The following is a 72089-nucleotide window of genomic DNA, read 5'->3' as shown; positions in this document are numbered from 1 at the left end:
GACTTCTGGTCCACACTCCCCCTGACACCTACAGGCAGAGTGGCCCTGGCCAAAATGGTGATGCTCCCTCGCCTCCTATATTATTTTGCGAATCTGCCCTTGTTCGTGCCCGCGTCCTTCTTCTCCAAACTCAACCAGATCCTGCAAGACTTTGTTTGGGGCGCATCTCGACATCGTCTGGCTCTCGAGAAACTGTTTCTGCCTGCAGACAAGAGTGGGCTAGCTGCTCCCTGTTTTGAGCACTACTATCTGGCGGCGCTGCTCATATGGATTGCTCGCTGGTTGGCGGACAGGGGGAGAGAAGACACCGCCACAAATGAGCCACCCTACACTCTGGAACGGCTCACCGCGCTCTTTCATCCGTTAGCAGCCTCGGCACGCCCCACTTTGCTGCTGCTACAGGTGGCATACAAATGCTATTGCAGGGCACTGTACCTTACAAGGAAGGTGCTCCCATACGTGCCTGTGGTGCCGCTGGAAGGCTCGCCGGGGGGTGAGGGTGTCCTCACATGCCGTATGCTGGAGTAGTGGCAGGAGGCGGATGTCCAGACATTCGGCGACTTGTATCAAGATGGAGCTTTGATCCCCTTCGAGACAAGACATTGGGCTCCCTCCCAGGGGGTTCCTAATGCACCGTTCACTCATGGACCGCTTGGCGACCGGATGGGGCGACGTTGCAGAGGAACCAGCGCAGCACTTTATGGTGCAATATCTGCATGTCATGGGCAGGGGCAGGCATCTAATCAAGTGGTTTGCCACATCCTTATGGATACACACAGAACTAGACCTGACCCCACTCCGCGGAAAGTGGGAGCGAGATATGGGACGCACATTGGCGGACAAAGAGTGTGAGGCGATACTTAAAAGCCCGGTGCGCATCACCAGAAATATGCGCTTTCGCAAAATCCAAATATACATAGTCCACAGGGCCTATCTAACCCCCGACTTAATAAATAAATATTTTCACAGGGCGGATGCGTCTTGCCCCCGATGTGGTGAGCTGGATGCGGACCTCCTTCATCTCCTGTGGCACTGCCCAGGACTTGGCACCTACTGGAGAGACATCAGTGTCCTGCTTGCGCAATGCACAAGCCGCATAGTCCCTTGCAACTGGCCTGAATTCCTATTACATCATTTCAAGTGGTCACCTAAGGACAAGGCAGCATCTCGCTTCCTGGATTTGGGGATGGTAACAGCGGTGAGACTCCTCACAAGGATATGGAAGGCAAGTGACTCGCCCAGTGTGTGGGCGTGGATTCTGTCCCTCCTGTCGTGGGCCCGAGCGGAATGGACTGCCATTCGGAGAGAGGAAATAGTGGGGCTTCACAGGGAACCCATGGCGGAGCACTGGGAGTGCATGCTTAACGCTCTGCAGGCAGCAGGGGCTAACGCAGCTGAGGGGGTGGAGGGGGACTCAGCAGATACGATGAGTAGCAGGAGGGATGCGCAGCGAGCGGCGCCACTGACACGCAGGCTGGTGCACAACATGCGGTTGTGGTGAGGGTGTGTTAGGAATGGAGGTACACACGCGCTTAGGTGGTGAGGAGAGACAGAAGGACAGAAAAGGGGGAAAAATAACAACATAAAGGGAGGGGGAGGCGGGCCTCAGGGATAGGAATGGGGGGCGATTTGTACTGTATCCTGGTGCAAGTGCTGCATTTTTGATGTTCTTGTTTTCTTGCAGAGAACAGAGCAGGTACATCTGAGGCAGCACATGAGAGGGCACAATGCAGTATCAGAACAGCAACAGGGCAGTGTTCATAACAGAGCAGGTACATCAGAGGCAGCACATGAGAGGGGCTAAGTGCATCAACAGTCCATGGCAAGGCACAGGTACATCAGAGGCAGCACGTGAGAGGGGCTAAGTGCATCAACAGTCCATGGCAAGGCACAGGTACATCAGAGGCAGCACATGAGAGGGGCTAAGTGCATCAACAGTCCATGGTACAGAACAGGTACATCAGAGGCAGCACATGAGAGGGCACAATGCAGTATCAGAACAGTAACAGGGCAGTGTTCATAACAGAGCAGGTACATCAGAGGCAGCACATGAGAGGGGCTAAGTGCATCAACAGTCCATGGCAGAGAACAGAGCAGGTACATCTGAGGCAGCACATGAGAGGGGCTAAGTACATCAACAGTCCATGGCAAGGCACAGGTACATCAGAGGCAACACAAGTATGTGGGTCAAGCGCCCCGTCCCAAGGACATTAACAATGCAAGGGTGGTTACAATGGACAATCTAGACACCAAGTCAAATTACATGTGAGTGATTGGAGCTACACCTCACAGCACAGAATCTGGTGGACTGCTTGAACTAGTCGCCTCAGACACACTGCCAGCACCAGAAACAGGAGTGTGAGACACAGCCACAGCTCTAGTGACTGACACATGAGCCATAGACCCAGACACACTGCCAGCACCAGAAACAGGAGTGTGAGACACAGCCACAGCTCTAGTGACTGACACATGAGCCATAGACCCAGACACACTGCCAGCACCAGAAACAGGAGTGTGAGACACAGCCACAGCTCTAGTGACTGACACATGAGCCATAGACCCAGACACACTGCCAGCACCAGAAACAGGAGTGTGAGACACAGCCACAGATGTAGTGACTGACACATGAGCCATAGACCCCGACACACTGCCAGGACATGTCCCTGTGCAGTGACCAACAAATACCATGCCAGCATCTGACACATGAGAGTGGCTGACACACACAGTGACAGTATCTGAAACAGGAGAGGGCACAACTGACACAGTGCTACTATATGATACATGACAGCGAACAACAAACACAGTGCCACTATCTGACACATGAGAGTGAACTGCAGCTGACCCACTAGGACCACTGAAATGATGAGCCACAGGGCTGTATGGGCCAGGAGGCAGGGTGGCTCTGGGAGCTGGGGACAGCTGTACTGGAGCGACATTGGGGTGTTCAGGTCTCACTGATGTGTGTCTCCGTTTCTTTGTGAAATGTAGGGGCACCCTGGACATGACTGGACTGGTAAGTGGTGTGGCCTCATCAGACATCAAAGGTGGATCATGTGCTTGTGGTGGTCTGCTCTCTGGGGACGTGCTGGACCCTGCTTGACGTTTGCTGTGGCCCTGCCTTCTGCCCTCTGCATCATGTGTAATGGGGGATGCAACAACAGTGTACTCCTTCTTCTGCTTCTGCGGGGTGTGGATGGAAGTTGAGGTATGTGGGCACTCCACCGCTGACACATGTGTTTTACGTTCTTTCAACAACATCAGCCTCAGGGCAGCCAGGGGTGATGTATGCCTGTCCTTGATGGAGCTCGTGTCCATGGGAGAACCCTTGGCCCTGGGATGTGCCTTGGCCGTAGGAGGTGTCCTGTCTCTGGAATGTCCCTGATCCCTGGGCGGTGCCCTGTCCCTGGGAGCAGACTTGTCCATTGTAGTGTACCTTTCCTTTGAAGTGCCCTTGTCCTTGGGCGTGTCCCTGCTCTTGGGAGTTGCCCTTTCCTTTGAAGCGTCCTTGTCCTTGTGAGTGTCCCTACTCTTGGGAGGTGACCTTTCCTTTGAAGCGTCCTTGTCCTTGGGAGTGTCCCTGCTCTTGGGAGGTGCCCTTTCCTTTGAAGCGTCCTTGTCCTTGGTAGTGTCCCTTCTCTTGGTAGGTACCCTTTCCTTTGAAGCGTCCTTATCCTTGGGAGTGTCCCTGCTCTTGGGAGTTACCCTTTCCTTTGTAGTGTCCTTGTCCTTGGGAGTGTCCCTGCTCTTGGGAGGTGCCCTTTCCTTTGTAGTGTCCTTGTCCTTGGGAGTGTCCCTGCTCTTGGGAGTTGCCCTTTCCTTTGAAGCGTCCTTGTCCTTGGGAGTGTCCCTGCTCTTGGGAGGTGCCCTTTCCTGTGTAGTGTCCTTGTCCTTGGGAGTGTCCCTGCTCTTGGGAGGTGCCCTTTCCTGTGTAGTGTCCTTGTCCTTGGGAGTGTCCCTGCTCTTGGGAGTTGCCCTTTCCTTTGTAGTGTCCTTGTCCTTGGGAGTGTCCCTGGACTTGGGAGGTGCCCTTGCCTTGGGAGTACCTTTTGAGGGTGATGCGTGTGTTACATGTGAATCCCTTTCCCCCAACACCCCTTGACGATCCTGTGTGTCAACTCCAGTGTAGCTCATGTCATGATCGGTGAAAGATTTCTCTGTCCTAGGGGATGGTGTCTGTGCCCTCCGTGCCCTGCCTTGCTGCCTGTGGCTGCTTCTAGTGCAATACCCCGAAAATGACGCCTGGTCTGAAATTTTGCTCTCCCCTGAGACATCTAGTGGTGTGGATGGGGGAACAGAAGTAGCACCCTGTCCATGCGACTGAAGAATGGCTGAAGACACAGTGTTTGCTAATGACTGAACTGTTCTGTGGAGACCAGCAACATCGCCATGCATCCCCTCCATGAATGCAACCACCTGCCCCAACTTCCTATCGTGGTCTTGGAATGCATTGATCATGTTGGTCTGCCCTACACACAGCTGTCGCAGCAGATCAACAGCCTCAGCACAAAGTGCACGTTGTGGCACAGGGGCAGGGGCAGCACCGAAGGCAACTCTGCTCCCCCCACTCTGGCGAGCACAAGCAGTACTTGTTGCAGTTGGTGGCAGTGTGGGCCCTGTGTGCTGTGTACCGACTGAAGGTGTTGATTGCCCACTCCCTGTCTGTGACAAAAGTGCTGACTCACCAACACTGTCTGAAGATGAGGACGATGGTGTCTCCACATGTGAGTCCTCAGGGACGGTTCTGTCCCCCTCTCCGGGGCTGCCCTCTTCAGTGTCAGTCTGCGTGTGTGTGATCTCGGATCCGGATGCTTTGCCACCACTCATCTCCGTCGTCTGTGGGTCAGTGCCCTCGGCCAAAGCTGAAAGAGAGGAAGAGATGTTAACCTAAGTGCCACACTCACGTCTTGAAGGTTACAAATTCACAACTTTCCTTACAGTCGAATAACATGTAGCACCCATCCTGCACACGAACCACCCCTACCAGACATCCTCATATCAAAGAACCGGGGGTGCCTGTGAAACATGTACATCATACAAACAGGGCAAGTGCATGCAGACCACCACACATGTCATGCCATGGGACCACAGACCTCAACGGCATGTCCTGGAACCCTCAACTACAAATCAACTGGTATATCCACCTGGCGGACATGGATGCTAACGCTCATTCCGCAATGGCACCAACATGCAATTGCTGCAAAACATACGCACCACAGATGTCACTACTGTGTCTGAGCACCAATACATGCATGCACTCACAAGTTACAGACACATACAGTCTGCTTACCGCTAGTTTGCTGTTGATCCCCTCTCAGCCGGGCAGACAGGACAGGATGCGTCACAGCAATTATACGGTGCATTAGAGGGGTCATGGTGCGTCGGGCAAGCCGGGTTGATCTTGGAATCATCCCCAGTGTCATCTCCGCAACATTCTTGCTGAGCCTGGATATGTCGTCCCAGCGCGTGTGGCAGTGTGTGTGTCGTCTATTGCACACCCCCACTGCCCGTACATCACGTGCTATGGTCCTCCACACGGCCTTGCGAAGGTGCAGCTTGACCTACCATGATGAGAGACAAGAGGGGAACATCAGTGGACAGTTTGTCATTCACAAACATCGTAGAAACACGTATCTTCATGCAGCCATGCTCAGTACAACACATGTGAAGGTCCCACAGCACACCGCCAAACATCCAGAAGCCAGGAGTCAGTGACCACCTCATGCCCACCAACATGTTACCCACTGCACTTACCACCTGTCCGGGGGCACCGTAGAGCCGTTCATAGTGGCTGAGCACACCGTCCACAAGGACATCCAGCTCCGCTACGGTGAAGGGACGAGACCGGATCTCTCGCACTCTCTGCATGGCAAGGACCAGGACTGTGGCACTACAGCAGCAGTTGTTGGATAGCTCAGCAGCAGCAGGTCGAGGTGACGGTCGCAGGCAGCAGTTGTTGGATAGCTCAGCAGCAGCAGGTCGAGGTGACGGTCGCAGGCAGCAGTTGTTGGATAGCTCAGCAGCAGCAGGTCGAGGTGACGGTCGCAGGCAGCAGTTGTTGGATAGCTCAGCAGAAGCAGGTCGAGGTGACGGTCACAGGCAGCAGTGGCTGGAAGCAGTGAATGTGTGCTGAAGAAATTCTCACATATATAGGGCCCTGAGCTCATATCTGTGGCACATGTCTGCAGCAATTGGTTTTCCCTGGATGCATCATTCAAAAAGAGCCTATGACACGCCCTGGTGTGGCGGTACACGGCTTCCGCTATTTTTGAATGCACTTACGTGCCCCGCGTAACCTGTTTCCATTGGCTACGTGTGCACGGACCTTCACGGCCACACACCGGCAACCGCATGTGCGCGCTACCGCGACGGTGCATCATTTGAAAATAATCACTCACTGGCGTCGCTATGGCGGTGCACGCATTCCGTGGGGGGGGTTCAGCCTAACACATACATTTGAATATGCAATTCGAAATGGCAGTTGATACCCCCTTACAGTCACATTGCAGCACCCACCGCAGTCCGCCGGTCCTGACCGGTCACCCACCGCCAGTCCTGGCTGGTCACCCACCGCCGGTCCTGGCCGGTCACCCACCGCCGGTCCTGGCTGGTCACCCACCGCCGGGTGGGTGCTATCGGTGGGTGAGCGGCCTGTGCATTGAGGTCACCATGGCATGGATGGCCCTGGCCGGTTAGCCACCACCAGCCCAGATGGCATATGTACACACACTGCATGTCTCCGCACACATGTAATGTTCATAGTTGTACATGTGTGTCAGGACATGTCCGGAATGCTGCAAGAATAATTAGGTCAAGTCAATGGCCCGTGTACACGTGTGACATTCATGTCCATTTGTTGCATGTGTGCTCATACTGTTGACCTTGCCAGTGGTTAACAAAGGCTAGTGATGTGCACCCAAGTTGCGTCAGATGTGCATGGCGATGTGTTGATGTTTTGGTTTTGTGGACACACGCTTCCATTTGTACACATCTACACAGTACATCAAGGGTGTGTACCCACATTCAGAAGCTGTTGTGAGTGTGTGGTTTGTGTGTGCAAGTAACAATTATGGGGGTGTACATGCATTCTGTGTATGCGTGTCTGTTGTTGTGTGCCCATGCATATCATGTGAGGATGCCCAGCATTGTAGGTGGGGTCATGGGTGCATGAAGACAAGGAGGGTGTGTTTCATGTTCGTGTTGTGTGTGCACATACATGTGTGTCTGTGGGGACGCTTGTCCACATTTGGGCCCTCAGTCATGTGTTGTTGCCAGATCTTTCAACATGTGTGCACGTTACATTGGACATGTTTGCACACAGGATGTTGTTTGTGGGTGAACATTGTGTGTGTATTTAGCTGTATTGCCTTATATGTTGGTCACGTCACACATATAATCACTGTCTGCAACATGTATTATTTGCATTGTGTTGGTCAAGATGTGATAGTGTGGCACAGCTATGCGTTGTTGGTCAATTGACATCTGCTCCCATCTACTCCCACACAGGAGGGCTCCAAATGTGCATCGACCATACACTGTGCTGGAGGACATAGTTAACGAGGAGGTGATCCGCAAATTCCGGCTTGATCGACGTAGATTACAGGAGCTTGTAGCACAATTGTCACCTCATCTGCAGCCACGCAGGACATATCCAGGAGCTATTACACCCACAGCAAAGGTGATGGCGGCACTTCAGTTCTTCGCAACAGGCACTTTCCAGTACACAGTTGGTCATGCCGGGGGGATGTCCCAATCCATGTTCAGCATGGTACTGCGGGATGTTCTGAATGCCATGATGCATTACAAGGATGATTACATCCATTTCCCACGGCCGGCAGAGTTGGCAGCAGTCAAAGGGGACTTCTATGCCCTGGCCCAGATACCACACGTAGTGGGTTCCATTGATGGCACACATATTGGTCTCATTCCACCGCAGGCACGTGAACCTGTATATCGCAATCGGAAGCACTACCATTCGATCAACGTGCAAGTGGTGTGCCTGGCTGACAACATCATCTCCCATGTGTGTGCCAGATTTCCCGGGTCCGCCCATGACTCACACATCCTGCGGAGCAGCATTGTCCCCCAACTGATGGCTAGTCTGCGTCCAGAACGTGCGTGGCTTGTAGGTGAGTGTGCTGTGAGGACAATTGTGTGACTCTGCGTACCCAAACCGGCCGTGGCTGCTGAGCCCCATACGGAATCCTACTACCCCTGGTGAAATGCGTTATATTGATGCCCAAGGGAGGACACGTCGAGTGGTGGAACGTACTTTTGGACTGCTGAAGTCTAGGTTTCGCTGCCTGGATAAAACCGGAGGGGCCCTGCCATACTCACCCGGCAAAGTATGCCAAAACGTGATTGCCTGCTGCATGCTCTACAACCTGGCCTTGCGCAATAACATTGAACTGATCATGGACCCTGAAGACCAACAGGTTGCTCCGCCTCCCATCCCACCCATGTCCACTGATGAGGATAGTGGGGAGGAAGAAGGTGTGGACCAGAGGCGTCAGCTCATTGATCGCTATTTTCCTTGAATGTGAGTAACTACCTCTTGTGCAGCTAGACAATGCGTGATGTATGTTTGCTGGTGATGTGTGGGTGTGGTGTGTCTATGCTGCCTGTTCTGTATGTTCTGTTTGCAAATGTGTAAGGGAGATGGTGTACATGCAAAGCTCCCCCCATGTGTGTCCTGTGATCATCCTAATTGGTGATGAGTGTGGTTTGTGGGATGTTGCAGTACAGTGTGTTGTGATGGGTGTGAATCACTTTCCTGACCTGTGCTTGTTGTTCTCTCATTATCCCTAGGTCACTCCCACAGAGGCATGATTCTCCAGAACATTGATCCCTGCACCTGGTAATGACAATTTATTAGACAAACATGTGATTAAAACATGGAGGTCACACAGCATTGAGTGTTTACGTGGTGTTTATTTACAGGTTGTGGATTGATGTTGGTGCATATTTACAAGTAGGTGCTGCTAGCCTGGGATGTCGATGGCCCATCATCGGGCGATGGGTCAGGCAGGGTGGCACAGGCAGGAGTGGTGGTGGTGGTGGTGGTGGTAGCTGCACAGCTCACAATGGCAGGTGTTGGTGTAGTGACACAGGCCAAGGTGGTGGAGGCCGGAATGGCCTGGGAGCCTGATGGCCCTGGCAGTCTGCTTGGGCCAGCATCGTCCTCTGCACCCGAGCTGTCAATGGGATCATCCCCAGAGAGTCCTGGCTGTGAGGGGGGCGACTGGTGCTGGCGGTTGCTGCTTTCGCCGGTCAAGTTGCGATCACCTGAGGGACAAGATTTTCAAAATTAATGCTGTGGACATGACATGTTTTTGGTAGCAACATTACAAATCACTATGGAATCAGGACATGGTTGTTGTTGTCATCATGTTGTTGTGGTTGACAGTACAGGGCAATATGGTGGCGTGGAGGTGGGAAGGCAATACTTGGATATGTGTGGTCCTGTCCTAGATGAGAAGATGTCTATCTACCTGTCAGTTTGCAGGAGGAGATGCACTGGTCAGCAAATGGTGGGCGGACTCAATCTTGCTCTGGGGTGAGACATGGGTGCTGGTCTCTCACACACCCCACCCATCTCTCACCCCCCCCCCCCACCCCCCACCACCCTCCCTGTCGACATGGGGGCCTGTGGGGAGTTGTAGTGCTGGTCTCTCACACACACCACCCACCTCTCACACCCCCTCACCCCCCACCACCCTCCCTGTTGACATGGGGGCCTATTGGGAGTTGTAGTGCTGGTCTCTCACACATCCCACACCCCACCACCCTCCCTGTAGACATGGGGGCCTGTGGGGAGTTGTAGTGCTGGTCTCTTACACCCCCCACCCCCCACCACCCTCCCTGTCGACATGGGGGCCTGTGGGGAGTTGTAGTGCTGGTCTCCCATACACCTCACCCCCCACCACCCTTCCTGTAACCATGGGGGCCTCTGGGGAGTTGTGGTGCTGGTCTCTCACACACCCCACCAACCTCTCACACCCCCCCACCTCCCTCCCTGTCAATATAGGGGCCTATTGGGAGTTGTAGTGCTGGTCTCTCACACACCCCACCCACCTCTCACACCCCCACCCCCCACCACCCTCCCTGTTGACATGGCGGCCTATTGGGAGTTGTAGTGGTGGTCTCTAACACCCCCCACCCCCCACCACCCTCCCTGTAGACATGGGGGCCTGTGGGGAGTTGTGGTGCTGGTCTCTCACACACCCCACCCCCACCACCCTCCCTGTAGACATGGGGGCCTGTTGGGTGTTGTAGTGGTGGTCTCTAACAGCCCCCACCCTCCCTATAGACATGGGGGCCTGTGGGGAGTTGTAGTGCTGGTCTCTAACACCCCCCACCCCCACCACCCTCCCTGTAGACATGGGGGCCTGTGGGGAGTTGTGGTGCTGGTCTCTCACACACCCCACCCACCTCTCACCCCCCCCATCCCCCACCACCCTCCCTGTAGACATGGGGGCCTGTGGGGAGTTGTAGTGCTGGTCTCTCACACCCCCCACCCCCCACCACCCTCCCTGTAGACATGGGGGCCTGTGGGGAGTTGTAGTGCTGGTCTCGCACACACCCCAGCCCCCACCACCCTCCCTGTAGACATGGGGGCCTCTTGGGAGTTGTAGTGCTGGTCTCTAACACCCCCCACCCCACCACCCTCCCTGTAGACATGGGGGACTGTGGGGAGTTGTAGTGCTGGTCTCTCACACCCCCCACCCCCCACCACCCTCCCTGTAGACATGGGGGCCTGTGGGGAGTTGTGGTGCTGGTCTCTCACACACCCCACCCACCTCTCACACACCCCCACCCCCCACCACCCTCCCTGGAGACATGGGGGCCTATTGGGAGTTGTAGTGCTGGTCTCTCACACACCCCACCCCCACCACCCTCCCTGTAGACATGGGGGCCTGTTGGGTGTTGTAGTGGTGGTCTCTAACACCCCCCACCCCCCACCACCCTCCCTGTAGACATGGGGGCCTGTGGGGAGTTGTAGTGCTGGTCTCTAGCACACCCCACCCCCACCACCCTCCCTGTAGACATGGGGGCCTGTGGGGAGTTGTGGTGCTGGTCTCTCACACACACCACCCCACCTCTCACACCCCCTCCCTGTAGACATGGGGGCCTATTGGGAGTTGTAGTGCTGGTCTCTCCCACCCCCCACCCCCCACCACCCTCCCTGTAGACATGGGGGCCTGTGGGGAGTTGTAGTGCTGGTCTCTAACACCCCCACCCCCCACCACCCTCCCTGTAGACATGGGGGCCTGTGGGGAGTTGTAGTGCTGGTCTCTCACACACCCCACCCCCACCACCCTCCCTGTAGACACGGGGGCCTCTTGGGAGTTGTAGTGCTGGCTGCTTTGACAACATGCAAGGCTGGGAACGTAGGAGGCAACATTTGTGATTGGTCATGGTGGGTGCATTTGAGCCCAGGACTTCACATTTGGGTGACTATGTGGCACACATGCATGGATTGGAGCCAGGGAGATGTGTCTTGGCAGTTGTGCAAGGCAGACCATGGCAGTGTGATAGTGCTCATTGGTTTGTACTTACCAGCCTCTAGTCCCTCTTCGATTCCTTCCAGGCTCTCAGGGTGAAGTATGCCCAGCACCTTCTCCTCCCATTCTGCAAATGGTATGGGTTCCGGGGGAGTGCCGCCGCCAGTGTGGTGTGCCCGCAGGTGGTTCTTGGCCCTGATGCCTTTCACCCTTGCCTTGAGGTCGTGCCACCGCCTCTGGATCTCGTGTTTGGTGCGTGGCACGGTCCCTGACGCATTGACTCTGGTCCCTATCCTGTCCCACATGTTGTTTTTGGTTGCCAAGGTGGTCTGCTGGACTAGGGTGCCGAACAGATGTGGTTCGACACGGATGATTTCATCCACCATAACCTTCAACTCACTGTCTGTGAACTTGGGATTTTTCTTTGGTGCCATGGTGTGTGATGTGCAAGGTGTTGGTGGGGTGGGGTGGGATGTGCAGGTGTGTGGTGTGTAGGGATGGTGTTGTGGGGGTTTGTGTGGTGGGTGTGTTTGTGTGCAGGTTGTATGTGTGTTTGTGTGTGTCTGCTGTTAGTGGTATTCTGGCTCTTGCTTGCAGCTATGCTGTGATGCAAAGGACTGTGGTAGTGGGAGGGATTCTTTTTATACTCTGTGTGGTGGTGGTGTCCCAATGGTTGTTGCCAATCAGGTGTTCTGTGGGTGTGGTGAATTTGGTGCATTTTTCGGTGCTTGGGGGGGTGTTGTTGGGGCGTGTAGTTGCTGGGGTGGGTGTTTCATGTGGTTGGGTGTCCTGTTTAGTGTGTTTTCTATTTACTTCCATCTGCCATTTTGTAATCGGTTTGACGGCAGGGATGGTGTTTGTGTGGTCCATCCGCAGTCATGGTCCGTTTGGCGATGCATTGTTTCCGCGGCGGTCGAGGACGGTGGTGAGTTCCGTTGGAATGGCGGCGTTATCCTAATCGCGCGGCCGGACCCTCCGCAGGTATAGCGGCACTTGGGCCTGTTCCCGCGGTCATGTTCATCCGTGGCGGAGGGTGTTTCTTTAGTACCGTCCGCTTACGGCGGTCTTTGGTGTGCTCCGTCCGCCGCGGACGGTGTTTGATGTGATCCGTCCGCCGCGGTCGGAGTTTCTTGACATAAATATCCTAATCGCAACCGCGGATTCTCCGCGGTGCGGTCGGGAGTGTTTTTGCCGCGACCATGGCGGACGGAACACATTTCCGTCCGCCATCCTAATAGGCCCCTAAGTTTGCAAGTAAAATAAACAAGTTAGCTATCTTGAGCAAGGTTGATTTGTTGCTTTAGTTAAGGCGATGCCCTGAAAAAGCATAGGATATCATAACAGTACCCTGAATTTGACATGTCCTAACCACTGTTACACAGAAAAAGTTAAGAATGGTCATAGCAACTGATTATTTGAAAGGCACTAGTAGCTACCATTATGGGGACACTAGATGGCTATTTTGTCAAATTAGAAGAAAGCAATTATATCCAGACAAAATTAGGCTTGATATTAATCACTCATTTGATGCAAGTTGTTTTTAAAGATCTCCCAAATCCCGTCAAACCATTTTAAAGTACCGGGTATGCCTCTTATCTGAAAGGAGGGAGGATTAGTAACTGCGGTTGAATTCAAAAACACACACAGGAAATACATCTCAATGCATTGTAGAACACAAGTAAAAATCCACAAGCAAGACGCCTATAAATGGGCCTATAGCTAGGACTGTAAACATGGACATACTCGAACAATCAAGTTTATCTGAGAGAGCGCGAGTGAGTCAGCAAAATACTACATTTCATACGTTTTGTGGACTCCAAAATAACAGCACACAAAAAATTACAATTTGATTAAATTAAAAATGTTACAAGAACAGATTAAAAACAAATTACCATCCTACTAGTGTAATCTGCAGTGAAATATTCTTCATATAAATTATATTATCTGCTTATTTTTATGCTGGACAAGCCAATATTTTTAAATTGCAATTAGTGAAAACTTCAGGAAAGCAACGAACTACACAGTAATCACTTTGGTCTTCAATGGAGATGCTACTTAACCTTTTGCACAAAAATAATGAAACAGTCAGATGCGATGGGGTTTACATGAGAACTCATTACATATAGGCTATATAGGTACGGTAATATATTCTCCTGAAACAAGCAAGTATGGGCTTGTCTAGACCAAATCAAAAACAAGCGTAAGCAATTCCATGCTCATTATAGGTTTTAGCTTCTTGCGACTTATATTTCAAAAAATGATTTTCATGTGATGCCTACATGAAAATACATTATTCGATATGGAAACAAACTAAATATAAGTAAAATTATTACAAAATTGAAGGCATGTCAACAATGTAGGCCAAGCTACTGTTAGCTTTAAAAACCACAAATCCCATGACATCTGCCTAACTGTAAAATATGGTAAGTCTCAAATTACATGTATGTTCTCTTTCCAAATAACACAACTGGTTTAGCGCCAAAGTGTGACACCATACAGTAGCAGCCACGGGTGCCACGCACTGAGTTGCAGTGCGTGAGGTTGGAAATGCAGCGTTCATCCAGCTAATGAGACAGGAGTAGTAAACAACGACATTTCATGGCACAAAAGCACATGTTTCAAAGCAAAGGAGGCTGCAGCACAATGAAAGTGGTATCGAGGGTTATAAAAATGTTTGGCTCAACTGCCCAATGTTCATATTTCATTAGCTAATTTGATGACATTGGTACATCTACAAGTCAAGGTTTCTACCACAAAAGCTAAATAAAATATTGGGCAGCATTTTTGAAAATGGTGACATCTTTATTAAACTGATAACCTCCATGACGCATTTTCAAAGGCGACCTGTGAAATCTGCAACTGTGATATTGAATTAACAGAAACGGTGTGCTACTATTTAGAAGTAATGCTATTTAAGGTTTCAGGCAACAGGTAGTCGAACAACAATATGGAACAAGCATTGGCCGCGCGGCCCTGAAAGTGAAAGTGATCCCGGGCTGTAAGGGTGCCCGTGAGCAATGCACTTAATGAGCCATGACAAGAGAGGAAAGCCAGATGGCGCCTCTGCTCGTAACTGTGCGTGTAACCGCACGCTCTAGGCCACACAAACAGCTGTGGTCGGCTTTTTAAAGCCCACTCACTAAATGTCTCGCCAGACAGCGTATGCGCTGGCTCAGGCGAGACCTAAAAAGGCTACTGAACTGATAGGATGGTGAAGTAATCCTTGCCATTTTCTGCTTATGTATTCCTAATGCACTCCATATGTTCATTTATTTGAGTGCACATTTCTTGTTTATAAACAAGTTGCATTTTAGTGTTGTTTGCATACGTATAACATTTGTTTTATAACAGTTTAATAGCACATCAATTAATAATAAATGTATATCAGTATATACATATTCAATGAAAAAACAAAGGTTAGAACTTAATTATATTTAGGAAAACTTTATTTACTCTTTTAATACAAACCAAACTTAAAGGACACAAAGATTAGACATTCAAAAGTTATATTTATATCTTAGATTTCTAATGTGCGCACCAAATTTTAATTACTAGAACTTTATTTCTTAACTTTATTTCTTCTTTCCATACAAACCAAACTTAAAGTACGCAAAACTTAAAAGTGTAAATGTTACAGTTATATCTTAAATTATTAATTTATGCACCACTGGTACATTGTTATAACTAGCGCTCCTCCATACACACTGTTTTTAGCTTGCTAATCACATAACAATAACTATAACTGCAGCATGCTCTTCTTATACCTTTTCATATTAAATCACTTATGCAATCTGAAATGATAGCATTTATAACACCTCTTATGACATCTGAAATCCCATCATTTCTGAGAACACAGAATCTTCCCTGTCCCATGGTACCAAAACAGACGACTGAAAAAAAAGCTCTATCGGCAAACCACATTTCTCTATTTTTAAAAGAATTTGCACTAACATGGGTCCACCAACTGCCACTATATCACTTACTTTTGAATGGTGATATCTCAAACAATACTGACAAATTTGCACCAAATTGCAAGAAGCCTGCTTTCTGACTAAAGATCCACCTTTCTGCCAAATTTGTTTCAATTATGTTCAGGCATTTTTTCTGTATTGCAGTCTAATGTTGCTACGAGAAATTACATAGGTAAAACTTGTTTTGCCCCTCCTCTTTTTCTCAGTCCTCGCTTGGTTGATCACCCCAAAAGTTTCCAAGAAGGAGCCGAGGTGAATGAACTTTCTGTAGTGGAAAGTTTTGAGAAGATTCATCAAATGACCACAACGTTTTTAGTTAAACAAAAAACACTCTTCCTATGAAAAATCTGACCTAATTATAATTTGACAGTGGCAACTACTACTGTGTAATAGAGAGAGAACCTGAGGGAGAAATGGCAAGAGCACCAGAATTGGGGTTTACAAAGCTATCCCTGGCATAGGAGGTCGACTGTCTGTGCTAGGACAGGAGAGACACACTCAGACCGTGGGCCCAGCCTGGCCAAAAAATAAAAGAGTCAAACAAAAGCGCAGCAAAAGACGAATGAGCCGCCAGCGACGCAAGGCAGACAACCAAAAAACCAACAAGAGGCAGATGGAATCACAAACAAAAGTTATACAGACTGCAAATTCTAACACAGTTGTCAACCTTACAGAGATTAATTTGACAATGGCGGAAAAACAAATTCTAGCACTAGGACTCTGATACTGCCAAGAAAGTAGAATTCATTTTTCAGAAACCAGGATGGACGTTTTTAGATTTATTAGAAAATTAAAACTACAGAAATTCCATCTGTTACGGGCAAAAAAAGCAGCCAGACTCTGTGGAGCAAACAACTGGTAGTCCATCCATCCATATTTACAGCAGGGGATGTGAATTTATTTCAGGATCTTGTTGCCCTACAGAATGAACAATCTGCTGCAACAACTAATCTTGGCTTGGAGACGACTGACATCAGCGGAACTGTGAAAACACCTTTCAAACCAAAGTCCATTTTCCAACCGGTCATGTAACATGACAACTTGGATGTCTATCATGAACAGGTTACATTGGAATTGAAACATCTATACAAATCAATCAACAACGCGAGACATGCATGTAGCCGACAAAACCATTGCTACATACAACTCATGAAAAAGTTACAAAACAACAATAACCTTATAGTAAGGCAATCAGATAAAGAAGGGAACGTTGTTTTGTGGACGCGCACGTTGTATATGGAGGAGGCTTACATTCAATTAAGTGATAATGAATGTTATAAAAAAAAGCAATATCCATATTGTAAAATCTGCATGGAATGACTATTATCTTAAACTATTGGCTTGGAAGAGTGGAGGACAGTTGAATGATGATGAATATCGTTTAAAAAAAAAAGAATATCCAGTTATCCCCACTCTTTATTTTACCCCCCAAATCCATAAAAATGAAACTAAACCCCCTGGCAGGCCAATAATCTCGGCCATCAATAGCTTGATGGAAAATACGTCAAGGTATCTAGATTATTTTCTTCAAGAGTGGGTTAAGAGCTTGCCTTCTTACATGCAAGATACCTCTGATTTCCTCAGGAAAATTAGTGGAATTTCATGGAGTTCAGACCTACTTCTAATAACCATGGATGTAACTTTGCTGTATACATCTATTTGTCACCAGGATGGCATTAAAGCCATAGAGCACTATCTGAACCGTAGACCAGCATATCTGTACATGCACAACAAAATGTTGGTCAACATGGTTACTACATGTTTAGAACATAATTTCTTTGTCTTTGACAACCAAATTTACCAGAAGACTAGGGGAGTTGCAATGGGGGCCTGCTTTTCTCCCAGCTATGCTTGTCTGCATATGGGGCTGTGGGAGGAGCAGGTCCTCAAGAGGCAATTTAAAATACAATAGATCAACATGTGCCCTTATGGTTGCGTTATATTGATGATCTGTTCGTAATCTGAAGGGGTTCTGAGACACATGCTCTCCAGTTTATTGAACAGATCAATGACAACCATTTGAACCTCCATTGCACGGCAAGTATTAGCAAATGTTCAGTTTGCTTTCTAGACGTGGAGGTCTACGTTAAGGATGATAACATTGCCACCAGAATATATCGCAAACCCACTACTGGCAACTCACTGCTGCATGCCACAAGCCATCGACCGAGCCATTTAATACAGAGCATCCCGTATGGGGAGATTCTACAGGTGAGGCGTATTTGCAGTAATGAGGAGGATTGCCAAATGGCTCAACAAGCCAGCAAACAGAGATTCCTGGAAAGAGGATACACTCGGGACGTCATTGATAGGGCCATAAACAAAACCAGGCACCTCACCAGAAACCAGGCACTTGTTATTAGAAATAACAAACACGATATAGGCTTAGGTCACTTGGAACCATCTTGTAGAGTTATTTTAACCTACAACAAGCAGCATCTAGCCCCTTAGAAAAATATGAAATAAAAACTGGAGCCTGGTACGTAGTGATCCCATTGTGGGTAAATACCTGCCCAAAAAAACTGACATTCAGAAAAGCTAGGTCTATGAGTAACAGCCTTGTAAAAAATAGCCAAGAAATCAGATCCCCCACCAATTGGCTTAACACACACGAAGGATTCATCAAATGCACGACGTGCAATGCTTGTAAATTTGCAAACAACAAAACGAGCTATCCAACCCCATTCAAGTCAGACCCTGTTCTTATCAGTAAAAGACTGGCTTGCAAGACGGAGTACGCTGTATATGTGCTGGAGTGTCCTTGTGACTTGAGATACATTGGTAGCACCAAGCTCCCAGCACACAATAGGATACTCCAGCACATAAGGGCAATTACAAATAAGGATCAATCCTATCCAGTGGCTAGGCACTTTGAGGAGAGCCATGACAGTAATCCAACACGCTTACTATATTTTGTAATTGACTCGATTCCCCCTCTGAGAAGGGGAGGTAATCGTGAGGCCCAACTCTGTCTGCTTGAAACAAGATATATACTGGAACTCGACACAAAGACACCTGCAGGGCTCAATGCGAGTGAAGATTTTTATACTTGCTTATAGGGAATGTAGAAGGGCAATTTAATACTTGATGTACTGTAGCAGCGCTAGCTTAACATTAGAAAATGAAGTAGTGCACATGCACGGATGAGTAACATTTCCTTTGTCTTGCATTTACATCCTAAACACTTTTAATTATATGGATTTGTTATTTATAATTTTTTGCACTTTATTGCACTTAGCACTTTTTTTGAACTAAATGGTTCAAGTGGGTGACATGCTTTTTTGCACAGTATAGTTGTTGACTGTTTTAAACATGGAGTGATTGTTTGCACACTGGGGTTTGATTGCACTGAGCGCAATATATACAAAGAGAAAAACATCTTGACACCATACAAGTGTAAGTGTTGAATATTAATTTTACATAGCAGTGGCCGTTGTGCAACATAGACTGATTTATATTTATGACCAAAATATATGTTATGAATATTGGCATTTTTAGCTTTCTTACAATTCGCATGTTTGAATGTTTTTATAGATTTTAAATGCAGAAAATCAGATCTTATGCTTACATTTGTAATAATATTCATTTTGCATTTACGCATATCTTTATTGATATCTTTATTGCACATTTACGTATTTATTAGGATAAAATACATGCTATTTGCACATGGTGAACCTTTTGTTGAAGCGCCTTTCAGTGTTGCTAAATACAATGTAGTATTTTTTCTATGTCTATTTAGGCAGCCACCCATTTTTGACTCGCACTAGCACTTTAAACAGGGGTTAAAAAATATGCAACGCATCATGTGATCAAGGCCCAGGTGGGGCTGAAATGCATAATGGTGGAGATACAGGGCAATTAATAAAATTTGACTGCACAAAGAACCTTGGGTCCGCGTTCGTCTGTCCGGAGTGAGAGTGGATGCCTCTAGAGGAAGTCAGCGATATATGTATATATATATATTCACTGAAAAAACCATAGGTGTCAGGGACGTTATAGGTAGGAATTAGCATTTAAAAAACCTTGCTAATTCATTGAAAAAACAATAGGTTTCACACATGTTATAGTTAGTTGGACATTTCACTCATACAAAACCAGTGAAATTCCCCCGTTATAGTTAGTTCAGCTAACTATAACTCACGCGCCCGCAATGCATTGCTGATGACGTCACATATTACATCACTCATGACATGGTCAGTGACATCACTCATGACATCACTGATGACATCTCAAATGACAACACTCATGACATCACTGATGACATCATCCAGTTAATGTGTGTCTTTTTGAAAAATACATATTTTTTACATATGTATATCTAAAGGTCGATGGATGAATAAATGGGTAAATAAGTGTGTAAATGCATGTTTCTTTTGTAAAATTGATTGTATAACTTGATGTTAGGTTAGATGTTAGGTTGGTCTTATATAGCGCTCGGCTACTCCAAAGGAGTGTCCCGGCGCTTTGATTTGTGACCGGAAAAGACAAACATCGACAGCAAACGACAGAACACCCACAATGAGTGGAAGACTCCAACACTAGGGAGAAAACCGCTATCGGGCAAAGAGCCACGTTTTAAGGCCCTTCCTGAAAGCCAGTAGATTAGATGTGCTACGCAGTGACAGTGGAAGTGAATTCCAAAGCTGCGGAGCCCGCAACCTGAAAGAGCGCCCACCCATGCGCGCCTTTTTTAACTGACTTATTAAGTGTATCATAGAGAATACATGTATTAACGAGTAATGTTTGAATATTTAAATATCTATATCAGTGTCTCACTTTGTGTATAAGTGGCTGCATGGGTTGGTGAGTAGCTACATGAGTGTGTTTATGGGTTATTACTTTGTTTTTTGAGTATCAGTATGAGTGTCTATGTAGTTCGGTGGGGGATATTACTTACCGTATAGATGCATGAATGAGTGACTCACTGTTTGTATGTGTTTTGAAGACAGCATGTGTGCAGGACTGTATGGGTGAATGAGTGTGTGTATGGGTGTGTTAGTGAGTGAATGACTGTCTCAATAGTGCCTTTATGACTAACTACATATGTTTTAAACTAGTAAATGTGAGTATTGATGTATGTAAGTGAGTATATGTGAGAGTGAGAGATTGGAAGAGTTCCTGTATAAATAAGTATGTGTTTCTATAAGTGATTGCTAGAGAGAGTAAGTATGTGTACGTTTCTGTAGAAGTGTAGTGGTGTGTGTATAGTTGTATATGCAAGTAAATGGATGTTTGATAGTTTATTTGCATGTGTGAGTATGTGTGTGAGTAACTCTATGGATGAGTATCGATGTGTAACAGGAAGTATAGGTGTATGAGTACATATGATGAGTGAGTACATGTATGAGTGACTATATAGAACTGTTGGTGAATGAGTGGATGTGTATATAGATGTTGAAATTACTGAATAGGTTGTTGTAACTCGTATTAGTATCTCAATTTTATTGAAAAATGTAGTTTCTATTTTTGAATGTGTGTATCAAAGGTTATATTACACTGAGAGGAGGTCTGCCACTCTTTCACAAGGATGATGTCATCAGTGATGTCATTTGATATGTCATCAGTGATGTCATGAGTGATGTCACTGACCATGTCATGAGTGATGTAATATGTGACGTCATCAGCAGTACATTGCGGGCGCGCAAGTTATAGTTAGCCGAACTAACTATAACAGGGGAATTTCACTGGTTTTGTATGAGTGAAATGTCCAGCTAACTATAACATGTGTGAAACCTATGGTTTTTTTCAATAAATTTGCAAGGTTTTTTAAACGCTAATTCCTAACTATAACGTCTCTGAAACCTATGGTTTTTTTCAGTGAATTTGCAAGGTTTTTTAAATGCTAATTCCTAACTATAACGTTTGTGAAACCTATGGTTTTTTCAGTGAATTTCAAAGGTTTTGTAAATGATAATTATTAAATGTATTAAATATTATATTTCTTTCTTTTTATACTAATTTCTTAAATTTTTTATATATATATTTATATTCATTTTATTTTTTTAATTATATTTCATATTCTTAATGTAAAATAATAACAAAATTAAATTGAAAAATATATTTTTTATTAATTCTTTTTTCCAATATATTAAAATTGAATTCTATATAATTCCTTTATCATTATTTATTTTAGATACCGTACGCATACGCTAATGTCATTACACCAAATTTGGCAGAGAGGTACAGTTTGGTTCGCAGATTGTGCTTTTTGTTAAATGGAGTAGATCCGTTCTGTAGTTCATGAGAAAACTCCAATAGACTATGCATGTAGTCTTCTATGCACCGGCAAACTTGTCTTTTATAGCCTCAATTCCCCAATCTGTATCCTTACACTTCCAGTAAACACTATCACACTTCTGTTTCAGTGTTGTAGTGACCATACAGCACTACGTGCTTATCTGTACACTATTCTAAAAGAATCCATTCACTACATTAAAATACTAATCAGCAGATGTGCAATAAGTGCTACATTCCCATAGATATGACAGTTATTGTGTACTGTGATATCACCTCCTTCTGGCGCAGTGGTTTATAATGTGATGCACCTTCCAAACACCATGGCACATCTTTTGCACTACCAGTGCATCACAAAAGTGACGTAACGGCTGTGTTAAAAGAGGCACAAGGGAGTTGTAAATTCACCCCTAACACATACAAATTCACCCAGGCAGTTTCACCAGCAGTGCAAATTGAAGCATAGACTTGTAACATATTTACATGGATATATTACATTCAAGTGCTTCGGAGGTACTACAGTATACTATAGGTAAACAACTTATAGATTTATGCTGTAGCACTTCCTTATAGTTCTGCAGTTTCACATTCACCATACACTAGTAATGTTTTCATTCATTAATTTATGAACTACACATTCATTCTGAGACACTTTTATACACTAACATAGAAATATAGTTCTTTCTTTCACCAGTGAAGGTAGTTCTAAAAATAACTGGTGTTTTTTGTGTTTTTAGTTTTCTATTTTTTTTGTGTTTTGTCAACAAGTTTTTTTTAAAACCAAAAAAAATGGAACTGGAACTCAAAAAGTGTCCAACAGGAACAAAAGAATGAAAAAAAACCTAATCTTGAGGACAGCGATGATCCTGCATCCTATGTTTTATCAGGTCAATAGACTGTTCCCTAGAACACAAAAGTTTATCGCAATAAATGCATACAATTTTAACGTCAGCAAAATCAGGATCAATTTGTAGGTGTACACTGCTTGCTGAAAATGTTGCTGCAGTAGTTGATGTGCTTGGTGCAGCAGCAGCAGGTGGGTTGTCCCGCAACCTCCGTGTTGCAGCTCGAGCAAAGTTGTTGGGGTGCAAGTTCTTCACGTGTCGCACCATATTTGCTGTGCCAAAGGAGTATTTTTTAGATGGATCACCCCTTGAAAGAGTTGTTTGCCAAATTTTACAGGTTACTTTTGGAGCATTAACCTTTTTTTGCCCTTCTGGAAAAGTAAAAAACTGCCAAATTAGAGCTTCTTTCCTCTTCTTTGGAAATCTTCAGGAATTAAATATTCCTCTGAAGAATGGCTGGAAGATGAGTCCATTGCTGTTATTATGGTAATCTTCCTTCTATTTGACAGGATTCTCAGAAGAGATGCTTCTTCTTAGAAAGTCAAAGTCGAATGATTAAAATGGGACGGAACTTTCAACAGTTGCAATAGGAAGTGTTATGAACCAATCAAATCTCTTCTTTTAAAGTCACATGGCTTTCTGTACGCTTACGCTGAGCTTACGGTGCTCTTACGATACGAATACGTATGACGTACTACCGTGATTCGTGTAATTGTTTTCAAAAGTAATATACGATTGTTAAAAGTTAAAAAAAATTATTTTCATAATTATTCCAGATAATGTCTTCCCTTAGTATGTACATGAAATACATAAATATATGTTTGTAAAGAATTAGAAACATTGGCGCCTTTCGCGTACAGTACGCCGTACGTGACGTCACACAAAAGCTTTGATGCGACGGGGAACGTCAAACTATATTCATACCATATTCGCCCGCACGCTGAATATGATTAGCAGTACAAAGTATGGTGCGATCACCCTCTCAGTGACAAATCAGAGCACAGGGCGCGCTAACGAGGATAATTAGAAGTGGTCACTCATTGGAGATCCGATTCTGGGCCTGCCTCTGCGCACATGATAACCTCGCCCCCGTCTCTCTCTGTTGTTAATTGTTGGTGCACACACTCACACTTGCACATGCGGGGTGCACGCCCGTCCACACTCCCCAGATGCCACCACCTAGGGTGCTTGCTGTCACTAAGCCTGGAAAGCAATACATTAACCAATGGGAGGTCCCCCAGGGACATCTTTCTTGTAGAGCGCGAAAACACTACCAATGACGGCCCACGGACTGGTTTGGTCAGCCCCCGCGGTACCTATATAATGTGGGCACTGACGTGACCACGCTCTCTTTTGCCTGCCTGTACTGCCATGACAGACACACTGTCGTCGTCGATTTTACTACGAACTGTTTGGTCGAGCGGAGGAGGACTCGTCACGCTCGGCCTGGTGTCACTGCTGCTGCCGCCCAGCCAGAACACCATAGGCGCGGAGGCGGCGGCGCCCGCGCACAGCCCACCCCAGGTCCAGCCAAAGCCCCAGCCTTTGATGACAAGACAAGAGACGACAGAAGCAAAGGTAGGAGAAGCCGTCACAACATCAGCCTCCGCTATAAATTGTATCTGCATGATAGTATTTTTTTTACTGCGTCACGTGGCCCTCCCAGCTCTGATTTGGTTTACTTGTGCTTCATCCTATTTGCTCCCTCCTAATCCTCCCGTGACTTTTACTATTTATTGGTACCTCACGTGGCCTTCCCAGCCTTCTATTCTTATTCATCGTACTTGGATGATTCTATTATTTAATTCCTTCAGCGTCATGTGGCCCTCCTAGGCCTTTCTTTAATAATTTGTGCTTGCATGAATTTCTGGCTTATATTTTTTAAATGTCACGTGCTTATGTGTCTGTTCTTACAACTTTTATGTGCTTTATGATATTTTTTCTACGTCACGCGGCCCTCCCGGCTCTGTTTTTCTTTATTTTTGTGGGGTACGTGCTTTGTGGTTCATTGTATTACCTCCCTCCTAATTCTCCCATGACTTTTACCATTTATTACTGCCTCACGTGGCCTTTCCAGGCCTCTATTCTTATTGATCGTACTTGCATGATCCTATTATTAATTCCTTCTGCGTCATGGGGCCCTCCAAGGCCTTTCTGTAATAAATTGTGCTTGCATGAATTTCTGGGTTATATTTTTTAAATTTCACGTGCTTTTGTGTCTGTTCTTAGAAATTTGACATGCTTGATGATATTTTTTTCTGCGTCATGTGGCCCTCCTAGCTCTGTTTTGCTTTGTTTTTGTGGGGAACATGCTTTGTGGTTCATCGTATTTGCTCCCTCCTAATTCTCCCATAACTTTTAATATTTATTACTGCCTCACGCGCCCTTCCCAGCCCTGTATTCTTATTGATCGTACTTGCATGATCCTATTAATTTCTTCTGGGTCACTGGGCCTCCTATGCCTTTCTTTAATAAATTGTGCATGCATGAATTTCTGAGTCGTATTTTTGAAGTGTGTCACGTGCTTTCGTGTCTGTTCTTAAAACTTTTACATGCTTGATGGTATCTTATTCTGTGTCACGTGGCCCTCCCAGCTCTACTTTGCTTTATTTTTGTGAGGTACATGCTTTGTGGTTCATCGTATTTGCTCCCTCCTAATTCTCCCATGACTTTTAATATGTATTACTGCCTCACGTGGCCTTCCCAACCCTTTATTCTTATTGATCGTACTTGCATGCTCTTATTATTTAATTCCTTCTGCGTCATGGGGCCCTCCTAGGCCTTTCTTTAATAATTTATGCGTGCATGAATTTCTATGTCGTATTTTTAAAGTGTTAATTGCAAACACAACAATGATGGACAGAATGTGGATCAATGTCACACATTCACCCCAGTCCAAGGATCTGGGCCCAAATCCATCGTTTTTCCACTCCACACCACCCTGGGTTAGACAATGGCGATATGCAAATCAGCGCTGACCCTGTGCCCCATGGGAACAGTCCAGTCCGAACTACAAAAGCCATGTCCTTCCCAGAACGGAAACAAGCATCCGAGGACCGGCCCGGTTTCGAGGTAACACCTCTCATCAGCCCGGCTAGCTTGATTCCAGTGGTGTGGAGTGCTTGGGACTCACGTCTGAGCATCCCCAGTACACTTAAAGCGGTAATTGCAAACACAACAATGATGGACAGAATGTGGATCAATGTCACACATTCACCCCAGTCCAAGGATCTGGGCCCAAATCCATCGTTTTTCCATTCCACACCACCCTGGGTTAGACAATGGCGATATGCAAATCAGCGCTGACCCTGTGCCCCATGGGAACAGTCCAGTCCGAACTACAAAAGCCATGTCCTTCCCAGAACGGAAACAAGCATCCGAGGACCGGCCCGGTTTCGAGGTAACACCTCTCATCAGCCCGGCTAGCTTGATTCCAGTGGTGTGGAGTGTTTGGGACTCACGTCTGAGCATCCCCAGTACACTTAAAGCGGTAATTGCAAACACAACAATGATGGACAGAATGTGGATCAATGTCACACATTCACCCCAGTCCAAGGATCTGGGCCCAAATCCATCGTTTTTCCACTCCACACCACCCTGGGTTAGACAATGGCGATATGCAAATCAGCGCTGACCCTGTGCCCCATGGGAACAGTCCAGTCCGAACTACAAAAGCCATGTCCTTCCCAGAACAGAAACAAGCATCCGAGGACCGGCCCGGTTTCGAGGTAACACCTCTCATCAGCCCGGCTAGCTTGATTCCAGTGGTGTGGAGTGCTTGGGACTCACGTCTGAGCATCCCCAGTACACTTAGAGCGGTAATTGCAAACACAACAATGATGGACAGAATGTGGATCAATGTCACACATTCACCCCAGTCCAAGGATCTGGGCCCAAATCCATCGTTTTTCCACTCCACACCACCCTGGGTTAGACAATGGCGATATGCAAATCAGCGCTGACCCTGTGCCCCATGGGAACAGTCCAGTCCGAACTACAAAAGCCATGTCCTTCCCAGAACGGAAACAAGCATCCGAGGACCGGCCCGGTTTCGAGGTAACACCTCTCATCAGCCCGGTTAGCTTGATTCCAGTGGTGTGGAGTGCTTGGGACTCACGTCTGAGCATCCCCAGTACACTTAGAGCTGTAATTGCAAACACAACAATGATGGACAGAATGTGGATCAATGTCACACATTCACCCCAGTCCAAGGATCTGGGCCCAAATCCATCGTTTTTCCACTCCACACCACCCTGGGTTAGACAATGGCGATATGCAAATCAGCGCTGACCCTGTGCCCCATGGGAACAGTCCAGTCCGAACTACAAAAGCCATGTCCTTCCCAGAACGGAAACAAGCATCCGAGGACCAGCCGGGTTTCGAGGTAACACCTCTCATCAGCCCGGCTAGCTTGATTCCAGTGGTATGGAGTGCTTGGGACTCACGTCTGAGCATCCCCAGTACACTTAGAGCGGTAATTGCAAACACAACAATGATGGACAGAATGTGGATCAATGTCACACATTCACCCCAGTCCAAGGATCTGGGCCCAAATCCATCGTTTTTCCACTCCACACCACCCTGGGTTAGACAATGGCGATATGCAAATCAGCGCTGACCCTGTGCCCCATGGGAACAGTCCAGTCCGAACTACAAAAGCCATGTCCTTCCCAGAACGGAAACAAGCATCCGAGGACCGGCCCGGTTTCGAGGTAACACCTCTCATCAGCCCGGCTAGCTTGATTCCAGTGGTGTGGAGTGCTTGGGACTCACGTCTGAGCATCCCCAGTACACTTAGAGCGGTAATTGCAAACACAACAATGATGGACAGAATGTGGATCAATGTCACACATTCACCCCAGTCCAAGGATCTGGGCCCAAATCCATCGTTTTTCCACTCCACACCACCCTGGGTTAGACAATGGCGATATGCAAATCAGCGCTGACCCTGTGCCCCATGGGAACAGTCCAGTCCGAACTACAAAAGCCATGTCCTTCCCAGAACGGAAATAAGCATCCGAGGACCGGCCCGGTTTCGAGGTAACACTTCTCATCAGCCCGGCTAGCTTGATTCCAGTGGTGTGGAGTGCTTGGGACCCACGTCTGAGCATCCCCATTACACTTAGAGCGGTAATTGCAAACACAACAATGATGGACAGAATGTGGATCAATGTCACACATTCACCCCAGTCCAAGGATCTGGGCCCAAATCCATCGTTTTTCCACTCCACACCACCCTGGGTTAGACAATGGCAATATGAAAATCAGCGCTGACCCTGTGCCCCATGGGAACAGTCCAGTCCGAACTACAAAAGCCATGTCCTTCCCAGAACGGAAACAAGCATCCGAGGACCGGCCCGGTTTCGAGGTAACACCTCTCATCAGCCCGGCTAGCTTGATTCCAGTGGTGTGGAGTGCTTGGGACTCACGTCTGAGCATCCCCAGTACACTTAGAGCGGTAATTGCAAACACAACAATGATGGACAGAATGTGGATCAATGTCACACATTCACCCCAGTCCAAGGATCTGGGCCCAAATCCATTGTTTTTCCACTCCACACCACCCTGGGTTAGACAATGGCGATTTGCAAATCAGCGCTGACCCTGTGCCCCATGGGAACAGTCCAGTTCAAACTACAAAAGCCATGTCCTTCCCAGAACGGAAACAAGCATCCGAGGACCGGCCGGGTTTCGAGGTAACACCTCTCATCAGCCCGGCTAGCTTGATTCCAGTGGTGTGGAGTGCTTGGGACTCACGTCTGAGCATCCCCAGTACACTTAGAGCGGTAATTGCAAACACAACAATGATGGACAGAATGTGGATCAATGTCACACATTCACCCCAGTCCAAGGATCTGGGCCCAAATCCATCGTTTTTCCACTCCACACCACCCTGGGTTAGACAATGGCGATATGCAAATCAGCGCTGACCCTGTGACCCATGGGAACAGTCCAGTCCGAACTACAAAAGCCATGTCCTTCCCAGAACGGAACCAAGCATCCGAGGACCGGCCCGGTTTCGAGGTAACACCTCTCATCAGCCCGGCTAGCTTGATTCCAGTGGTGTGGAGTGCTTGGGACTCACGTCTGAGCATCCCCAGTACACTTAGAGCGGTAATTGCAAACACAACAATGATGGACAGAATGTGGATCAATGTCACACATTCACCCCAGTCCAAGGATCTGGGCCCAAATCCATCGTTTTTCCACTCCACATCACCCTGGGTTAGACAATGGCGATATGCAAATCAGCGCTGACCCTGTGCCCCATGGGAACAGTCCAGTCCGAACTACAAAAGCCATGTCCTTCCCAGAACGGAAACAAGCATCCGAGGACCGGCCCGGTTTCGAGGTAACACCTCTCATCAGCCCGGCTAGCTTGATTCCAGTGGTGTGGAGTGCTTGGGACTCACGTCTGAGCATCCCCAGTACACTTAGAGCGGTAATTGCAAACACAACAATGATGGGCAGAATGTGGATCAATGTCACACATTCACCCCAGTCCAAGGATCTGGGCCCAAATCCATCGTTTTTCCACTCCACACCACCCTGGGTTAGACAATGGCGATATGCAAATCAGCGCTGACCCTGTGCCCCATGGGAACAGTCCAGTCCGAACTACAAAAGCCATGTCCTTCCCAGAACGGAAACAAGCATCCGAGGACCGGCCCGGTTTCGAGGTAACACCTCTCATCAGCCCGGCTAGCTTGATTCCAGTGGTGTGGAGTGCCTGGGACTCACGTCTGAGCATCCCCAGTACACTTAGAGCTGTAATTGCAAACACAACAATGATGGACAGAATGTGGATCAATGTCACACATTCACCCCAGTCCAAGGATCTGGGCCCAAATCCATCGTTTTTCCACTCCACACCACCCTGGGTTAGACAATGGCGATATGCAAATCAGCGCTGACCCTGTGCCCCATGGGAACAGTCCAGTCCGAACTACAAAAGCCATGTCCTTCCCAGAACGGAAACAAGCATCCGAGGACCGGCCCGGTTTCGAGGTAACACCTCTCATCAGCCCGGCTAGCTTGATTCCAGTGGTGTGGAGTGCTTGGGACTCACGTCTGAGCATCCCCAGTACACTTAGAGCGGTAATTGCAAACACAACAATGATGGACAGAATGTGGATCAATGTCACACATTCACCCCAGTCCAAGGATCAGGGCACAAATCCATCGTTTTTCCACTCCACACCACCCTGGGTTACATGGCTTTTATAGTTCGGACTGGACTGTTCCCATGGGGCACAGGGTCAGCGCTGATTTGCATATCGCCATTGTCTAACCCAGGGTGGTGTGGAGTGGAAAAACGATGGATTTGGGCCCAGATCTTTTGACTGGGGTGAATGTGTGACATTGATCCACATTCTGTCCATCACTGTTGTGTTTGCAATTACCGCTCTAAGTGTACTGGGGATGCTCAGACGTGAGTCCCAGGCACTCCACACCACTGGAGTCAAGCTAGCCGGGCTGATGAGAGGTGTTACCTCGAAACCGGGCCGGTCCTCGGATGCTTGTTTCCGTTCTGGGAAGGACATGGCTTTTGTAGTTCGGACTGGACTGTTCCCATGGGGCACAGGGTCAGCGCTGATTTGCATATCGCCATTGTCTAACCCAGGGTGGTGTGGAGTGGAAAAACGATGTATTTGGGCCCAGATCTTTTGACTGGGGTGAATGTGTGACATTGATCCACATTCTGTCCATCACTGTTGTGTTTGCAATTACCGCTCTAAGTGTACTGGGGATGCTCAGACGTGAGTCCCAGGCACTCCACACCACTGGAGTCAAGCTAGCCGGGCTGATGAGAGGTGTTACCTCGAAACCGGGCCGGTCCTCGGATGCTTGTTTCCGTTCTGGGAAGGACATGGCTTTTGTAGTTCGGACTGGACTGTTCCCATGGGGCACAGGGTCAGCGCTGATTTGCATATCGCCATTGTCTAACCCAGGGTGGTGTGGAGTGGAAAAACAATGGATTTGGGACCAGATCTTTTGACTGGGGTGAATGTGTGACATTGATCCACATTCTGTCCATCACTGTTGTGTTTGCAATTACCGCTCTAAGTGTACTGGGGATGCTCAGACGTGAGTCCCAGGCACTCCACACCACTGGAGTCAAGCTAGCCGGGCTGATGAGAGGTGTTACCTCGAAACCGGGCCGGTCCTCGGATGCTTGTTTCCGTTCTGGGAAGGACATGGCTTTTGTAGTTCGGACTGGACTGTTCCCATGGGGCACAGGGTCAGCGCTGATTTGCATATCGCCATTGTCTAACCCAGGGTGGTGTGGAGTGGAAAAACGATGGATTTGGGCCCAGATCTTTTGACTGGGGTGAATGTGTGACATTGATCCACATTCTGTCCATCACTGTTGTGTTTGCAATTACCGCTCTAAGTGTACTGGGGATGCTCAGACGTGAGTCCCAGGCACTCCACACCACTGGAGTCAAGCTAGCCGGGCTGATGAGAGGTGTTACCTCGAAACCGGGCCGGTCCTCGGATGCTTGTTTCCGTTCTGGGAAGGACATGGCTTTTGTAGTTCGGACTGGACTGTTCCCATGGGGCACAGGGTCAGCGCTGATTTGCATATCGCCATTGTCTAACCCAGGGTGGTGTGGAGTGGAAAAACGATGGATTTGGGCCCAGATCTTTTGACTGGGGCGAATGTGTGACATTGATCCACATTCTGTCCATCACTGTTGTGTTTGCAATTACCGCTCTAAGTGTACTGGGGATGCTCAGACGTGAGTCCCAGGCACTCCACACCACTGGAGTCAAGCTAGCCGGGCTGATGAGAGGTGTTACCTCGAAACCGGGCCGGTCCTCGGATGCTTGTTTCCGTTCTGGGAAGGACATGGCTTTTGTAGTTCGGACTGGACTGTTCCCATGGGGCACAGGGTCAGCGCTGATTTGCATATCGCCATTGTCTAACCCAGGGTGGTGTGGAGTGGAAAAACGATGGATTTGGGCCCAGATCTTTTGACTGGGGTGAATGTGTGACATTGATCCACATTCTGTCCATCACTGTTGTGTTTGCAATTACCGCTCTAAGTGTACTGGGGATGCTCAGACGTGAGTCCCAGGCACTCCACACCACTGGAGTCAAGCTAGCCGGGCTGATGAGAGGTGTTACCTCGAAACCGGGCCGGTCCTCGGATGCTTGTTTCCGTTCTGGGAAGGACATGGCTTTTGTAGTTCGGACTGGACTGTTCCCATGGGGCACAGGGTCAGCGCTGATTTGCATATCGCCATTGTCTAACCCAGGGTGGTGTGGAGTGGAAAAACGATGTATTTGGGCCCAGATCTTTTGACTGGGGTGAATGTGTGACATTGATCCACATTCTGTCCATCACTGTTGTGTTTGCAATTACCGCTCTAAGTGTACTGGGGATGCTCAGACGTGAGTCCCAGGCACTCCACACCACTGGAGTCAAGCTAGCCGGGCTGATGAGAGGTGTTACCTCGAAACCGGGCCGGTCCTCGGATGCTTGTTTCCGTTCTGGGAAGGACATGGCTTTTGTAGTTCGGACTGGACTGTTCCCATGGGGCACAGGGTCAGCGCTGATTTGCATATCGCCATTGTCTAACCCAGGGTGGTGTGGAGTGGAAAAACAATGGATTTGGGACCAGATCTTTTGACTGGGGTGAATGTGTGACATTGATCCACATTCTGTCCATCACTGTTGTGTTTGCAATTACCGCTCTAAGTGTACTGGGGATGCTCAGACGTGAGTCCCAGGCACTCCACACCACTGGAGTCAAGCTAGCCGGGCTGATGAGAGGTGTTACCTCGAAACCGGGCCGGTCCTCGGATGCTTGTTCCCGTTCTGGGAAGGACATGGCTTTTGTAGTTCGGACTGGACTGTTCCCATGGGGCACAGGGTCAGCGCTGATTTGCATATCGCCATTGTCTAACCCAGGGTGGTGTGGAGTTGAAAAACGATGGATTTGGGCCCAGATCTTTTGACTGGGGTGAATGTGTGACATTGATTCACATTCTGTCCATTACTGTTGTGTTTGCAATTACCGCTCTAAGTGTACTGGGGATGCTCAGACGTGAGTCCCAGGCACTCCACACCACTGGAGTCAAGCTAGCCGGGCTGATGAGAGGTGTTACCTCGAAACCGGGCCGGTCCTCGGATGCTTGTTTCCGTTCTGGGAAGGACATGGCTTTTGTAGTTCGGACTGGACTGTTCCCATGGGGCACAGGGTCAGCGCTGATTTGCATATCGCCATTGTCTAACCCAGGGTGGTGTGGAGTGGAAAAACGATGGATTTGGGCCCAGATCTTTTGACTGGGGCGAATGTGTGACATTGATCCACATTCTGTCCATCACTGTTGTGTTTGCAATTACCGCTCTAAGTGTACTGGGGATGCTCAGACGTGAGTCCCAGGCACTACACACCACTGGAGTCAAGCTAGCCGGGCTGATGAGAGGTGTTACCTCGAAACCGGGCCGGTCCTCGGATGCTTGTTTCCGTTCTGGGAAGGACATGGCTTTTGTAGTTCGGACTGGACTGTTCCCATGGGGCACAGGGTCAGCGCTGATTTGCATATCGCCATTGTCTAACCCAGGGTGGTGTGGAGTGGAAAAACGATGGATTTGGGCCCAGATCTTTTGACTGGGGTGAATGTGTGACATTGATCCACATTCTGTCCATCACTGTTGTGTTTGCAATTACCGCTCTAAGTGTACTGGGGATGCTCAGACGTGAGTCCCAGGCACTCCACACCACTGGAGTCAAGCTAGCCGGGCTGATGAGAGGTGTTACCTCGAAACCGGGCCGGTCCTCGGATGCTTGTTTCCGTTCTGGGAAGGACATGGCTTTTGTAGTTCGGACTGGACTGTTCCCATGGGGCACAGGGTCAGCGCTGATTTGCATATCGCCATTGTCTAACCCAGGGTGGTGTGGAGTGGAAAAACGATGTATTTGGGCCCAGATCTTTTGACTGGGGTGAATGTGTGACATTGATCCACATTCTGTCCATCACTGTTGTGTTTGCAATTACCGCTCTAAGTGTACTGGGGATGCTCAGACGTGAGTCCCAGGCACTCCACACCACTGGAGTCAAGCTAGCCGGGCTGATGAGAGGTGTTACCTCGAAACCGGGCCGGTCCTCGGATGCTTGTTTCCGTTCTGGGAAGGACATGGCTTTTGTAGTTCGGACTGGACTGTTCCCATGGGGCACAGGGTCAGCGCTGATTTGCATATCGCCATTGTCTAACCCAGGGTGGTGTGGAGTGGAAAAACAATGGATTTGGGCCCAGATCTTTTGACTGGGGTGAATGTGTGACATTGATCCACATTCTGTCCATCACTGTTGTGTTTGCAATTACCGCTCTAAGTGTACTGGGGATGCTCAGACGTGAGTCCCAGGCACTCCACACCACTGGAGTCAAGCTAGCCGGGCTGATGAGAGGTGTTACCTCGAAACCGGGCCGGTCCTCGGATGCTTGTTCCCGTTCTGGGAAGGACATGGCTTTTGTAGTTCGGACTGGACTGTTCCCATGGGGCACAGGGTCAGCGCTGATTTGCATATCGCCATTGTCTAACCCAGGGTGGTGTGGAGTTGAAAAACGATGGATTTGGGCCCAGATCTTTTGACTGGGGTGAATGTGTGACATTGATTCACATTCTGTCCATTACTGTTGTGTTTGCAATTACCGCTCTAAGTGTACTGGGGATGCTCAGACGTGAGTCCCAGGCACTCCACACCACTGGAGTCAAGCTAGCCGGGCTGATGAGAGGTGTTACCTCGAAACCGGGCCGGTCCTCGGATGCTTGTTTCCGTTCTGGGAAGGACATGGCTTTTGTAGTTCGGACTGGACTGTTCCCATGGGGCACAGGGTCAGCGCTGATTTGCATATCGCCATTGTCTAACCCAGGGTGGTGTGGAGTGGAAAAACGATGGATTTGGGCCCAGATCTTTTGACTGGGGTGAATGTGTGACATTGATCCACATTCTGTCCATCACTGTTGTGTTTGCAATTACCGCTCTAAGTGTACTGGGGATGCTCAGACGTGAGTCCCAGGCACTCCACACCACTGGAGTCAAGCTAGCCGGGCTGATGAGAGGTGTTACCTTGAAACCGGGCCGGTCCTCGGATGCTTGTTTCCGTTCTGGGAAGGACATGGCTTTTGTAGTTCGGACTGGACTGTTCCCATGGGGCACAGGGTCAGCGCTGATTTGCATATCGCCATTGTCTAACCCAGGGTGGTGTGGAGTGGAAAAACGATGGATTTGGGCCCAGATCTTTTGACTGGGGTGAATGTGTGACATTGATCCACATTCTGTCCATCACTGTTGTGTTTGCAATTACCGCTCTAAGTGTACTGGGGAAGCTCAGACGTGAGTCCCAGGCACTCCACACCACTGGAGTCAAGCTAGCCGGGCTGATGAGAGGTGTTACCTCGAAACCGGGCCGGTCCTTGGATGCTTGTTTCCGTTCTGGGAAGACATGGCTTTTGTAGTTCGGACTGGACTGTTCCCATGGGGCACAGGGTCAGCGCTGATTTGCATATCGCCATTGTCTAACCCAGGGTGGTGTGGAGTGGAAAAACGATGGATTTGGGCCCAGATCTTTTGACTGGGGTGAATGTGTGACATTGATCCACATTCTGTCCATCACTGTTGTGTTTGCAATTACCGCTCTAAGTGTACTGGGGATGCTCAGACGTGAGTCCCAGGCACTCCACACCACTGGAGTCAAGCTAGCCGGGCTGATGAGAGGTGTTACCTCGAAACCGGGCCGGTCCTCGGATGCTTGTTTCCGTTCTGGGAAGGACATGGCTTTTGTAGTTCGGACTGGACTGTTCCCATGGGGCACAGGGTCAGCGCTGATTTGCATATCGCCATTGTCTAACCCAGGGTGGTGTGGAGTGGAAAAACGATGGATTTGGGCCCAGATCTTTTGACTGGGGCGAATGTGTGACATTGATCCACATTCTGTCCATCACTGTTGTGTTTGCAATTACCGCTCTAAGTGTACTGGGGATGCTCAGACGTGAGTCCCAGGCACTCCACACCACTGGAGTCAAGCTAGCCGGGCTGATGAGAGGTGTTACCTCGAAACCGGGCCGGTCCTCGGATGCTTGTTTCCGTTCTGGGAAGGACATGGCTTTTGTAGTTCGGACTGGACTGTTCCCATGGGGCACAGGGTCAGCGCTGATTTGCATATCGCCATTGTCTAACCCAGGGTGGTGTGGAGTGGAAAAACGATGGATTTGGGCCCAGATCTTTTGACTGGGGTGAATGTGTGACATTGATCCACATTCTGTCCATCACTGTTGTGTTTGCAATTACCGCTCTAAGTGTACTGGGGATGCTCAGACGTGAGTCCCAGGCACTCCACACCACTGGAGTCAAGCTAGCCGGGCTGATGAGAGGTGTTACCTCGAAACCGGGCCGGTCCTCGGATGCTTGTTTCCGTTCTGGGAAGGACATGGCTTTTGTAGTTCGGACTGGACTGTTCCCATGGGGCACAGGGTCAGCGCTGATTTGCATATCGCCATTGTCTAACCCAGGGTGGTGTGGAGTGGAAAAACAATGGATTTGGGCCCAGATCTTTTGACTGGGGTGAATGTGTGACATTGATCCACATTCTGTCCATCACTGTTGTGTTTGCAATTACCGCTCTAAGTGTACTGGGGATGCTCAGACGTGAGTCCCAGGCACTCCACACCACTGGAGTCAAGCTAGCCGGGCTGATGAGAGGTGTTACCTCGAAACCGGGCCGGTCCTCGGATGCTTGTTCCCGTTCTGGGAAGGACATGGCTTTTGTAGTTCGGACTGGACTGTTCCCATGGGGCACAGGGTCAGCGCTGATTTGCATATCGCCATTGTCTAACCCAGGGTGGTGTGGAGTTGAAAAACGATGGATTTGGGCCCAGATCTTTTGACTGGGGTGAATGTGTGACATTGATTCACATTCTGTCCATTACTGTTGTGTTTGCAATTACCGCTCTAAGTGTACTGGGGATGCTCAGACGTGAGTCCCAGGCACTCCACACCACTGGAGTCAAGCTAGCCGGGCTGATGAGAGGTGTTACCTCGAAACCGGGCCGGTCCTCGGATGCTTGTTTCCGTTCTGGGAAGGACATGGCTTTTGTAGTTCGGACTGGACTGTTCCCATGGGGCACAGGGTCAGCGCTGATTTGCATATCGCCATTGTCTAACCCAGGGTGGTGTGGAGTGGAAAAACGATGGATTTGGGCCCAGATCTTTTGACTGGGGTGAATGTGTGACATTGATCCACATTCTGTCCATCACTGTTGTGTTTGCAATTACCGCTCTAAGTGTACTGGGGATGCTCAGACGTGAGTCCCAGGCACTCCACACCACTGGAGTCAAGCTAGCCGGGCTGATGAGAGGTGTTACCTTGAAACCGGGCCGGTCCTCGGATGCTTGTTTCCGTTCTGGGAAGGACATGGCTTTTGTAGTTCGGACTGGACTGTTCCCATGGGGCACAGGGTCAGCGCTGATTTGCATATCGCCATTGTCTAACCCAGGGTGGTGTGGAGTGGAAAAACGATGGATTTGGGCCCAGATCTTTTGACTGGGGTGAATGTGTGACATTGATCCACATTCTGTCCATCACTGTTGTGTTTGCAATTACCGCTCTAAGTGTACTGGGGAAGCTCAGACGTGAGTCCCAGGCACTCCACACCACTGGAGTCAAGCTAGCCGGGCTGATGAGAGGTGTTACCTCGAAACCGGGCCGGTCCTTGGATGCTTGTTTCCGTTCTGGGAAGACATGGCTTTTGTAGTTCGGACTGGACTGTTCCCATGGGGCACAGGGTCAGCGCTGATTTGCATATCGCCATTGTCTAACCCAGGGTGGTGTGGAGTGGAAAAACGATGGATTTGGGCCCAGATCTTTTGACTGGGGTGAATGTGTGACATTGATCCACATTCTGTCCATCACTGTTGTGTTTGCAATTACCGCTCTAAGTGTACTGGGGATGCTCAGACGTGAGTCCCAGGCACTCCACGCCACTGGAGTCCAGCTAGCTGGGCTGATGAGAGGTGTTACCTCGAAACCGGGCCGGTCCTCGGATGCTTGTTTCCGTTCTGGGAAGGACATGGCTTTTGTAGTTCGGACTGGACTGTTCCCATGGGGCACAGGGTCAGCGCTGATTTGCATATCGCCATTGTCTAACCCAGGGTGGTGTGGAGTGGAAAAACGATGGATTTGGGCCCAGATCTTTTGACTGGGGTGAATGTGTGACATTGATCCACATTCTGTCCATCACTGTTGTGTTTGCAATTACCGCTCTAAGTGTACTGGGGATGCTCAGACGTGAGTCCCAGGCACTCCACACCACTGGAGTCAAGCTAGCCGGGCTGATGAGAGGTGTTACCTTGAAACCGGGCCGGTCCTCGGATGCTTGTTTCCGTTCTGGGAAGGACATGGCTTTTGTAGTTCGGACTGGACTGTTCCCATGGGGCACAGGGTCAGCGCTGATTTGCATATCGCCATTGTCTAACCCAGGGTGGTGTGGAGTGGAAAAACGATGGATTTGGGCCCAGATCTTTTGACTGGGGTGAATGTGTGACATTGATCCACATTCTGTCCATCACTGTTGTGTTTGCAATTACCGCTCTAAGTGTACTGGGGAAGCTCAGACGTGAGTCCCAGGCACTCCACACCACTGGAGTCAAGCTAGCCGGGCTGATGAGAGGTGTTACCTCGAAACCGGGCCGGTCCTTGGATGCTTGTTTCCGTTCTGGGAAGACATGGCTTTTGTAGTTCGGACTGGACTGTTCCCATGGGGCACAGGGTCAGCGCTGATTTGCATATCGCCATTGTCTAACCCAGGGTGGTGTGGAGTGGAAAAACGATGGATTTGGGCCCAGATCTTTTGACTGGGGTGAATGTGTGACATTGATCCACATTCTGTCCATCACTGTTGTGTTTGCAATTACCGCTCTAAGTGTACTGGGGATGCTCAGACGTGAGTCCCAAGCACTCCACGCCACTGGAGTCCAGCTAGCTGGGCTGATGAGAGGTGTTACCTCGAAACCGGGCCGGTCCTCGGATGCTTGTTTCCGTTCTGGGAAGGACATGGCTTTTGTAGTTCGGACTGGACTGTTCCCATGGGGCACAGGGTCAGCGCTGATTTGCATATCGCCATTGTCTAACCCAGGGTGGTGTGGAGTGGAAAAACGATGGATTTGGGCCCAGATCTTTTGACTGGGGTGAATGTGTGACATTGATCCACATTCTGTCCATCACTGTTGTGTTTGCAATTACCGCTCTAAGTGTACTGGGGATGCTCAGACGTGAGTCTCAGGCACTCCACACCACTGGAGTCAAGCTAGCCGGGCTGATGAGAGGTGTTACCTCGAAACCGGGCCGGTCCTCGGATGCTTGTTTCCGTTCTGGGAAGGACATGGCTTTTGTAGTTCGGACTGGACTGTTCCCATGGGGCACAGGGTCAGCGCTGATTTGCATATCGCCATTGTCTAACCCAGGGTGGTGTGGAGTGGAAAAACGATGGATTTGGGCCCAGATCTTTTGACTGGGGTGAATGTGTGACATTGATCCACATTCTGTCCATCACTGTTGTGTTTGCAATTACCGCTCTAAGTGTACTGGGGATGCTCAGACGTGAGTCCCAGGCACTCCACACCACTGGAGTCAAGCTAGCCGGGCTGATGAGAGGTGTTACCTCGAAACCGGGCCGGTCCTCGGATGCTTGTTTCCGTTCTGGGAAGGACATGGCTTTTGTAGTTCGGACTGGACTGTTCCCATGGGGCACAGGGTCAGCGCTGATTTGCATATCGCCATTGTCTAACCCAGGGTGGTGTGGAGTGGAAAAACGATGGATTTGGGCCCAGATCTTTTGACTGGGGTGAATGTGTGACATTGATCCACATTCTGTCCATCACTGTTGTGTTTGCAATTACCGCTCTAAGTGTACTGGGGATGCTCAGACGTGAGTCCCAGGCACTCCACACCACTGGAGTCAAGCTAGCCGGGCTGATGAGAGGTGTTACCGCGAAACCGGGCCGGTCCTCGGATGCTTGTTTCCGTTCTGGGAAGGACATGGCTTTTGTAGTTCGGACTGGACTGTTCCCATGGGGCACAGGGTCAGCGCTGATTTGCATATCGCCATTATCTAACCCAGGGTGGTGTGGAGTGGAAAAACGATGGATTTGGGCCCAGATCTTTTGACTGGGGTGAATGTGTGACATTGATCCACAGTCTGTCCATCACTGTTGTGTTTGCAATTACCGCTCTAAGTGTACTGGGGATGCTCAGACGTGAGTCCCAGGCACTCCACACCACTGGAGTCAAGCTAGCCGGGCTGATGAGAGGTGTTACCTCGAAACCGGGCCAGTCCTCGGATGCTTGTTTCCATTCTGGGAAGGACATGGCTTTTGTAGTTCGGACTGGACTGTTCCCATGGGGCACAGGGTCAGCGCTGATTTGCATATCGCCATTGTCTAACCCAGGGTGGTGTGGAGTGGAAAAACGATGGATTTGGGCCCAGATCTTTTGACTGGGGTGAATGTGTGACATTGATCCACATTCTGTCCATCACTGTTGTGTTTGCAATTACCGCTCTAAGTGTACTGGGGATGCTCAGACGTGAGTCCCAGGCACTCCACACCACTGGAGTCAAGCTAGCCGGGCTGATGAGAGGTGTTACCTCGAAACCGGGCCGGTCCTCGGATGCTTGTTTCCGTTCTGGGAAGGACATGGCTTTTGTAGTTCGGACTGGACTGTTCCCATGGGGCACAGGGTCAGCGCTGATTTGCATATCGCCATTGTCTAACCCAGGGTGGTGTGGAGTGGAAAAACGATGGATTTGGGCCCAGATCTTTTGACTGGGGTGAATGTGTGACATTGATCCACATTCTGTCCATCACTGTTGTGTTTGCAATTACCGCTCTAAGTGTACTGGGGATGCTCAGACGTGAGTCCCAGGCACTCCACACCACTGGAGTCAAGCTAGCCGGGCTGATGAGAGGTGTTACCTCGAAACCGGGCCGGTCTTCGGATGCTTGTTCCCGTTCTGGGAAGGACATGGCTTTTGTAGTTCGGACTGGACTGTTCCCATGGGGCACAGGGTCAGCGCTGATTTGCATATCGCCATTGTCTAACCCAGGGTGGTGTGGAGTGGAAAAACGATGGATTAGGGCCCAGATCTTTTGACTGGGGTGAATGTGTGACATTGATCCACATTCTGTCCATCACTGTTGTGTTTGCAATTACCGCTCTAAGTGTACTGGGGATGCTCAGACGTGAGTCCCAGGCACTCCACACCACTGGAGTCAAGCTAGCCGGGCTGATGAGAGGTGTTACTTCGAAACCGGGCCGGTCCTCGGATGCTTGTTTCCGTTTTGGGAAGGAAATGGCTTTTGTAGTTCGGACTGAACTGTTCCCATGGGGCACAGGGTCAGCGCTGATTTGCATATCGCCATTGTCTAACCCAGGGTGGTGTGGAGTGGAAAAACGATAGATTTGGGCCCAGATCTTTTGACTGGGGTGAATGTGTGACATTGATCCACATTCTGTCCATCACTGTTGTGTTTGCAATTACCGCTCTAAGTGTACTGGGGATGCTCAGACGTGAGTCCCAGGCACTCCACACCACTGGAGTCAAGCTAGCCGGGCTGATGAGAGGTGTTACCTCGAAACCGGGCCGGTCCTCGGATGCTTGTTTCCGTTCTGGGAAGGACATGGCTTTTGTAGTTCGGACTGGACTGTTCCCATGGGGCACAGGGTCAGCGCTGATTTGCATATCGCCATTGTCTAACCCAGGGTGGTGTGGAGTGGAAAAACGATGGATTTGGGCCCAGATCTTTTGACTGGGGTGAATGTGTGACATTGATCCACATTCTGTCCTTCACTGTTGTGTTTGCAATTACCGCTCTAAGTGTACTGGGGATGCTCAGACGTGAGTCCCTGGCACTCCACACCACTGGAGTCAAGCTAGCCGGGCTGATGAGAGGTGTTACCTCGAAACCGGGCCGGTCCTCGGATGCTTGTTTCAGTTCTGGGAAGGACATGGCTTTTGTAGTTCGGACTGGACTGTTCCCATGATGCACAGGGTCAGCGCTGATTTGCATATCGCCATTGTCTAACCCAGGGTGGTGTGGAGTGGAAAAACGATGGATTTGGGCCCAGATCTTTTGACTGGGGTGAATGTGTGACATTGATCCACATTCTGTCCATCACTGTTGTGTTTGCAATTACCGCTCTAAGTGTACTGGGGATGCTCAGACGTGAGTCCCAGGCACTCCACGCCACTGGAGTCAAGCTAGCCGGGCTGATGAGAGGTGTTACCTCGAAACTGGGCCGGTCCTCGGATGCTTGTTTCCGTTCTGGGAAGGACATGGCTTTTGTAGTTCGGACTGGACTGGTTCCATGGGGCACAGGGTCAGCGCTGATTTGCATATCGCCATTGTCTAACCCAGGGTGGTGTGGAGTGGAAAAACGATGGATTTGGGCCCAGATCTTTTGACTGGGGTGAATGTGTGACATTGATCCACATTCTGTCCATCACTGTTGTGTTTGCAATTACCGCTCTAAGTGTACTGGGGATGCTCAGACGTGAGTCCCAGGCACTCCACACCACTGGAGTCAAGCTAGCCGGGCTGATGAGAGGTGTTACCTCGAAACCGGGCCGGTCCTCGGATGCTTGTTCCCGTTCTGGGAAGGACATGGCTTTTGTAGTTCGGACTGGACTGTTCCCATGGGGCACAGGGTCAGCGCTGATTTGCATATCGCCATTGTCTAACCCAGGGTGGTGTGGAGTTGAAAAACGATGGATTTGGGCCCAGATCTTTTGACTGGGGTGAATGTGTGACATTGATTCACATTCTGTCCATTACTGTTGTGTTTGCAATTACCGCTCTAAGTGTACTGGGGATGCTCAGACGTGAGTCCCAGGCACTCCACACCACTGGAGTCAAGCTAGCCGGGCTGATGAGAGGTGTTACCTCGAAACCGGGCCGGTCCTCGGATGCTTGTTTCCGTTCTGGGAAGGACATGGCTTTTGTAGTTCGGACTGGACTGTTCCCATGGGGCACAGGGTCAGCGCTGATTTGCATATCGCCATTGTCTAACCCAGGGTGGTGTGGAGTGGAAAAACGATGGATTTGGGCCCAGATCTTTTGACTGGGGTGAATGTGTGACATTGATCCACATTCTGTCCATCACTGTTGTGTTTGCAATTACCGCTCTAAGTGTACTGGGGATGCTCAGACGTGAGTCCCAGGCACTCCACACCACTGGAGTCAAGCTAGCCGGGCTGATGAGAGGTGTTACCTTGAAACCGGGCCGGTCCTCGGATGCTTGTTTCCGTTCTGGGAAGGACATGGCTTTTGTAGTTCGGACTGGACTGTTCCCATGGGGCACAGGGTCAGCGCTGATTTGCATATCGCCATTGTCTAACCCAGGGTGGTGTGGAGTGGAAAAACGATGGATTTGGGCCCAGATCTTTTGACTGGGGTGAATGTGTGACATTGATCCACATTCTGTCCATCACTGTTGTGTTTGCAATTACCGCTCTAAGTGTACTGGGGAAGCTCAGACGTGAGTCCCAGGCACTCCACACCACTGGAGTCAAGCTAGCCGGGCTGATGAGAGGTGTTACCTCGAAACCGGGCCGGTCCTTGGATGCTTGTTTCCGTTCTGGGAAGACATGGCTTTTGTAGTTCGGACTGGACTGTTCCCATGGGGCACAGGGTCAGCGCTGATTTGCATATCGCCACTGTCTAACCCAGGGTGGTGTGGAGTGGAAAAACGATGGATTTGGGCCCAGATCTTTTGACTGGGGTGAATGTGTGACATTGATCCACATTCTGTCCATCACTGTTGTGTTTGCAATTACCGCTCTAAGTGTACTGGGGATGCTCAGACGTGAGTCCCAGGCACTCCACGCCACTGGAGTCCAGCTAGCCGGGCTGATGAGAGGTGTTACCTCGAAACCGGGCCGGTCCTCGGATGCTTGTTTCCGTTCTGGGAAGGACATGGCTTTTGTAGTTCGGACTGGACTGTTCCCATGGGGCACAGGGTCAGCGCTGATTTGCATATCGCCATTGTCTAACCCAGGGTGGTGTGGAGTGGAAAAACGATGGATTTGGGCCCAGATCTTTTGACTGGGGTGAATGTGTGACATTGATCCACATTCTGTCCATCACTGTTGTGTTTGCAATTACCGCTCTAAGTGTACTGGGGATGCTCAGACGTGAGTCTCAGGCACTCCACACCACTGGAGTCAAGCTAGCCGGGCTGATGAGAGGTGTTACCTCGAAACCGGGCCGGTCCTCGGATGCTTGTTTCCGTTCTGGGAAGGACATGGCTTTTGTAGTTCGGACTGGACTGTTCCCATGGGGCACAGGGTCAGCGCTGATTTGCATATCGCCATTGTCTAACCCAGGGTGGTGTGGAGTGGAAAAACGATGGATTTGGGCCCAGATCTTTTGACTGGGGTGAATGTGTGACATTGATCCACATTCTGTCCATCACTGTTGTGTTTGCAATTACCGCTCTAAGTGTACTGGGGATGCTCAGACGTGAGTCCCAGGCACTCCACACCACTGGAGTCAAGCTAGCCGGGCTGATGAGAGGTGTTACCTCGAAACCGGGCCGGTCCTCGGATGCTTGTTTCCGTTCTGGGAAGGACATGGCTTTTGTAGTTCGGACTGGACTGTTCCCATGGGGCACAGGGTCAGCGCTGATTTGCATATCGCCATTGTCTAACCCAGGGTGGTGTGGAGTGGAAAAACGATGGATTTGGGCCCAGATCTTTTGACTGGGGTGAATGTGTGACATTGATCCACATTCTGTCCATCACTGTTGTGTTTGCAATTACCGCTCTAAGTGTACTGGGGATGCTCAGACGTGAGTCCCAGGCACTCCACACCACTGGAGTCAAGCTAGCCGGGCTGATGAGAGGTGTTACCGCGAAACCGGGCCGGTCCTCGGATGCTTGTTTCCGTTCTGGGAAGGACATGGCTTTTGTAGTTCGGACTGGACTGTTCCCATGGGGCACAGGGTCAGCGCTGATTTGCATATCGCCATTATCTAACCCAGGGTGGTGTGGAGTGGAAAAACGATGGATTTGGGCCCAGATCTTTTGACTGGGGTGAATGTGTGACATTGATCCACAGTCTGTCCATCACTGTTGTGTTTGCAATTACCGCTCTAAGTGTACTGGGGATGCTCAGACGTGAGTCCCAGGCACTCCACACCACTGGAGTCAAGCTAGCCGGGCTGATGAGAGGTGTTACCTCGAAACCGGGCCGGTCCTCGGATGCTTGTTTCCGTTCTGGGAAGGACATGGCTTTTGTAGTTCGGACTGGACTGTTCCCATGGGGCACAGGGTCAGCGCTGATTTGCATATCGCCATTGTCTAACCCAGGGTGGTGTGGAGTGGAAAAACGATGGATTTGGGCCCAGATCTTTTGACTGGGGTGAATGTGTGACATTGATCCACATTCTGTCCATCACTGTTGTGTTTGCAATTACCGCTCTAAGTGTACTGGGGATGCTCAGACGTGAGTCCCAGGCACTCCACACCACTGGAGTCAAGCTAGCCGGGCTGATGAGAGGTGTTACCTCGAAACCGGGCCGGTCTTCGGATGCTTGTTCCCGTTCTGGGAAGGACATGGCTTTTGTAGTTCGGACTGGACTGTTCCCATGGGGCACAGGGTCAGCGCTGATTTGCATATCGCCATTGTCTAACCCAGAGTGGTGTGGAGTGGAAAAACGATGGATTAGGGCCCAGATCTTTTGACTGGGGTGAATGTGTGACATTGATCCACATTCTGTCCATCACTGTTGTGTTTGCAATTACCGCTCTAAGTGTACTGGGGATGCTCAGACGTGAGTCCCAGGCACTCCACACCACTGGAGTCAAGCTAGCCGGGCTGATGAGAGGTGTTACCTCGAAACCGGGCCGGTCCTCGGATGCTTGTTTCCGTTTTGGGAAGGAAATGGCTTTTGTAGTTCGGACTGAACTGTTCCCATGGGGCACAGGGTCAGCGCTGATTTGCATATCGCCATTGTCTAACCCAGGGTGGTGTGGAGTGGAAAAACGATAGATTTGGGCCCAGATCTTTTGACTGGGGTGAATGTGTGACATTGATCCACATTCTGTCCATCACTGTTGTGTTTGCAATTACCGCTCTAAGTGTACTGGGGATGCTCAGACGTGAGTCCCAGGCACTCCACACCACTGGAGTCAAGCTAGCCGGGCTGATGAGAGGTGTTACCTCGAAACCGGGCCGGTCCTCGGATGCTTGTTTCCGTTCTGGGAAGGACATGGCTTTTGTAGTTCGGACTGGACTGTTCCCATGGGGCACAGGGTCAGCGCTGATTTGCATATCGCCATTGTCTAACCCAGGGTGGTGTGGAGTGGAAAAACGATGGATTTGGGCCCAGATCTTTTGACTGGGGTGAATGTGTGACATTGATCCACATTCTGTCCTTCACTGTTGTGTTTGCAATTACCGCTCTAAGTGTACTGGGGATGCTCAGACGTGAGTCCCTGGCACTCCACACCACTGGAGTCAAGCTAGCCGGGCTGATGAGAGGTGTTACCTCGAAACCGGGCCGGTCCTCGGATGCTTGTTTCAGTTCTGGGAAGGACATGGCTTTTGTAGTTCGGACTGGACTGTTCCCATGATGCACAGGGTCAGCGCTGATTTGCATATCGCCATTGTCTAACCCAGGGTGGTGTGGAGTGGAAAAACGATGGATTTGGGCCCAGATCTTTTGACTGGGGTGAATGTGTGACATTGATCCACATTCTGTCCATCACTGTTGTGTTTGCAATTACCGCTCTAAGTGTACTGGGGATGCTCAGACGTGAGTCCCAGGCACTCCACGCCACTGGAGTCAAGCTAGCCGGGCTGATGAGAGGTGTTACCTCGAAACTGGGCCGGTCCTCGGATGCTTGTTTCCGTTCTGGGAAGGACATGGCTTTTGTAGTTCGGACTGGACTGGTTCCATGGGGCACAGGGTCAGCGCTGATTTGCATATCGCCATTGTCTAACCCAGGGTGGTGTGGAGTGGAAAAACGATGGATTTGGGCCCAGATCTTTTGACTGGGGTGAATGTGTGACATTGATCCACATTCTGTCCATCACTGTTGTGTTTGCAATTACCGCTCTAAGTGTACTGGGGATGCTCAGACGTGAGTCCCAGGCACTCCACACCACTGGAGTCAAGCTAGCCGGGCTGATGAGAGGTGTTACCTCGAAACCGGGCCGGTCCTCGGATGCTTGTTTCCGTTCTGGGAAGGACATGGCTTTTGTAGTTCGGACTGGACTGTTCCCATGGGGCACAGGGTCAGCGCTGATTTGCATATCGCCATTGTCTAACCCAGGGTGGTGTGGAGTGGAAAAACGATGGATTTGGGCCCAGATCTTTTGACTGGGGTGAATGTGTGACATTGATCCACAGTCTGTCCATCACTGTTGTGTTTGCAATTACCGCTCTAAGTGTACTGGGGATGCTCAGACGTGAGTCCCAGGCACTCCACACCACTGGAGTCAAGCTAGCCGGGCTGATGAGAGGTGTTACCTCGAAACCGGGCCAGTCCTCGGATGCTTGTTTCCATTCTGGGAAGGACATGGCTTTTGTAGTTCGGACTGGACTGTTCCCATGGGGCACAGGGTCAGCGCTGATTTGCATATCGCCATTGTCTAACCCAGGGTGGTGTGGAGTGGAAAAACTATGGATTTGGGCCCAGATCTTTTGACTGGGGTGAATGTGTGACATTGATCCACATTCTGTCCATCACTGTTGTGTTTGCAATTACCGCTCTAAGTGTACTGGGGATGCTCAGACGTGAGTCCCAGGCACTCCACACCACTGGAGTCAAGCTAGCCGGGCTGATGAGAGGTGTTACCTCGAAACCGGGCCGGTCCTTGGATGCTTGTTTCCGTTCTGGGAAGGACATGGCTTTTGTAGTTCGGACTGGACTGTTCCCATGGGGCACAGGGTCAGCGCTGATTTGCATATCGCCATTGTCTAACCCAGGCTGGTGTGGAGTGGAAAAACGATGGATTTGGGCCCAGATCTTTTGACTGGGGTGAATGTGTGACATTGATCCACATTCTGTCCATCACTGTTGTGTTTGCAATTACCGCTCTAAGTGTACTGGGGATGCTCAGACGTGAGTCCCAGGCACTCCACACCACTGGAGTCAAGCTAGCCGGGCTGATGAGAGGTGTTACCTCGAAACCGGGCCGGTCCTCGGATGCTTGTTTCCGTTCTGGGAAGGACATGGCTTTTGTAGTTCGGACTGGACTGTTCCCATGGGGCACAGGGTCAGCGCTGATTTGCATATCGCCATTGTCTAACCCAGGGTGGTGTGGAGTGGAAAAACGATGGATTTGGGCCCAGATCTTTTGACTGGGGTGAATGTGTGACATCGATCCACAGTCTGTCCATCACTGTTGTGTTTGCAATTACCGCTCTAAGTGTACTGGGGATGCTCAGACGTGAGTCCCAGGCACTCCACACCACTGGAGTCAAGCTAGCCGGGCTGATGAGAGGTGTTACCTCGAAACCGGGCCAGTCCTCGGATGCTTGTTTCCATTCTGGGAAGGACATGGCTTTTGTAGTTCGGACTGGACTGTTCCCATGGGGCACAGGGTCAGCGCTGATTTGCATATCGCCATTGTCTAACCCAGGGTGGTGTGGAGTGGAAAAACTATGGATTTGGGCCCAGATCTTTTGACTGGGGTGAATGTGTGACATTGATCCACATTCTGTCCATCACTGTTGTGTTTGCAATTACCGCTCTAAGTGTACTGGGGATGCTCAGACGTGAGTCCCAGGCACTCCACACCACTGGAGTCAAGCTAGCCGGGCCGATGAGAGGTGTTACCTCGAAACCGGGCCGGTCCTTGGATGCTTGTTTCCGTTCTGGGAAGGACATGGCTTTTGTAGTTCGGACTGGACTGTTCCCATGGGGCACAGGGTCAGCGCTGATTTGCATATCGCCATTGTCTAACCCAGGCTGGTGTGGAGTGGAAAAACGATGGATTTGGGCCCAGATCTTTTGACTGGGGTGAATGTGTGACATTGATCCACAGTCTGTCCATCACTGTTGTGTTTGCAATTACCGCTCTAAGTGTACTGGGGATGCTCAGACGTGAGTCCCAGGCACTCCACACCACTGGAGTCAAGCTAGCTGGGCTGATGAGAGGTGTTACCTCGAAACCGGGCCAGTCCTCGGATGCTTGTTTCCATTCTGGGAAGGACATGGCTTTTGTAGTTCGGACTGGACTGTTCCCATGGGGCACAGGGTCAGCGCTGATTTGCATATCGCCATTGTCTAACCCAGGGTGGTGTGGAGTGGAAAAACGATGGATTTGGGCCCAGATCTTTTGACTGGGGTGAATGTGTGACATTGATCCACATTCTGTCCATCACTGTTGTGTTTGCAATTACCGCTCTAAGTGTACTGGGGATGCTCAGACGTGAGTCCCAGGCACTCCACACCACTGGAGTCAAGCTAGCCGGGCTGATGAGAGGTGTTACCTCGAAACCGGGCCGGTCCTCGGATGCTTGTTTCCGTTCTGGGAAGGACATGGCTTTTGTAGTTCGGACTGGGCTGTTCCCATGGGGCACAGGGTCAGCGCTGATTTGCATATCGCCATTGTCTAACCCAGGGTGGTGTGGAGTGGAAAAACGATGGATTTGGGCCCAGATCTTTTGACTGGGGTGAATGTGTGACATTGATCCACATTCTGTCCATCACTGTTGTGTTTGCAATTACCGCTCTAAGTGTACTGGGGATGCTCAGACGTGAGTCCCAGGCACTCCACACCACTGGAGTCAAGCTAGCCGGGCTGATGAGAGGTGTTACCTCGAAACCGGGCCGGTCCTCGGATGCTTGTTTCCGTTCTGGGAAGGACATGGCTTTTGTAGTTCGGACTGGACTGTTCCCATGGGGCACAGGGTCAGCGCTGATTTGCATATCGCCATTGTCTAACCCAGGGTGGTGTGGAGTGGAAAAACGATGGATTTGGGCCCAGATCTTTTGACTGGGGTGAATGTGTGACATTGATCCACATTCTGTCCATCACTGTTGTGTTTGCAATTACCGCTCTAAGTGTACTGGGGATGCTCAGACGTGAGTCCCAGGCACTCCACACCACTGGAGTCAAGCTAGCCGGGCTGATGAGAGGTGTTACCTCGAAACCGGGCCAGTCCTCGGATGCTTGTTTCCATTCTGGGAAGGACATGGCTTTTGTAGTTCGGACTGGACTGTTCCCATGGGGCACAGGGTCAGCGCTGATTTGCATATCGCCATTGTCTAACCCAGGGTGGTGTGGAGTGGAAAAACTATGGATTTGGGCCCAGATCTTTTGACTGGGGTGAATGTGTGACATTGATCCACATTCTGTCCATCACTGTTGTGTTTGCAATTACCGCTCTAAGTGTACTGGGGATGCTCAGACGTGAGTCCCAGGCACTCCACACCACTGGAGTCAAGCTAGCCGGGCTGATGAGAGGTGTTACCTCGAAACCGGGCCGGTCCTCGGATGCTTGTTTCCGTTCTGGGAAGGACATGGCTTTTGTAGTTCGGACTGGACTGTTCCCATGGGGCACAGGGTCAGCGCTGATTTGCATATCGCCATTGTCTAACCCAGGGTGGTGTGGAGTGGAAAAACGATGGATTTGGGCCCAGATCTTTTGACTGGGGTGAATGTGTGACATTGATCCACATTCTGTCCATCACTGTTGTGTTTGCAATTACCGCTCTAAGTGTACTGGGGATGCTCAGACGTGAGTCCCAGGCACTCCACGCCACTGGAGTCAAGCTAGCCGGGCTGATGAGAGGTGTTACCTCGAAACCGGGCCAGTCCTCGGATGCTTGTTTCCATTCTGGGAAGGACATGGCTTTTGTAGTTCGGACTGGACTGTTCCCATGGGGCACAGGGTCAGCGCTGATTTGCATATCGCCATTGTCTAACCCAGGGTGGTGTGGAGTGGAAAAACTATGGATTTGGGCCCAGATCTTTTGACTGGGGTGAATGTGTGACATTGATCCACATTCTGTCCATCACTGTTGTGTTTGCAATTACCGCTCTAAGTGTACTGGGGATGCTCAGACGTGAGTCCCAGGCACTCCACACCACTGGAGTCAAGCTAGCCGGGCCGATGAGAGGTGTTACCTCGAAACCGGGCCGGTCCTTGGATGCTTGTTTCCGTTCTGGGAAGGACATGACTTTTGTAGTTCGGACTGGACTGTTCCCATGGGGCACAGGGTCAGCGCTGATTTGCATATCGCCATTGTCTAACCCAGGCTGGTGTGGAGTGGAAAAACGATGGATTTGGGCCCAGATCTTTTGACTGGGGTGAATGTGTGACATTGATCCACAGTCTGTCCATCACTGTTGTGTTTGCAATTACCGCTCTAAGTGTACTGGGGATGCTCAGACGTGAGTCCCAGGCACTCCACACCACTGGAGTCAAGCTAGCTGGGCTGATGAGAGGTGTTACCTCGAAACCGGGCCAGTCCTCGGATGCTTGTTTCCATTCTGGGAAGGACATGGCTTTTGTAGTTCGGACTGGACTGTTCCCATGGGGCACAGGGTCAGCGCTGATTTGCATATCGCCATTGTCTAACCCAGGGTGGTGTGGAGTGGAAAAACGATGGATTTGGGCCCAGATCTTTTGACTGGGGTGAATGTGTGACATTGATCCACATTCTGTCCATCACTGTTGTGTTTGCAATTACCGCTCTAAGTGTACTGGGGATGCTCAGACGTGAGTCCCAGGCACTCCACACCACTGGAGTCAAGCTAGCCGGGCTGATGAGAGGTGTTACCTCGAAACCGGGCCGGTCCTCGGATGCTTGTTTCCGTTCTGGGAAGGACATGGCTTTTGTAGTTCGGACTGGACTGTTCCCATGGGGCACAGGGTCAGCGCTGATTTGCATATCGCCATTGTCTAACCCAGGGTGGTGTGGAGTGGAAAAACGATGGATTTGGGCCCAGATCTTTTGACTGGGGTGAATGTGTGACATTGATCCACATTCTGTCCATCACTGTTGTGTTTGCAATTACCGCTCTAAGTGTACTGGGGATGCTCAGACGTGAGTCCCAGGCACTCCACACCACTGGAGTCAAGCTAGCCGGGCTGATGAGAGGTGTTACCTCGAAACCGGGCCGGTCCTCGGATGCTTGTTTCCGTTCTGGGAAGGACATGGCTTTTGTAGTTCGGACTGGACTGTTCCCATGGGGCACAGGGTCAGCGCTGATTTGCATATCGCCATTGTCTAACCCAGGGTGGTGTGGAGTGGAAAAACGATGGATTTGGGCCCAGATCTTTTGACTGGGGTGAATGTGTGACATTGATCCACATTCTGTCCATCACTGTTGTGTTTGCAATTACCGCTCTAAGTGTACTGGGGATGCTCAGACGTGAGTCCCAGGCACTCCACACCACTGGAGTCAAGCTAGCCGGGCTGATGAGAGGTGTTACCTCGAAACCGGGCCAGTCCTCGGATGCTTGTTTCCATTCTGGGAAGGACATGGCTTTTGTAGTTCGGACTGGACTGTTCCCATGGGGCACAGGGTCAGCGCTGATTTGCATATCGCCATTGTCTAACCCAGGGTGGTGTGGAGTGGAAAAACTATGGATTTGGGCCCAGATCTTTTGACTGGGGTGAATGTGTGACATTGATCCACATTCTGTCCATCACTGTTGTGTTTGCAATTACCGCTCTAAGTGTACTGGGGATGCTCAGACGTGAGTCCCAGGCACTCCACACCACTGGAGTCAAGCTAGCCGGGCTGATGAGAGGTGTTACCTCGAAACCGGGCCGGTCCTCGGATGCTTGTTTCCGTTCTGGGAAGGACATGGCTTTTGTAGTTCGGACTGGACTGTTCCCATGGGGCACAGGGTCAGCGCTGATTTGCATATCGCCATTGTCTAACCCAGGGTGGTGTGGAGTGGAAAAACGATGGATTTGGGCCCAGATCTTTTGACTGGGGTGAATGTGTGACATTGATCCACATTCTGTCCATCACTGTTGTGTTTGCAATTACCGCTCTAAGTGTACTGGGGATGCTCAGACGTGAGTCCCAGGCACTCCACGCCACTGGAGTCAAGCTAGCCGGGCTGATGAGAGGTGTTACCTCGAAACCGGGCCGGTCCTCGGATGCTTGTTTCCGTTCTGGGAAGGACATGGCTTTTGTAGTTCGGACTGGACTGGTTCCATGGGGCACAGGTTCAGCGCTGATTTGCATATCGCCATTGTCTAACCCAGGGTGGTGTGGAGTGGAAAAACGATGGATTTGGGCCCAGATCTTTTGACTGGGGTGAATGTGTGACATTGATCCACATTCTGTCCATCACTGTTGTGTTTGCAATTACCGCTCTAAGTGTACTGGGGATGCTCAGACGTGAGTCCCAGGCACTCCACACCACTGGAGTCAAGCTAGCCGGGATGATGAGAGGTGTTACCTCGAAACCGGGCCGGTCCTCGGATGCTTGTTTCCGTTCTGGGAAGGACATGGCTTTTGTAGTTCGGACTGGACTGTTCCCATGGGGCACAGGGTCAGCGCTGATTTGCATATCGCCATTGTCTAACCCAGGGTGGTGTGGAGTGGAAAAACGATGGATTTGGGCCCAGATCTTTTGACTGGGGCGAATGTGTGACATTGATCCACATTCTGTCCATCACTGTTGTGTTTGCAATTACCGCTCTAAGTGTACTGGGGATGCTCAGACGTGAGTCCCAGGCACTCCACACCACTGGAGTCAAGCTAGCCGGGCTGATGAGAGGTGTTACCTCGAAACCGGGCCGGTCCTCGGATGCTTGTTTCCGTTCTGGGAAGGACATGGCTTTTGTAGTTCGGACTGGACTGTTCCCATGGGGCACAGGGTCAGCGCTGATTTGCATATCGCCATTGTCTAACCCAGGGTGGTGTGGAGTGGAAAAACGATGGATTTGGGCCCAGATCTTTTGACTGGGGTGAATGTGTGACATTGATCCACATTCTGTCCATCACTGTTGTGTTTGCAATTACCGCTCTAAGTGTACTGGGGATGCTCAGACGTGAGTCCCAGGCACTCCACACCACTGGAGTCAAGCTAGCCGGGCTGATGAGAGGTGTTACCTCGAAACCGGGCCGGTCCTCGGATGCTTGTTTCCGTTCTGGGAAGGACATGGCTTTTGTAGTTCGGACTGGACTGTTCCCATGGGGCACAGGGTCAGCGCTGATTTGCATATCGCCATTGTCTAACCCAGGGTGGTGTGGAGTGGAAAAACGATGGATTTGGGCCCAGATCTTTTGACTGGGGTGAATGTGTGACATTGATCCACATTCTGTCCATCACTGTTGTGTTTGCAATTACCGCTCTAAGTGTACTGGGGATGCTCAGACGTGAGTCCCAGGCACTCCACACCACTGGAGTCAAGCTAGCCGGGCTGATGAGAGGTGTTACCTCGAAACCGGGCCGGTCCTCGGATGCTTGTTTCCGTTCTGGGAAGGACATGGCTTTTGTAGTTCGGACTGGACTGTTCCCATGGGGCACAGGGTCAGCGCTGATTTGCATATCGCCATTGTCTAACCCAGGGTGGTGTGGAGTGGAAAAACGATGGATTTGGGCCCAGATCTTTTGACTGGGGTGAATGTGTGACATTGATCCACATTCTGTCCATCACTGTTGTGTTTGCAATTACCGCTCTAAGTGTACTGGGGATGCTCAGACGTGAGTCCCAGGCACTCCACACCACTGGATTCAAGCTAGCCGGGCTGATGAGAGGTGTTACCTCGAAACCGGGCCGGTCCTCGGATGCTTGTTTCCGTTCTGGGAAGGACATGGCTTTTGTAGTTCGGACTTGACTGTTCCCATGGGGCACAGGGTCAGCGCTGATTTGCATATCGCCATTGTCTAACCCAGGGTGGTGTGGAGTGGAAAAACGATGGATTTGGGCCCAGATCTTTTGACTGGGGTGAATGTGTGACATTGATCCACAGTCTGTCCATCACTGTTGTGTTTGCAATTACCGCTCTAAGTGTACTGGGGATGCTCAGACGTGAGTCCCAGGCACTCCACACCACTGGAGTCAAGCTAGCCGGGCTGATGAGAGGTGTTACCTCGAAACCGGGCCAGTCCTCGGATGCTTGTTTCCATTCTGGGAAGGACATGGCTTTTGTAGTTCGGACTGGACTATTCCCATGGGGCACAGGGTCAGCGCTGATTTGCATATCGCCATTGTCTAACCCAGGGTGGTGTGGAGTGGAAAAACGATGGATTTGGGCCCAGATCTTTTGACTGGGGTGAATGTGTGACATTGATCCACATTCTGTCCATCACTGTTGTGTTTGCAATTACCGCTCTAAGTGTACTGGGGATGCTCAGACGTGAGTCCCAGGCACTCCACACCACTGGAGTCAAGCTAGCCGGGCTGATGAGAGGTGTTACCTCGAAAACGGGCCGGTCCTCGGATGCTTGTTTCCGTTCTGGGAAGGACATGGCTTTTGTAGTTCGGACTGGACTGTTCCCATGGGGCACAGGGTCAGCGCTGATTTGCATATCGCCATTGTCTAACCCAGGGTGGTGTGGAGTGGAAAAACGATGGATTTGGGCCCAGATCTTTTGACTGGGGTGAATGTGTGACATTGATACACATTCTGTCCATCACTGTTGTGTTTGCAATTACCGCTCTAAGTGTACTGGGGATGCTCAGACGTGAGTCCCAGGCACTCCACACCACTGGAGTCAAGCTAGCCGGGCTGATGAGAGGTGTTACCTCGAAACCGGGCCGGTCCTCGGATGCTTGTTTCCGTTCTGGGAAGGACATGGCTTTTGTAGTTCGGACTGGACTGTTCCCATGGGGCACAGGGTCAGCGCTGATTTGCATATCGCCATTGTCTAACCCAGGGTGGTGTGGAGTGGAAAAACGATGGATTTGGGCCCAGATCTTTTGACTGGGGTGAATGTGTGACATTGATCCACATTCTGTCGATCACTGTTGTGTTTGCAATTACCGCTCTAAGTGTACTGGGGATGCTCAGACGTGAGTCCCAGGCACTCCACACCACTGGAGTCAAGCTAGCCGGGCTGATGAGAGGTGTTACCTCGAAACCGGGCCGGTCTTCGGATGCTTGTTCCCGTTCTGGGAAGGACATGGCTTTTGTAGTTCGGACTGGACTGTTCCCATGGGGCACAGGGTCAGCGCTGATTTGCATATCGCCATTGTCTAACCCAGGGTGGTGTGGAGTGGAAAAACGATGGATTTGGGCCCAGATCTTTTGACTGGGGTGAATGTGTGACATTGATCCACATTCTGTCCATCACTGTTGTGTTTGCAATTACCGCTCTAAGTGTACTGGGGATGCTCAGACGTGAGTCCCAGGCACTCCACACCACTGGAGTCAAGCTAGCCGGGCTGATGAGAGGTGTTACCTCGAAACCGGGCCGGTCCTCGGATGCTTGTTTCCGTTCTGGGAAGGACATGGCTTTTGTAGTTCGGACTGAACTGTTCCCATGGGGCACAGGGTCAGCGCTGATTTGCATATCGCCATTGTCTAACCCAGGGTGGTGTGGAGTGGAAAAACGATGGATTTGGGCCCAGATCTTTTGACTGGGGTGAATGTGTGACATTGATCCACATTCTGTCCATCACTGTTGTGTTTGCAATTACCGCTCTAAGTGTACTGGGGATGCTCAGACGTGAGTCCCAGGCACTCCACACCACTGGAGTCAAGCTAGCCGGGCTGATGAGAGGTGTTACCTCGAAACCGGGCCGGTCCTCGGATGCTTGTTTCCGTTCTGGGAAGGACATGGCTTTTGTAGTTTGGACTGGACTGTTCCCATGGGGCACAGGGTCAGCGCTGATTTGCATATCGCCATTGTCTAACCCAGGGTGGTGTGGAGTGGAAAAACGATGGATTTGGGCCCAGATCTTTTGACTGGGGTGAATGTGTGACATTGATCCACATTCTGTCCTTCACTGTTGTGTTTGCAATTACCGCTCTAAGTGTACTGGGGATGCTCAGACGTGAGTCCCAGGCACTCCACACCACTGGAGTCAAGCTAGCCGGGCTGATGAGAGGTGTTACCTCGAAACCGGGCCGGTCCTCGGATGCCTGTTTCCGTTCTGGGAAGGACATGGCTTTTGTAGTTCGGACTGGACTGTTCCCATGGTGCACAGGGTCAGCGCTGATTTGCATATCGCCATTGTCTAACCCAGGGTGGTGTGGAGTGGAAAAACGATGGATTTGGGCCCAGATCTTTTGACTGGGGTGAATGTGTGACATTGATCCACATTCTGTCCATCACTGTTGTGTTTGCAATTACCGCTCTAAGTGTACTGGGGATGATCAGACGTGAGTCCCAGGCACTCCACGCCACTGGAGTCAAGCTAGCCGGGCTGATGAGAGGTGTTACCTCGAAACCGGGCCGGTCCTCGGATGCTTGTTTCCGTTCTGGGAAGGACATGGCTTTTGTAGTTCGGACTGGACTGGTTCCATGGGGCACAGGGTCAGCGCTGATTTGCATATCGCCATTGTCTAACCCAGGGTGGTGTGGAGTGGAAAAACGATGGATTTGGGCCCAGATCTTTTGACTGGGGTGAATGTGTGACATTGATCCACATTCTGTCCATCACTGTTGTGTTTGCAATTACCGCTCTAAGTGTACTGGGGATGCTCATACGTGAGTCCCAGGCACTCCACACCACTGGAGTCAAGCTAGCCGGGCTGATGAGAGGTGTTACCTCGAAACCGGGCCGGTCCTCGGATGCTTGTTTCCGTTCTGGGAAGGACATGGCTTTTGTAGTTCGGACTGGACTGTTCCCATGGGGCACAGGGTCAGCGCTGATTTGCATATCGCCATTGTCTAACCCAGGGTGGTGTGGAGTGGAAAAACGATGGATTTGGGCCCAGATCTTTTGACTGGGGTGAATGTGTGACATTGATCCACATTCTGTCCATCACTGTTGTGTTTGCAATTACCGCTCTAAGTGTACTGGGGATGCTCAGACGTGAGTCCCAGGCACTCCACACCACTGGAGTCAAGCTAGCTGGGCTGATGAGAGGTGTTACCTCGAAACCGGGCCGGTCCTCGGATGCTTGTTTCCGTTCTGGGAAGGACATGGCTTTTGTAGTTCGGACTGGACTGTTCCCATGGGGCACAGGGTCAGCGCTGATTTGCATATCGCCATTGTCTAACCCAGGGTGGTGTGGAGTGGAAAAACGATGGTTTTTGGCCCAGATCTTTTGACTGGGGTGAATGTGTGACATTGATCCACATTCTGTCCATCACTGTTGTGTTTGCAATTACCGCTCTAAGTGTACTGGGGATGCTCAGACGTGAGTCCCAGGCACTCCACACCACTGGAGTCAAGCTAGCCGGGCTGATGAGAGGTGTTACCTCGAAACCGGGCCGGTCCTCGGATGCTTGTTTCCGTTCTGGGAAGGACATGGCTTTTGTAGTTCGGACTGGACTGTTCCCATGGGGCACAGGGTCAGCGCTGATTTGCATATCGCCATTGTCTAACCCAGGGTGGTGTGGAGTGGAAAAACGATGGATTTGGGCCCAGATCTTTTGACTGGGGTGAATGTGTGACATTGATCCACATTCTGTCCATCACTGTTGTGTTTGCAATTACCGCTCTAAGTGTACTGGGGATGCTCAGACGTGAGTCCCAGGCACTCCACACCACTGGAGTCAAGCTAGCCGAGCTGATGAGAGGTGTTACCTCGAAACCGGGCCGGTCCTCGGATGCTTGTTTCCGTTCTGGGAAGGACATGGCTTTTGTAGTTCGGACTGGACTGTTCCCATGGGGCACAGGGTCAGCGCTGATTTGCATATCGCCATTGTCTAACCCAGGGTGGTGTGGAGTGGAAAAACGATGGATTTGGGCCCAGATCTTTTGACTGGGGTGAATGTGTGACATTGATCCACATTCTGTCCATCACTGTTGTGTTTGCAATTACCGCTCTAAGTGTACTGGGGATGCTCAGACGTGAGTCCCAGGCACTCCACACCACTGGAGTCAAGCTAGCCGGGCTGATGAGAGGTGTTACCTCGAAACCGGGCCGGTCCTCGGATGCTTGTTTCCGTTCTGGGAAGGACATGGCTTTTGTAGTTCGGACTGGACTGTTCCCATGGGGCACAGGGTCAGCGCTGATTTGCATATCGCCATTGTCTAACCCAGGGTGGTGTGGAGTGGAAAAACGATGGATTTGGGCCCAGATCTTTTGACTGGGGTGAATGTGTGACATTGATCCACATTCTGTCCATCACTGTTGTGTTTGTATTTTTAAAGTGTGTCACGTGCTTTCGTGTCTGTTCTTAAAAATTTGACATGCTTCATGGTATTTTTTCTAGCGTCACGTGGCCCTCCCAGCTCTACTTTGCTTTATTTTTGTGGGGTACATGCTTTGTGGTTTGTCGTATTTGCTCCCTCCTAATACTTCCATGACTTAACATTTCTTGCTTCCTCACGTGACCTATAGTTGTTTTTTTATGTGCTCTAGTTGGCCTATGAAAGTTTTGCCTCCTCAGACTAGCATAGTTTTAATTGATAATAATTGCTGGATTTGTAACCTTGGCACTACGGTGTTGTATTAGCCCTTTATTTGGCTTAGGTTCCCTAACCATTTTTCCCTCTATCGTACATCTTTTTATGACATGCTTTCGCCAAAATACATGTTTTGGACACTTCACCACTTCATGATCACTCTTTAAGTGTAATTGCTTCCTTTTGAAAGTGTAATGGTAATTGTTTGTCCATGATTAAAATGTCAGTCTAGATAGTTATGTATACTATGTATACCAAGGCTGCTCATGTAAATGCTACTACTCGGCCTACAGCAGTAATTGTGCCACCCACACTAGAAACTCTAGATATAAAAATCAAGCCTATCACTGCAGGGCTTCAGCGCCCTTTGTTAAACGGTCATGTTTTCAAACTGCATCCATTTGACAGGCCGTACCTCTGTATTTGTATAGACTGTACTCTATATCCCTCACTTAAACTTTCTGCACACGACCTATTTTTCAAAGTAGATTAATATAAGAAAGATATTTGCAATTAACTTGTTCTATATGAGAACTGTTTGTGGTAGGTTGTTAAACTAATTTCTTCTTTAACAAATGTTACTTTTTCAAAATTAATTTGCAGGAAGCATAACCAGTGATAGTTCACCAGGACCTCTTCCATCTTCAGGACCTGTTCAATCTTCTGGACCTGTTCCATTTTCAGGACCTGTACCAGGTACACCACGTTCTGCTACATATACATTGTGTATACTATGGCTAATAACGTATGATGTACATGTTGGTTCCACTTTAGAAGCTCATGTACTTTCATATATTTTTTCAAGTAATCGATGCCTTCCTCTCAAAAATATGTCTCTCAACACCAAATATATGTATATTTTCATTCCTATTACAGTTATTTATCTTTAAGCAATTTCCCATCGATGTGTGTACAGAAATTCTCTACTCTGAAACCTATGATTGCTTTAACATTCAGGTTTGACTTTTGCTCAACATATACATTTGTTATTATGTTTGCTGTTTGCAGAATGCTACCCAACTCAGCAGCCAGTTACCCAACTTTTTACTAATGTAATATTTCTGTGCGATTATAGACTGAAAATTGCAATGAACCTAATGGAGTCATCACGTTTGACTTTAACATTTCAATGATAAATGAGGTCTCACACTCTAGTGTTGTCCTGAACATTGGAATCTTCTTTATTTTATTTTTTCATACAAGATCTTTCATAGATAAAGACATATCATTACTTTTTAACATAGTATAGTAAGATATTCTCATTATAGTTGTATAGCAATTTTATTTGTACTGAAGCCATTTGAATATGTTTGCAACAGTTGTAACTGTCTCTTGTCCTGGATCTGAAAACACCTAGACTCATGTATAATATATTGCAAATTAAGTTTTTAATTGTTAGCATTGCTGTTATGATGTGCTAATGTACATCTTTTTTCCATTTAGAGTCTGTTCAAAAGTATTGTGGTGTCTGCAAGCAAGATGCCTGAACAACATACGTACAAAAGTTAATGGTAAGTACCCTGAATGAGTGTAAATGCAGAATATCAAAATTAAAAGGTATAAGTCCTTGGAGTCATTAAAACGCATTAAGTCTCCAATTTACATTTCTCTGATACAAGCTGTATATCACTATGACTCAGATAACTGAGGCATTTGCAAGGCTCTTTTTAGAGGTATGTCCACCATGTTGGAAAGCTGGCTATTCACCCTTCCAACTTATGTAGTCATTACCACGTTTCCACTAAGTGTTGAGAGATCACTATGTTTACCATGTAAATACATATAAAGTTTTCATTTAAAAAAGCTATTCACTTTTAAACAATGCAACGTTAATAACAAGTTACTTTTCACTATCCTCCCAACAGGCCCAATCTTTCGAATGCAGCAGAGGAGTCCACCTTGAATTTATGAAAACAAATGTAAATCCTTCTTACCTTTTACTGATTATATGTGTATAAAATGTATGTTTTAAAGCAGCATGTGGGAGTTAAGTCATGTGTATTACAGTATTTAACTAAATACTGTATGTAACTGAATCAATTTTATTGGTTTAGTAGGGGTTATCATGGGAGTAGTAGTGTTCAGTTGGAGTCGACTATGCATTGGGGGCTGTGGGAAAATCTTACTGTCTTTTTATAGAATTGCATGGGCCCATGGTAAGTCGTTGTTCAGACCGTGGGTGAACGTTTTAAGTGAAAAGATCCAAAATACTTCTTTCTTTTTTCTTATCTTGTCACCTCCGTTATTATTCGGTGTGTGGATCTTTTCTAAAATGCGCCACCTAATGTCGGATGGAGCATGTCGAAATTCCAAGAAATGGCTTACAAGTGGGGCTGTCAGCTTTTGAGTCTTTATAGCCGATCTGTGTTCTGTTAGGCGGGTTTTTATTGCTCGTGCAGTTTGTTCCTTTAGGTATTTATCTCCCCACATGTATCTCTGTAACTTTTGTATGTGTCAAACTGTATAAATAGGAAACCCACATGTTACGTCTTGTTATGGGCACAAATAATAAGGAATATGCGGTATATCGTAACAATTGAATCAACTCCTGGCGTTATAACTCAGGCAAAACTATTCTAACCAATATACACTGCTTTCGTATACAAAATAACAAATAGTAAAATATGTTTACAATGTCGTCCACAGCATCATGATGGTACAGTCCTGATGAAGACACAGCCCACGTGTCGAAACGTGTCGACAGGAAACCATCCACATATATTTTTTTATATTGTTTTTGTTTAACTTTCCGGTTTTAATCATGTATGCATATGCAACATTACAATGAAGTCTTTCATTATTGAACAAATGATTTTATCAAATGATGATTTTTTAAAAAAACTATAAGATATTAAAATATACTCTATCCCTTAAAGCAGTTGTGTACCATCTTTGAATATATTATGATTGCTCACTGAATTACGCCAGTAATTAATGTGTATGCCTGGGTAATCTAATTGGATCACTGAAATAATATCGACTACCAAAATATCGACTACCCAAAATATCGACGAGAAAATATCTACAACCAAAATATCGAGTTTGTATGTACAAACAGGTAAGTACAAAAATATCGAGTACAAAATATCGTGTACAAAAATATAGTTGTAAAAAATATCGACTTTAATAAAAACAATGTTTAATTACATTAATATAAAAAATTAATTACTAAAATATAATTAACAATACTTAAAATAACTTTTAATAATTAAATAATTAATGAAAGTAAAAAAATAATATTTTTTAATCATATTTCTTAAAACATATATATATATAGTAACAAAATTTAATTAAATAATAGCCAATATTATTAACGTACAAATACAAAAGAGTAAAAATTACTATTCCCACTGCAAAGAGTGCAACAGTGGATATATGACGTTACAACGCAACTTTTACAACGCACTACCATTACAACGTAAGTATTGGTAAGTATATAATAATTTTTTTTAATTTAAATTATTTAAAATTATTTAAATATAATTTAATTTAATTTCATAAAATTAAATTAATGTAAATTTAATTTTACTTTATTTTTACACTGTACCCCTGTACCCCAAAACTTACACTGTACCCCTGTACCCCTGTACCCCAAAACTGACCCTGAACCCTAAAAAAACCCTTTACCCAAAAACCCCAAACTGACCCTGAACCCTAAAAAAACCCTTTACCCAAAAACCCAAAACTGACCCTGAACCCTAAAAATACCCCTTTACCCAAAAACTAAAAACTGACCCTGAACCCTAAAAATACCCCTTTACCCAAAAACTAAAAACTGACCCTGAACCCTTAAAATACCCCTTTACCCAAAAACTAAAAACTGACCCTGAACCCTAAAAATACCCCTTTACCCAAAAACTAAAAACTGACCCTGAACCCTAAAAATACCCCTTTACCCAAAAACTAAAAACTGACCCTGAACCCTTAAAGTACCCCTTTACCCAAAAACTAAAAACTGACCCTGAACCCTAAAAATACCCCTTTACCCAAAAACTAAAAACTGACCCTGAACCCTTAAAATACCCTTTTACTCAAAAACTAAAAACTGACCCTGAACCCTAAAAATACCCCTTTACCCAAAAACTAAAAACTGACCCTGAACCCTAATAATACCCCTTTACCCAAAAACTAAAAACTGACCCTGAACCCTAAAAATACCCCTTTAATTTAACATAATTAGCAATTAATCAATTAAATTAAATTAATTACCAATTACATTTTAATTAATTAACAAATATTATTTAATTACCAATTAATTAAATATTACTACCAATTAATACATTTACATATTTAATAAATAATAATTAAATTACTTCCCACCCTATTCCCCTATAAACCCACAACCCGCTACAGGAAATACATTATTTTAATTTACATAATTAGCAATTAATCAATTAAATTAAATTAATTACCAATTAAATTTTAAATAATTAACATATAATATTTAATTACCAATTAATTAATTATTACTACCAATTAATAAATTTACATATTTAATTAATTATAATTAAATTACTTCCCACCCTATTCCCCTATAAACCCACAACCCGCTACAGAATAAAATTACACAATAATTTAAAAAAAATCATTAATTAAAAATAATTATAACATAAAATGACACTTTTCACACATATTATAACATAAAAACACTATAAATAATTACATATTATATAAAAAAAGATATTTTTTACTTTCGATATTATTTACAGTCGATATTACTTCACTTACCTTAAAAATGATATTTTGGCTGTCGATATTCTGTCCTGTCGATATTTTCTCCAAACGATATTTAAAACTCGATATTTTGTCCATTCGATATTGTGGAGTCGATATTATGTCTGTGCACCAATCTAATTCACACAAAACACTTTTTATGCTGGACAGTATTGCTTCTAAACACCCTTTCACTGCTTTCCTCCATACCTTCAAAAAAGATTTAATGGATTTACATGCATAGTCTTTCAGGTCTTTATATCTCTACTGTAAAACAAGCGTACTTGTTTTTCTTTTCTTTTGTCACTGACATATATAAACTCATCAGTCACTCCTATGGTAAGCCTTTACAATCCTGAATGCTGAGTGCTGGGTTTTGTGTGAGAGGATGCCCATGCATAACCAAGCTAAGTTTTGTTTAGCTACATGGAAACATGTACTGTAACCTGTCAAACACTTTGAAATGTTACCCTCCCACTAGTCCTAGAGGCGGATGTAGAATTCAACCGTTCTTCATAAAATAGAATTGGATGCCACTAAGTAAAAAGTGTTTCTGTATTATGCAAATCCTAATGTAATTAAAAACAGGAAACAAGAGCATTGCTATCCTCCACATTAGTCTTTAGACATTTATCTAGCCTTTTTGTTGTAACCACTTCCCGGGCTAAAGGCACTGGGTAACTTGCACACTTTTGCAGCCTTTCTTATTTTTTATATTATTCATTTTCCACTCAATCACCTACTTACTGCCTTTCTTGGCTATGGTAATCAACTATTATTCTATTTAATATTCCTATTCCAAGTGCAGACCCTTTATCGAGCCTTTTTGTTGTAACAACTACCCGGCCGAAGGCAGTGGGAAAATTGCACACTTGCTGCCTTTCTTGGCTGGGGTTATCAATTATTCTTGAATTTCATATTCTGATTCAAAGTCAAGTCCCTTTATCGAGCCTTTTTGTTGTAGCTGCTACCGAGGCCAAAGGCAGTGGACAATTTGCACACTTGCTACCTTTCTTGGCTGGGGTTATCAATTATTCTAAAATTAATTCAAATTCAAAATGCAGGCCCTTTAGGCGGGGACCCGTGAAACCCTTTAAAAGCACTGACGGGCGCTTCCTCCGAACCACGGTACAGATAGGCTGTGCACAGTTCACTCTAGGATGTGTGTATGCACCCAACCAGTCGCAGGACAAATACCTCCAGACACTATTGCGGGAACACTTCCCAACGGGCGACGCTAATACAATCCTGGGCGGTGACTTCAATCTTGTCTGGGACCCCGAGCTGGACCGCGCGGGCGCCCCCTTTAACGGCGCGGGAGCAATGTCTTCTACCCTCAGGACGCAGCTTACAGACCTGGGTCTCGTGGACGTGTGGCGCTACCATAACCCGGGGTCCCGAGATTACTCCTTCTACTCGCATTCCCACCGGACGTACTCCCGTATCGACTATCTGTTTACCTCCCTTGAACTGGCCCGAGACTCCTTAGCTGCTGCTATATCCGACATCTCCCTGTCGGACCACGCCCGCGTGGAGCTGTTACTACAGGACCCCCAGGCTCGTGCCACTCGCGAACGCAGGTGGGTGCTCCCGCCGAGAGTCCTTCGAGACCCAGATGACGTCGCCAGCATCCGTGACGCCATAGACTCGTATTTCACCGTTAATGACACCCCTGACCTGCCCTTTCACACGGTGTGGGATGCCTTCAAGGCCACCATTCGGGGCCACATCACCTCCTTGGCGGTGGCGCGGAGGAAGGAGGTGTTCAAGTTGGAAACTGACCTGGCCAGTGAGATCAAGCTGGCGGAGGCCCGAGATCGGGACGCCCCCACTCGGACGACAAAGAGAGCCCTTGCCAATCTCAGGGGGCAACTCCGCGCCCTGCGCACTAACAAGGCGGAATTCTCCCTGCTGGCGCTCAAGCAACGGTATTATGAGGGAGGGGACAAAGTAGGTCGCCTACTAGCAGGCAGACTGCGGGCGCGCGCCGCTAGGGCCCACATCGCTAATGTCAAGCGGCAGGATGGCACCCGTGCCACCTCTGAGAGGGCCAAACAGGCTGCATTTGTTGATTATTACTCCTCTCTATACGCCGAGGAGCCCACCTCTGCGGAGGCACGGGAGGCCGTGCTCGCGAACTTTGAGGGATCCCCGCTGTCCCCGGCGTGTGCAGCCACGTTGGAGGACCCCCTGCGGGAGGAGGAAGTGACAGAGGCTATAGGGGACCTCCCCGTGGGGAAAACCCCGGGGCCGGATGGCCTGCCATTGGCCTTCTATCGCCTGTTCCTGACCCAGCTCCGCCCGCATCTGCTGCGCCTCTACGGCTCCTTTTCTGACGCCACCGGCCCGTCCCCCGATATGGGCATGGCGGAAATAGCCTTGATCCCCAAACCTGGGAAGGACCCCGACCTGTGTGCTTCCTACCGCCCCATCGCCCTCCTTAACACCGATCTTAAGATTTACACTAAGATCCTGGCCAAACGGCTGGATCCGCATATGCCGGGTATGGTGAACCCGGACCAGGTGGGCTTTATACGGGACCGCCAGGGGGCCGATAATGTTCGCAGGTTGGCGCACTTGGTGGGAAAGGTACACCATTGGAAAATCCCGGCCTGCCTCCTCTCGCTAGACGCGGAAAAGGCCTTCGACCGGGTCGACTGGACCTTCCTGAGGGCGGTCCTTGAGAAACTAGGTCTTGGCCCTACCATGATCTCCAGGTGCATGGCCCCTTACATTGGACCACAGGCTAGAATCCGGGTCAACGGCCAACTGACACCGCCGCTCTCGATCCACAGGGGTACGAGGCAGGGATGCCCGCTCTCGCCGCTCCTGTTCGCCCTGGCGGTTGAACCGCTGGCGGAGCTGATTAGGCGTGCCCCTGACATCCATGGCATCCCCCATGGGGGGCGTGCTAACAAAGTAGCTCTGTTTGCGGACGACCTGATCCTTACTCTCACGAACCCTCGAGTCTCCCTCCCAGCGGTGCACGACGCCCTCACACTGTTCGAGCGGGCGTCCGGCCTTAAAATTAACCACACCAAATCTTGGGCGCTTAACCTCACCATCCCCGAGGAGGAGGTCTGCCTCCTGAGGGAGGTCACGCCCTACCGTTGGGCGGATGACCACATCAAATACCTGGGTCTGGACCTCACTCCCCACCTCGACTCGTGGTCCTCGAGGAACTGGGCTGCTTGCCGAAAGGATGTCCTGGCGGACCTGCGGAAATGGAAACCCCTGATGATTTCCTGGTTGGGGCGGCTCAACGCGGTCAAGATGTCGGTCCTCCCCCGCATTCTATATGTCTTCCAGTGCCTCCCCACCCCGATACCGATTCACTGCATCAAGACCCTCCAACGCGACCTCACGTCTTTCATATGGGGAGGCAAACGGCCCCGGTTCTCACAGAAAGGCCTCATGGAGCCGAGGGACAGGGGCGGCCTCGCCTGCCCGAATCTTCTCCACTACTATTGGGCGGCGCATCTCCGGTTCGTGATAGAATGGGGTGCACGCGAAAGCGACAAGCACTGGTTCCACATGGACCGAGTGGTTACGGGGCGCACCATATGGGACCTGCCTTGGTTACCGCGGGTGGCGCGCTCCAGAAGTGCATACATGGCGGTCCCCACGAGGACGGTTCTTGAAGTATGGGACAGAGTGGCAGTGTCCAAAGGTCTGACCACGTTCCCCTCTCCGCACACCCCCATTGCAGGCAACCCGCACTTTCCCCCTGCTGCTCAGACCCGGGCGTTCGAGAGCTGGACCCAAGGAGACTGCAGGGTTGCAGGAGATCTTTTTCTTGGTGGGTCGCCTAAATCGTGGCTGGACTGCAGAGAAGAGTTCAACCTCCCCTCGGCTGCCAGCTTACAGTACGCACAGCTGCGCCACTGGACCTCGGGAGACGACATGTATCAGGCTGCTTCCAGGGCGCACACCCCATTTGAGAAGTTGGCACGCTCCCTCGGGGGACTGAAACGACTCATCTCCCAAATTTACAACATCTTGCAGCATCCCTCCACTCCGCCTGCGCATCCCTACCAGAGGCAGTGGCAGACGGCAACTGGCACTGAAATCACGCCATCTCAGTGGTCTAGGCTCTGGAACGACATCCCCAAATCCTACCGCAGCATCCCGCAGAGGGAAAACGCGTACAAGATGTTAACACAATGGTACTACACCCCCCTGCGACTCAGCAAAATGTTCCCTGCCTCCTCACCGCTGTGCTGGAGATGTGGCACTGCGACTGGCGACTTCATACACATCTGGTGGTCGTGCCCTGCCCTGGCTGTCTTTTGGAAGGAGGTCCTCAGTCACATTAAGGAGGTGTTGGGTTTTCCCCTCCCTGAGGAGGTTTGCACACTACTGCTGGGTATACGACCCCCCACACTTAAAGCACTCACGCGCAGCGACTGGATCCTCACCCTCCACATGCTAGGCGCTGCCAAACAACTCATTGCTCTATACTGGAAGCGGGCTGAGGCACCGCCGATAGCTTCCTGGTTCGTGCGCCTCTGGCAGGTCCTGACCATGGAGCTGCTCACGGCACGGATACAATCAAGGGGGGTGCGATTCAAGGCAGTGTGGGAACCCCTCGTGCGTCACCTGTGCTCCATCAGCTATGCCCGCCACATGCCTCCCAGGCTCCGCGCTTTGCAATTGTTTGAGGACGCCCTCATCCCTGCCGACCCAAGCAGACTAGGCTCATAGTCACTTCCCCCCGTGCTGGTTTGCGTCTTATGCCTCTTGTAGGCAACCGCAGGTACACCTCCCTGGCCCCTCTCCACCTCACCCCTGCTCTCCCTCTTCCGACTTTCTCTTTTTTCTTGCCTTGCCACTCTGGCTTCCCACCCCCCTTTGGGGCAGTTTGGTCCCTGTTGGGCCTTTGAAAATGTGACACCACTGCTCTCCTTCTCATACGCGCCTCCCCCGTACTATGACACATTGCCAGCACATGGCCACCTCTTGCTTTCTACTCCCCTAAGCCACGCGGCCGGCCCCCCGGGGGTTGTAGGCAGGGCGCTGTGTTAAGGATTCCACCTCACCTGGTTACCTACTCCTATTACTGATTTTTCTCTGCGCGGCCGGCCCCGATGAGGGGTTGTAGGCTTATCGCTGTGTTCACAATAAAAACAGATTTGAACAAAAAAAATGCAGGCCCTTTATTGAGCCTTCTTGGCAACTACTACCCGTGAATGACAGTGAGTAATTTGCACACTTGCGTCCTTTCTACCGCACAATGTGTGTACTTTGTGCGCTTGCATTGTTTGCTTAGATGTGATACCCATTTCTCAGGCTCCCACTGCAGAACCCGACGCACAGTCTGTATAATGGACTGGAAAACCAAACACCCACTTACTTTACAAGGCAGTGGGTAGTTTGCACGTCTGCTGCCTTTCTTAATTTTCACCTTATTCTGCATCCTCTAGCAGAAACACACCTACCTGCTAACTTTCTTGACTCTCTTTGCCAACTATTATTCCAATTCAAAGTAGAGGCCCTGAAAAGGTCCTGGTGTTGTTATTTTCAGCACTACAGCCCAGAGTGTGAACTTAGTGCACTTGCTTTGCTTCCGTAGATGTGGTAGTCATTTCTCAGCCTCCCACTGCGGAATCCGACACCCTATATGCATAATGAGAAGGATATCCAAAGATCCACTTCCCTGACTAGGCAGAGGGTAGTTTGTGTATCTGCAGCCTTTCTTATTTTTCACCTTATTCATCCTCTTCTCGATCAAGACATCATTCACACGTACACACACTTACTTGCTGCCTTTATTAGCTGCGGTTATCAATTACTCTTCAATTTCATATTCTGATTCAAAGTCAAGGCCCTTTATCGAGCCTTTTTCATGTAGGTACTGCCCGACCAGAAGGCAGTGGGAAATTTGCGCACTTGCTGCCTTTCTTCGCTGGGGTTATCAACTATTCTTCAATTTCATATTCTGATTCAAAGTGAAGGCTCTTTATTGAGCCTTTTGATGTATCAACTACCCCAGCTGAACGCACTGGCTAATTTGCACACTTTTACAGCCTTTCTTATGTTTTACATTATTCATCTTGCACTCAATCAACACATCATCTACACATACACACACCTACTTACTGCCTTTCTTGGCTACGGTTATCAACTATTCTTCTATTTCATATTCGTATTCAAAGCACAGGCCCTTTATCAACCCTTTTTGCTTGTAACAACTACTTCAGCCGAAGGCAATAAGAAATTTACACACTTGCTGCCTTTCTTGGCTGGGGTTATCAATTATTCTTGAATTTCATATTCTGATTTAAAGTTAAGGGCCTTTATCGAGCCTTTTTGTTGCAGCTACTACCCTAGCCAAATGCAATGGGAAATTTGCCCACTTGCTGCCTTTCTTGACTAGGGTTATCAATTATTCTTCTTGTAATACAAATTAAAAGTGCAGAACCTTTATTGAGCCTTCTCAGTACCTACTACCCATGAATGGCAGTGGGTAACTTGCGCACTTGCAGCCTTTCTTATTTTTTAACATTATTCATCTTCCACTCAATCTACACATACACACACCTACTTACTGCCTTTCTTGGCTATGGTTATCAACTATTCTTCTATTTCATATTCATATTCAAAGCACAGGCCCTTTATCAAGCTTTTTTTGTTGTAACAACTACCCCAGTCGAAGGCAGTAAGAAATGTACACACTTGCTGCCTTTCTTGGCTGGGGTTCTCAATTATTCTTGAATTTCATATTCTGATTTAAAGTCAAAGCCCATTATCGAGCCTTTTTGTTGTAGCTACTACCCCGGCCAAAGACAATGGGAAATTTGCACACTTGCTGCCTTTCTTGACTAGGGTTATCAATTATTCTTCTTGTAATACAAATTAAAAGTGCAGGCCCTTTATTGAGCCTTCTCAGTAACTACTACCCATGAATGGCAGGGGGTAACTTGCGCACTTGCAGCCGTTCTTATTTTTTAACATTATTCATCTTCTACTCAATCAACACATCATCTACACATTCACACACCTACTTGCTCCCTTTCTTGGCTATGGTTATGAACTATTCTATTTCATATTCAAAGTACAGGCCCTTTATCGAGTAAAAAATTGCACACCTGCTGCCTTTCTTGGCTGGGGTTATCAATTATTCTAAAATTAATTCAAATTCAAAATGCAGGCCCTTTATTGAGCATTATTGGTAACTACTACCCGTGAATGGCAGTGAGTAATTTGCACACTTGTGTCCTTTGTACCGCATAGTGTGTGTACTTTGTGCACTTCATTGTTTGCTTAGATGTGATACCCATTTCTCAGGCTCCCACTGCGGAATCCGATGCACATTCTCTGTAATGGACTGGAAAATCAAACACCCACTTCCTTTACAAGGCAGTGGGTAGTTTGCGTGTCTGCTACCTTTCTTAATTTTCACCTTATTCTACATCCACTAGCAGAAACACACCTACCTGCTGCCTTTCTTGACTGTCTTTGCCAACTATTATTCTAATTCAAAGTAGAGACCCTGGAAAGGGGCCGGTGTTATTTTTTAGCACTACCACCCAGAGTGGAAACTTACAGCTAGATTCATCATAGTCCCGTTTCGCGAGTCAGTAATAGCGATTCATAAGGAATCGCTATTAAGGACTTGCAAAACGGGATTCATGTAGGAATTGCAAAAAATATTGCGATTCCTACATCTTCCTTATTTGCGATTAGCAAATTGCTAATCGCAAATAAGGATGCGATTTCAAGGGTGCCAGGGGTGTCCAAAGGACACCCTGTAGCACCCCTGAAATGAAAACTTACACAGGTGTTGCGCACACACATGTCCAAAGGATATGTGTGTGTGTAACATGCAAATGAGAAAAATGCACTAAAGTGCTTTATTCTATTTTTTCGCTATTTACCACGAAGTCAGACTTTGTGGTAAATTGCGGCCAAATATTGCGAATTCGCAATTTAAAATTGGTTAATGAATTGCATTTAAGGAATCTCAAATAGAGATTCCTTAAATGCAATTCCTCGCACAATAGCGAATTCTATAATAGCGATTATTGCATTTGGGATGATGAATCCCAAATGCAATAATTGCGCTCGCAAAGGGCCAGATTCTCAGAATCTGGCCCTTTGCGAGACGATTTTCGTTTCATGAATCTGGCCGTTAGTGCACTTGCTTTGCTTCCTCAGATGTGGTAGTCATTTCTCAGCCTCACACTGCGGAATCCGACACCCTGTCTGTATAATGAGAAGGATATCCAAAGATCCACTTCCCTAACAAGGCAGTGGGTAGTTTGCGTATCTGCAGCCTTTCTTATTTTTCACCTTATTCATCT

This window comes from Lissotriton helveticus, chromosome 6 (assembly GCF_964261635.1).
Source record: "Lissotriton helveticus chromosome 6, aLisHel1.1, whole genome shotgun sequence".
In the NCBI taxonomy this organism is placed as follows: Eukaryota; Metazoa; Chordata; class Amphibia; order Caudata; family Salamandridae; genus Lissotriton; species Lissotriton helveticus.
This window is presented reverse-complemented; position numbering follows the sequence as displayed.